A 57,864-nucleotide genomic window follows, 5' to 3' on the forward strand; every position below is an offset into this window, starting at 1 on the left:
TCCTCAATATCTGGATCCAAGGTTAGTTAGGTAACAATATCAGAACCATATCCTGTTCAATATTGTCACTTCACAACACTCTTCAACCTTGCAACAGTTCACCATTCACTGCTCTAGCAATAACAGAATCACTTTAACCAAGGCACAATAATACACCATATCAATAGTATGAATACTCAGTCCACTCATTTAAACCAGTGCTGGTTATGGCTCGGTCCTTCCACAGGCACAGGGAATGCGTTTGAAGAAGAATGAAGAAGGTAAGTGTCTTTTCCAAATCAAGTCAAAAAATGAAGTGAAGTCAGAGTCTGGGACTTTGGATTGTGCAAGTGGGGCTGGGGGTTGAGCATGAAAGTGGTGCTGGCCTTGTGCAGTTAAGATGTTTACCCTACCGCCGTGGCAGGAGAGAGGTAAGGTTGACAGTTCTCGGCTCTGGGCTCTCGGTTCAGGGATCTTCAATCCAGGGATCTAATGGTCTCGTCTGGTTCGGCTCGCCATTAACTTCAAATCAACTCAAAAAACCTGACCAATTCGGGAGTTCCTCTGTGTCACTTGGCAGGTTTCAGTGAGCAGCCTCTCACACACACACTTCTATGAGCGTTCAGCAGTAGGTCCTTTCTCAACAGTGTCACCCAGCGTCTGACTAGTGTACGCTGTGTAGCTTGCCTGCGGTGCTGTGGACCTGCACTCTGATTGGCTGAAGCACTTCTGTGTTGTTAACCCTTTGTGACCCAGGTTACAAATGGAATAAACAAATGTAATTATAGTCAGATCTACTGGTGCCCTAATGATGGTGCAGATATTATAAGCCTATTAACTTTTTACCAGCTGTCCTTCCTGCATTTGGTAGCTACAACTGTGTTGCTCTTTGCCTGGATGAGTGTTTTAATTCTTCATATTTGTTTAATATTATAGTTTGTTCTTCATTTGTGAAGTATGCTGCTCTGCTGCCAGTAGACTTGTTTGCGAGTGGTTATATGCTGCAAACACCGCCCCTTTTATGTGAACATGCTCAGGGCTAGATTGGGAAAACCAGGGTTGACTTACCAAGTTGATAACCACCATCATGTGACTGCTTAGCGTTATTGCGGTTATCAGGGTTAGTAACAAAAAGGGTTATAACAAAAAGATATCCCGTGTATGTTGAACTTGCTTCGTAGTACAGGTCCCAGGTGAAGGCAAAAGTATTTCAGATTTCACTTCAGTCCTGTACGCTCTTCAAATCAAGCAGTAGGCAGTAAAATGTCTGGACAAAGGTTCAATGCAACATGCAATAATATCTCAAGTGTGGTCCTTTAATATAATCTGCAACATATCTGTCCTTCTCCCACTTGGTCCAGTCTAAACAAACAGGGAAAAAGTCAGAGGGCAACTGGTGAACTGGTGGAGAATGACAACCAAGGGACATAAAGCCAGACTGTGACAGGATCATGACATCACCCAAGAACAAATAAATAAGTACAAGGATGTAACAAGGTGAGTGAAATAACAGTTTTAATATTTGCATTGGACAAAAGCATGTTTTTGTGCAATTTTGATTCTATTGCTGTTCTCAATACTAACAAGGCATCTTCAAAGTCTAACTATTGCAACAAAGCACAAATAATATGGACTCACAACAACTATCTAATTCCAATCCCACACACAGGTTCTAGTGGTAGGTATTAGCACCACTAGCTGATGTAGTTGTAATATTAAACAGGAATGAATAATCATAACTTCAGAAGCAGATCATTTTAACCTACATTATCTTAAATCAAGGACTATTTTAATGCATAACTCAGAAGGTGATTTTTACTCCTCAAGACTTTGAGGAGCCATTGAGGGGCCATTGTAGTTGAGGACTAGACTTTACTTCCCCTTAGAGTAAGGGGAAGTAAAGTCTACATGTGATGCGTCATCATATTTAAAAATAATTCCAACCAAAATCTGACTAAAGCTGAAACTAAAGCAGAGTATTTTGCAGAAGTCTAAACAAGTTGTCTGTCTCTCACGATGGGTGGGACTGAAACCACTCAAGGGGTGGTCTAAAAGCATCAGATTTTTTTATACTTGTGTTTGTCATTTGCTGAAAATAGAAAAATGATCATTGATATAGGCTGCTGAAATATAATCATCTGATTGTGGGGACTGTATGATGATAAGTTTATTTTTAAAAAGACAAAAACTGACGTAGCAAAACCATAACTTTGCTCCCCCTAACTGAATAATTGGGATGCATTTGACCCCCTCTTCTATGTGCAGGATATGAGGGAAGATAAAAACAGACAAATGAGGCAATGTGGTTTCTGATTGTCTGTATACGAAGGGTTGATGGGATATGAATAATCCAGCTACTCACTCACTAAAACTGAAGATGAAGACATGAGTACAGCGACAGTATTATGCATAATCATATGCATGCACATCTACACACACACATGCATACAAGTGCACAGGTGGATATTTCTACCCATATATCACATATGCAGCTTACTTTTCATATTTAATGCTATTAGGCTTTCCTCTACTATGTCTAGTTAGAACACAGTCCTCTCTCTCCGTCCCTGTATTCCTCCTCCAGCAGAGAGTCACCTCCTTTTGGACTCCATTACCGACAAATACATACAACAGAGGGTCCATCACACAGTTCAGACTGGACAGTGCCAGTGTGCATGAGAAGAAGAAATGCATCTTCTGTTCAAACTGGCAGTAACTTCCATCAGGTTGGGTGTTGTCATTCTGGTAGAAGACTAGTGAGCGTGCGAGCAGGATAATGTGATATGGAGCGTAGCAAATTGAGAAGATGCCAATTACCCCAAAAGACAGCATGCGGACCTTCCTCTTAGCTTGGGCATTCAGGTGGGGACGTTGGCCTACAGTGGCTAGTATCTTCCAGTAGCAGACAGTCAACACCAGCAGGGGCAGCAGGAAGCCAAAGCCCACTCGGAGGAGGTTGAACAAGGCAACAGGCTTCTGCATGGGATAGGTCTCATAACAACGGTCATTGTTGTTTTCCTCATCATGGGTATCTTTGAGATTGTCATAGATCAGCCACACGATGTGCAGCACCACCACTACAACATGAACAATGGCGCACTGTGTCCAGGTGTAATATGATGTACGGTGGGTTTTGGAGCGGTGGGGGTACGTGACCACCAAACAGCGGTGCACAGAGATACAGCAGAGCAGGTAGATGCTGATATACATGTTGGAGTAGTAGAAGAAGCCGGCAAAACCGCAGCTCATAACACCTAGGTTCCAGTGATGGTCCTGTCGGTAATAATTGATCCAAAGAGGTATGGTGAAGAGGTAAAGCATGTCTGAGAGGGACAGGTTTAGCAGGAAGATGCCCATAACATTTTGCCTCTGCACTTCTCGAAAAATGGGACCCAGCATCAGCACATTGAAGATCAAACCAAAGATAAAAGCCAGGATGTAAACAGCCATCTTGAGGTCACTAATGGCACTTGCACCAATATCAACACATTGAGTTGAGTTTAGGATTGTTGCTGTTGATGTGGTTGTGGCATTCATTGTTGCTTCAGTTTTCTGTCACTTTTCTGATTGGAAATTCACCTGCAAGTGTAAAGAAAACACATAGTTTCATAGGAACAGTTTGTCAGTTTGAGTTAAAATGACACAGGTGACATGAGCTTACTCAGTCATTAGTCTGAGTAAGCTAGACTCAGTCATTAGTCTGGCTACTAAGTGTTCTTCTCCTCTTACTAACAATGGGCCTATAACTGTGAAGACTGTTGTAACCCTTGTTACGATGTAATAACAGAGCACAGGTAAGTAGTAGTCAATAGTAATAACTGGACCAGTAACAGAAGACACTAAGCCTTTAAGAGCCAATATTTTGAACATCAATAATGACACAGACTACAATGGTTTGTATGTTTGTGGCCACTTGTTATTTCAAGCTGAAAGTCAACATGTAATACAACAGCTTTTTTTGGAAAGAACAATGTATGGAAAATAAAACAAAAGATACCCTTTGTTCCCAAAGTTAGTCCTTATTGCGTTGGGGCCCTTTTTCCGACCAAATGTCAGTGTATCACTGTCTATTTTAGTCCTACCACACGGTCTGTGAGAAAGGAGAAACCAAGGAACCCTGCACGCATCTCAGGTTCAATACCAGTGGTTCGGTTCGGCTCGCCACCCAGTTCACACTGGGAATCTCTGGGTCTAGGGATCTGAAGCCTTGCAGGAGTCCAGCAGGAAGTGCTGGCTGCGTCCCCTTTTTCTTTATGGTATCACCAAAAACCTGACCTAGAGACAGGCCAGATGAGATCCAAATATCTCATTACATTCATGCTGTCTGCATAAATCATGTTCATTTTCTAATCTCCCACGAATTATTACCAATTAATAATAATATTTTGTATTAATTAGTTCAAATCATGTTCTCAAAAAGATTTAGTTGTACAACAAAAATATATCTTTAGTTTCAAGTGTTCATTTGTAGTTGTGTAACTATAAATACATTCAAAGTGCTTCTTATAATCATGTTCAAATACACATTAATAACCATCTACAAATACTCAAAATTATGTGGTTACACAAGTAACTGACAAAAGTACATTTTACAAAAATAAAATAAAATACTGTGGAGTACCCCTTTAATTTGGCCAAAATTGCATCAAATGCAGTAAACATTAATAGTAACGTGAGGCATTAAGGCTTAACGTGCTTAATTGTCTCTCCTTGCACCGGTAACAGTGAGAGATTGCACTAAATATTAACCTCTTTAATTACTATAAACATAAAATAAACATAAATTGCACGTAACACCAAATAATCATGCCAGCTAAGTGGCTAGGCTCAAGTTAACACGCTACTAGCATCACAAAACACAGTCTCAGATAGAGCACTATTAGCACCTTTTAATGGCTATCAGCGCCAATTAACATAAATATCAGCTGCCTTACAGTCATCTTAACGGGTTTTATAGTGTTTTCACTCACCGCTGAGTCAAAGTATGAACGAGGTTTACAGCATTTCACCTCGGCAGACCCGCGAAAATCATCCGGCCTCTCACGCTGCTTTACAATCTTAAATGCAACAGTATGGCGGTCAGCAACTGTTTAACATCATCTAGAATTAATATTACTTCGTTCAGAAGATCATTTTTAGTTCTTACCCAACGGATGACAAAAGATTTTATTTTCTCTATGTCCCATCAGCACTCGAGGTAGCCAGCATAGGTTGTTTTTTAAAACAGGAAGTTATAACAGGAAGCGGAACTGCAGCTGATCACCTGGGACTAGTGGGGTTCATTGATTTGTTATTTGGGGATCTTGTCATACTGAGCCCTTCACTGCTGCTTGGAAAATACAATGTTGGCTGTGTTTCTCCTTTTATGCACATAGTTTCATGATTTTAAACAACTTTCAACAGATGTAGTCATTTATATGAGTTATTTGAATGATATTTACTCCAAATGTTATTTCTATACCAACACTTTTTAATAGTTCTTCGTATTATTATTTTCTTAATGTATATAATCACCCTAAATTAATTATTTGTTTGTTTCAAAATAAAATGAATTGTTTTAAAGGGATAATTCTAATATTATAGGCTGTCATTTTAGAGCCTGGGCTACACTCTCCCCTCCTGAACTCATGTACGTCCCTGTACATGGCAGTGATCAAATGTTTTATCTGAGAGGGCAGGACAGGGGAATATAGGGAGTTTTCAGCTTCACTCAAAGCACCTGCTAGTGCTGTGGTCAGTCCATGAAAGAACGATTTAACCACTGTGACAAAGGGGTTTCCAAGTTCAGCATAATCAAGTCGCCTTGACGGTTGACGATTCCTCTCTGATCTTCTGACAGAGGTATCCGTTCCTGTTCGTCTCTCCGTCTCCTCTTTAATCTCTGTCTCTATTTCATCCGACCCATCCTCTCCTTTCTCCTCTTCACTCTCTGACATGTCAGAGAGCACTGGAAGCTGTTCATTCCAGATGTCATCAACATTATCAGGTAAGTTTTCTTTTTCCCCAAGGCATATACTTCCAGGTTGGTCTATTTCATGTATTTGTTCGGTTAGAATTACTCTTTCAGTAGATAGGTACTCAGTGTCACCCTGACGGCTGGTAGGTTTGTCAAGTGTCAGGGGACTGTCTGGCGTACAATCGGACATATCAGGTGGCTTGTCAATTTCGGGAGTGCAATCAGCATTCTGAGCATTCACTGGGCTCTCGACAGAACATACATCTGGAGGTTCAGTATGCTGTGTATCTTGCTCGTTAGACATAGGTGGATCAGGCAGTGCTGGGCTCTCATGCACTGCAGGGACCTGAGCTTTTGGGGGTTGGTTGAAACAGTATGAGACAGACTGGAATGAGCTCATCGTCCTCCTCCTCCGAGGAACAATCGGCATCTACAGCAGGATTTGCACGAGTTGCTGGTCTGCGCTTTGCAGGCTGCTGAACAGGTTCAATGCTTTCCTCTGTTGGTAGGTATCCACATGGGAGGAGTAAGTCCCTATGCAGTGTCCTTAAAGGACCATCCTTGTTTTCGGGTTTAACCGTATAGACAGGAAGGGTGCCTGCTCTGCTCACCACTACATGGACAATCGACTCCCATTTGTCTGAGATCTTATGCTTCCCTCGGATGCGGACATTCCTGATCAGTACTCGGTCTCCAGCTTCCAAGTCTGAAGCAGTCACACGCCTGTCAAACCGTGTTTTGTTTTTGTGTGCTGTCTTTGCAGCGTTATCCATGGCTATTTTGTAGCTTTCCTCGAGCCGTGACTTAAGGTTTTGCACATACTCGGAATGTGATGTGTGTTGGCTGCCACGCACTGGTAATCCAAATGCCAGATCAACCGGCAGGCGAGGCTGGCGCCCAAACATTAATTCGTATGGTGTGAAACCTGTCACGTCATTCCTGGTGCAATTATAAGCGTGGACCAGGGGTTTTACAAAATCACGCCAACGAGACTTCTCTTGGTTCTGAAGGGTGCCTAGCATGTCTAGTAAGGTGCGATTAAATCGCTCAACAGGGTTGCCCCTAGGGTGGTATGGGGTTGTCCTTACTTTCTGTATGCCAGCCACTTGACAGAGCTCTTTTATCATGCGAGATTCGAAATCTGGCCCCTGGTCGCTATGTAGCTTTTCCGGCATGCCGTAGTGCACCATAAAGTTCTCCCACAGACACTTTGCCACTGTGCGTACCTTCTGGTTAGGTGTAGGAATGGCAACCGCAAATTTGGTAAAGTGATCCGTGATCACAAGGATGTCTTTGGTCCCACTTTTATCAGGTTCAAGAGAGAGAAAGTCCATACAAAGGAGTTCAAGGGGTCTAGTGGTGTTAATATTGACCAAGGGCGCCGCTCTCTCAGGTGGTGCCTTCCTCCGCACGCATCTGCCATATGTCCTCACCTTCCTCTCCATATCCTCAGCCATCCTCGGCCAGTAGAATCGGGACCTTACGAGATCCATTGTACGGTCCACTCCCATGTGACCCATATGGTCATGTAGGCTGGTCAGAACTGTATCACGGAGCTCAGCTGGGAGCACAAGTTGGTAGGTTGTTTTGGGACCCTCTTGACGACGTCTGTACAAGACATTATTCAAGAGCTCAAGGCGATTTAACTCTCGGAGCAGGAGTGGGAGGTCAGGGAGTTGATTCCGCAAGGTGGGGGGTGGTGTGTCCCCATACTCGATTTGGGAAATGACATGCCTTATACATTGGTCTGTCCGTTGTTTATCTATCAGCTCTGCTTCAGATAGATGGGGGATGACTGGCAATCCTCCGACTTGACCTTCTTGCTCGTAGCTGTCGGGCACAGCATTAGCAGAGATGGCAAGACACTCAACTAGGGCAACATTATCAGCACTACTTTCATCATCATAGACACTGTAGATAAGCTGTCTTTCACAGATGGCTTGCACGACTGCTTGATCGACTGCGTCAATGTTTTCTGGATCAGAGAGGTGATCTCGGGTGAACTGGAGAATGCGTTCCCTCTCCTTTTGGGATTTGAGGTCATCCTCTAACTTTCCATGCGGCCTACGGGACAAGCCGTCCGCATCACCGTTCTGCTTTCCAGGCCGGTAAAGAAGTTTGAATGAGAATGTGGACAGTGCTGCCAGCCATCTATAGCTTGTCGCATCCAGTTTTGCTGAGGTTAGTATATAAGTCAGCGGGTTGTTATCAGTAACAACGGTGAAATGGTTACCATATAGGTAATCGCTGAACTTTTCAGTGAATGACCACTTTAGCGCTAAGAATTCTAATTTATGTGCTGGGTAGCGACTTTCACTACAGGACAGCCCTCTGCTCGCGTAGCCAATAACTTGGAGCTGACCCTCTTGCTCCTGATACAGGACAGCACCAAGCCCGGTGGCACTGGCGTCGGTGTGGAGCACATAGGGCTTCTGGGGATCCGCAAAACCCAGCACAGGTGCGGTGGTAAGTTTACTGATGACGGTCTTGAATGCTTGCTGGCAAGCAGGGGACCATCGTTCCCCAAAGAGCTCCTTTGGATTATGGTACTGTTCTGATTTCTGTTTCATCTTCGCCTCCTTTTGAGAAGGTGGGTAACCCGAAGTTAGATCATGGAGGGGCTTCACGATACTGGAATAACCTTTAACAAACCTCCTATAGTACCCAGCAAACCCAAGGAAGGATCTTAATTCTCGCAAGTTCTGGGGAATTGGCCAAGTCTTAAGGGCAGAGATCTTCTCTGGATCGGTTTGTACTCCATTCCTGGACACCACATGGCCAAGGTAACCGACTGACGTCTGAAAGAAGACACACTTTTCCGGGGACAGTTTCAGACCAAACTCTTTGAGACGAGAGAGCGCTTTTATCAACTTCTCCTCATGTTCCTCTAGGGTTCTGGAGAACACAATCAAGTCGTCGAGGAAGACCAACACATCCTTTAAATGCATGTCTCCCATGCACTTTTCCATTAATCTTTGAAATGTGCTCGGAGCATTCGTCACTCCCTGAGGCATGCGATTGAACTCCCAGAAACCGAGAGGGCACACAAAAGCAGTTTTTGGTTTGTCTGCCTCCTCAACCTCTATCTGATAGAACCCTGATTTTAAATCGAGGACAGAGAACCACTGGGAGCCATTGAGAGCACAGAACGTGTCCTCAAATTTGGGGAGAGAATATGCATCCTTAATGGTCTGGAGATTGAGACGCCTGTAATCTATGCACAAGCGGACCTGGCCATTTTTTTTCCTGACCACCACAATTGGTGACGAGAATGGTGACTCCGACTCTCTGATGACTCCTGCATCAAGAAGCTCTTGGATGTGTTTCCGAACTGCTTCAAGGTCTTGTGGGTGGATTGGTCGAGGGCGCAATTTGAAGGGAGTTTCATCCGAGAGCTTTATGTGATGCGTTACCTTATCTGTTCGGCCGAAATCCGAGTCGTGTTGCGCAAACACGTCAGGCATGTTGTTGAGTTGCCGAGAGATGCGTTCTTTCCACTCAGGTGGGACTGGGGACTCGCCAAAGTTAAAGCTTAGAGCAGGCTTTTGGGAGAGCTTTGTCTCTGGTGACCCTTGGAGTGGCTCAGGTGCCTTGGCCACACTGTGCTCCTTTAACAATATGGTCTGGTAAGTACAGATCTGTGCTATTGTGCACTTTGCAGGAATGGCAATATCATGATCAGACTCATTACAGATCACAACTGGTAGCTTATTGGGCCGCCGTTGGGGAAGATCAATCAGGGCAGCTTTAACAAGCAAACCACCTGGCAAGGAGGATGAAGATGGGTGTTCGATAAGAACGGACTTCTCGCTCTGGAACCCGTTCATTGGAGCAACTCCTTCCAGTACAACAGTTTCACCAGCTGGAATGATTTGGGAGCTCTTCCCATGTAGCCTCACTACACCGCAGGGCTCGATGTCGTTTGCCCGCTTGTGTCTCACCTCAAGTATTTTAAGGACTGCTCTGTAACCGTGCGGGGTAGGCTGATGTGTCATTCCAGTTTTGGAATAGATGTCATAGAGCACATCAAGGGTATTAGTGCCTATAAGCACAAGGGGCTCTGTGACGGCTTCAAAGTCAGGTATGACTAGGGCAAGTGTGTTTACATCAACTGATGCCCCCACAAGTTCTTTTGGGAAAGTTACAGCCAACTCAACATAGCCCAAATAGGGGACGGACTGCCCCGCTGCTGCCTCTACCTCTAGGAGGTTGAATAATGGCTTAATCTCTTGCTCTGAAAGATGTTGTGTGTAGAACGACTGAGGAATGGTTGTTACTTGTGAACCTGTGTCAAGCAGGCAGTTGACTGCTTCGTCTTTTATGGTCACTCGAGCTGTACTCTTGGTGCCAACCAACCGCTTGGGAAGCCGGAAAGGTGGGTTTCAATACACATGTTCCAGGCTGGAACAGGATTGGGCTTTGACTCTTGCAGCTGGGGGTTTTTTTACATCTGGGGGACGTTGTTGACTCTCCTCAGCCCCTGTTTGTCCCGCAACAGGGCCTGTTACTCGTTTAAATGCGGCTGGGACCATTTTGTGTTTCCCACCTGTGCTGCTTTTCCTCAAACTGCTTCCTCTTTTCAGCTACTAAAGCTGGGTTTGCTGTGCTGGTGCAAGATGGAGCAATGTGTCCATCTTCCCCGCAGTTGAAGCAGTACACGGGTTTGGGTTTGTTTGCCGGGTTCTTTTTGATCGGTTCTCGCATGTCTGTCTTGGCATCATCTGGCCCTGATACTCTACTCTGAAACTTCCCAGCTGCTCCCTTGTTGCCACCCCCCTTTGTCCTTTTCGATTGCATGAATGAGGTTAGTTGACTCTGTAGACTAACCACCTGTTTCCTCACGTCCTCAATAGCACTGAGGCCGATCTCATGACTCTCCTCTGGCACACAGGCATATGCACCATGGAACTGCAACTGGGCTTTCTGCTTTGTAGCACCCATATGTTTTTTCATACGACTGGCTTTCGCTTGCTGTTTGTCTTCTTCAGAGCGTATCATTAGCAAGAGATCTGAAAATGAGGGTGGACTACTTTTCTTTTGTTCGAGTTGCAGGGTGTTGAGCAAGGCATTATCCCAACACCCCCTGCAGAACTGCTTAAGAAGGTGTCTGTCTACTTCCTCGTGTGCAACCCCGCCCCTTTTTATCACAAGGTTTAAAACTAGCTGCAGCCGATGGAGGTAAGCGGAGGGCCTCTCACCCAGATCTTGGAGGGTGTTCAGGAATCGTGCGAAAAGTTCCTCCCCATCTTCCACAGTGCCAAAAGCTGAGTCTAGTAGCTGTAGATAGGCTGAAGGGGGTGACTCAGGCCGTAGCCCTTTGACAATATCAAGTGCGGGCGGGAGCAAGCTCTCAAAGATCTTTCTGGATATTTGCAGGGGGGACATGCTGGAATCAGTTTGGAGCAGCTCAATATGTGAGCGCCAAGTATCATAGTCGGTTTCATTATTAGGTCTGGGGGCCTTTCCAGAGAAGGAGCGGAGTCTCACTGGGGATTGCACTTGTGGGACAGCATCCTGTCTCCGTACGATGTGCTCAACCACGACCTTCTGGACTTCAGGTGAATTCATATCACTTAACGAAAGGGATGGTAATCTCTTTTCATTAATGAGTAGGGCAGAGTCAGTGGCACCTAAGCCATTATTGCTTGGTGATATATCTGAGAATGAGATGAGAGGCTGTTGCTCAGGGCCCAGAGGTGAAGGTATGAAGACAGTGGGCTCAGCAGGTATGGGGGGAGAGCCTTCAGCTCGGGGTTGCATAGCTTCAACATCTTCACCTATCTGAGACATCATTTCTTTCAGCACCTCACCATAATCTTTACCACTCTGCTTAGCCAGCTCCTTGAGCTCAGCCAGATATGTCTTGGTAACATTGCTGCCGATCTTAGTAGTGTACACACTGCTTAGTGTCTTTACTTCATAGGCAATGGGGGGATTGCTATGTACTGTGTACGTATGCGGCAAGTGAGGTTCTAAGCCTTCCAAGGCTGAACCACTCGAGTACTCAACGATCAGGTTTTGGTAGAGTTCATCTGATAGATCATCAACAACAAGGGATCTCTCAATATTGCCATACTTCTTTAGATAATCAATTACCTGTTCATCTTGATCAGCTATCTGTGTCAGACCATTAACAATAACTGCATTTGGGATTTTAACATCATACCTTTGTACAAAGTCCATATTGGACATGATTTCAGTATTGATATTCAAATTAATTGGCTCCTGGCTGGCTCGCCAATTCTGTAACCCTTGTTACGATGTAATAACAGAGCACAGGTAAGTAGTAGTCAATAGTAATAACTGGACCAGTAACAGAAGACACTAAGCCTTTAAGAGCCAATATTTTGAACATCAATAATGACACAGACTACAATGGTTTGTATGTTTGTGGCCACTTGTTATTTCAAGCTGAAAGTCAACATGTAATACAACAGCTTTTTTTGGAAAGAACAATGTATGGAAAATAAAACAAAAGATACCCTTTGTTCCCAAAGTTAGTCCTTATTGCGTTGGGGCCCTTTTTCCGACCAAATGTCAGTGTATCACTGTCTATTTTAGTCCTACCACACGGTCTGTGAGAAAGGAGAAACCAAGGAACCCTGCACGCATCTCAGGTTCAATACCAGTGGTTCGGTTCGGCTCGCCACCCAGTTCACACTGGGAATCTCTGGGTCTAGGGATCTGAAGCCTTGCAGGAGTCCAGCAGGAAGTGCTGGCTGCGTCCCCTTTTTCTTTATGGTATCACCAAAAACCTGACCTAGAGACAGGCCAGATGAGATCCAAATATCTCATTACATTCATGCTGTCTGCATAAATCATGTTCATTTTCTAATCTCCCACGAATTATTACCAATTAATAATAATATTTTGTATTAATTAGTTCAAATCATGTTCTCAAAAAGATTTAGTTGTACAACAAAAATATATCTTTAGTTTCAAGTGTTCATTTGTAGTTGTGTAACTATAAATACATTCAAAGTGCTTCTTATAATCATGTTCAAATACACATTAATAACCATCTACAAATACTCAAAATTATGTGGTTACACAAGTAACTGACAAAAGTACATTTTACAAAAATAAAATAAAATACTGTGGAGTACCCCTTTAATTTGGCCAAAATTGCATCAAATGCAGTAAACATTAATAGTAACGTGAGGCATTAAGGCTTAACGTGCTTAATTGTCTCTCCTTGCACCGGTAACAGTGAGAGATTGCACTAAATATTAACCTCTTTAATTACTATAAACATAAAATAAACATAAATTGCACGTAACACCAAATAATCATGCCAGCTAAGTGGCTAGGCTCAAGTTAACACGCTACTAGCATCACAAAACACAGTCTCAGATAGAGCACTATTAGCACCTTTTAATGGCTATCAGCGCCAATTAACATAAATATCAGCTGCCTTACAGTCATCTTAACGGGTTTTATAGTGTTTTCACTCACCGCTGAGTCAAAGTATGAACGAGGTTTACAGCATTTCACCTCGGCAGACCCGCGAAAATCATCCGGCCTCTCACGCTGCTTTACAATCTTAAATGCAACAGTATGGCGGTCAGCAACTGTTTAACATCATCTAGAATTAATATTACTTCGTTCAGAAGATCATTTTTAGTTCTTACCCAACGGATGACAAAAGATTTTATTTTCTCTATGTCCCATCAGCACTCGAGGTAGCCAGCATAGGTTGTTTTTTAAAACAGGAAGTTATAACAGGAAGCGGAACTGCAGCTGATCACCTGGGACTAGTGGGGTTCATTGATTTGTTATTTGGGGATCTTGTCATACTGAGCCCTTCACTGCTGCTTGGAAAATACAATGTTGGCTGTGTTTCTCCTTTTATGCACATAGTTTCATGATTTTAAACAACTTTCAACAGATGTAGTCATTTATATGAGTTATTTGAATGATATTTACTCCAAATGTTATTTCTATACCAACACTTTTTAATAGTTCTTCGTATTATTATTTTCTTAATGTATATAATCACCCTAAATTAATTATTTGTTTGTTTCAAAATAAAATGAATTGTTTTAAAGGGATAATTCTAATATTATAGGCTGTCATTTTAGAGCCTGGGCTACACTGTTCTATTCATGTCATATGCTTTTATCGCTGCTTTTTACAATTAGTGTGGGATTTCCTCTTTCCTTTAGCCTAAAGGTAATCATTAGGGGTGATTACAAATACATTATTCAACAAAGCACAAATAGTGTTTTTTTTATGAATATTTGTTTCGTACAAATATTTTTAAAAATGACTTGTTTTCGGGAAGAAAAAAAAAACCTGTCAAATACCAGCGTGCAGATCAGTTACATTGCTTTCTCAGTCTCTGTCTTCTGCTCCGCTGTTCTAAACGAGGGGAGTCGCATCCACCTGCTGCACGACGCACATTTCCTTATTTGAGCATCACTCCCGGCATTGAGAGTGTTCCCCAGAGATAAAGCTGAGCTACTGACACAAGCAAAGTGCTTTCAAGATACTCTCCATAACCTGTTGCTCCCTTTCAGCAAAGTTAGGTTGTAAAAAATAGGCAATAAATGAAAAGTGCAAAACAGTAATTACCTTTGATGTTCTTCCCGACACATTACACACTGTCTCTGTGTTATGGGTGTATTAATAGGTAGAGGTCTGTCTGCAATGAGTAAAGTTTTAGCTCAGTAGTCAGCGCAGTCATCTATGATCTGGGAGACTCCAGGTCAAGACCCGATGTGGTGACCTCCCTTCTAAGGTAGTTTATTCATGAACACTTATTGTAACACTTTAATTTTCTAAGATTAAAAGCATAATAAAAACAAAAACAGGATTTCTAAGACTCTTTCCACTTTTATTCAAATAAAAATATAAATAATTTTGCTGCCTCAACAAATATAGATACAAATACAAATACTGGACCATCTGCACATCCCTAGTAATCATTGTCTATTTTTCACATTAAACACTATTTAAATTTATTTTATCGCATAATCCCAATGCAGGCCTGCTTTACACAGCTGATCCAACCTTCACTTACTCATTTTGTTCATCTGAGCAAACTATGTGTTTGCTAATATTAGAAACTGAACTAAGCCAGGTTGTTATTACACAACATTGAGGCTTTAAAAGAGCAAAACATCAGCATTTCTGTCAAGAAAGGGAATGTGCTGCATCCTATGAGAGAACGATGGTCAGACAGGCACATAGGCTCACATATCTTATTCCCTGACTATAAATTATTACTCTCAGGAAGACGTTATAGAGCTAGCAGATGTAAATGTAACCGTTTCAAGCTTTCCTTCGTACCAACTTCTATTGTACTACTCAATAAACAACCAGCTGAACCCCCACGATTGTAGTGCATCAAGCTCAGTGCAGGAGGTGTAATAAGGAAGTAGGCTCAGTTGTTTTTTAGTCTAGGTAGTATGTTCTATGATTATTGAGATTTTATCTATTACAAAGTGAATAATGTCTCACTTTTTGCCATAGGTTATGTGTAATAACTTATCCTTAGTAGTGCCTCAAGTACAGTGAAGGAGGTGCTATAAGGTGGAAGGCACTGTAGTTTTTAGACTAGGTAGTATGTCGTATGAATTTTTAAGATTTCATCCATTGTTTACAATGTGATCTATGTTTCACTTACGTTATCTTGGGTTACGTGCAACATCTGATGGTTATGGTCTTTGGTTATGTTGCAATATCTTATCTGTTCTAGTTGAATGTAATCAACTGGTGTCTGAGTGGTCGCTTTTGAATTACATTGATCATGTTGGTCATGTATTGCTTACTGTTGGATCGCAGCTGTGTGTGCTACCTTTTGCATGTATGCACCACAGAACTGTCTAGTGAATCTAATATTTAGTGATCTTTTATTGCATTGTGTGATCATAGTTCAGTTCGGCACTTTTTTAAACTAGTGCACCACTGCATCTTCTTGTCATTGAGGTATGTTTCTGTACAGGAAATATTTTGTCATGTATTGTCTTGTAATGAGGTATATTTTTGTCCATGTACTGTTTTGTCATGTATCACTTGATTGCAACTTGTGTAGTACTTTTGCCCAAGACAAATTTCCCTTGGGACATTAAAGTTTATCTCATTTTATCTCATCCTAAATGTCCTTTTTTCCAAACGTCCAAAATCCATCTGTCATAGCTTGCCTCCCTAATAGCGAAGCTATGCTTCAGAGATCTCATAGTCCACCAGTACATTTCTGTGAATTTTCCCTCTTTCTTCATGTTAAGCAGTTCTCTGTTGTACTCTCCAGCCTGTAGTAGTGACCACTGCTGGGAGAGCCGCAGAAAAACATTCAGCCCTGCAGAGATTCAACATTTCTAGCCTAATTATTCTTGCAATGCTGACTCACACAGCCTCAAGCATGCCGTCTTTCCCTGTCAGCAGTCCACTGGAGACAAAAAGAGAACTAGCAAAGTGAGGTTTCAAAATAAATGAATACTCTTAACAACCTGCTTGAAAAACATGCAAACATACCACACATTTTTAACCTTTTCATTGTTACTCTTTTGAGGCATTTTTTCTTAAGTCTAGTATACTTTCCAGAAATCTTACAACCAGAAATGTAATCATTAACGACCTCACCTGTTGTTTTTGGTTTGAGGTGTGTCTTGATTTTGAATCTATCCAGTGGGTGAAGAGTTTCAGACACATTCCACAGATCAATCCAGGAGGGTCAGAGGACGAGCTTCAGAAGAGACTCTTCACAGCTGCTGACATAAAGTCAAACCACTACAATCCCACATGATGCTCTCAAACAATTACTACACAAGATAGAGACAAGACAGCCACAGTTGAAGTATCAGCAAGTAGAGAGTAGAAAGGGATGACTACAAAAAAGGGGAAGACAGAAGTAGATTTAAGGTTTGAAGAGAAACACTTGACTGTGATGGAGCAGATATAATAACTTGAATATTCTTCCGGTATTAAACTGTATTTAAAGGAAGCTGAAACTTTGTGGGGAGACAGCCATAAAACACGTCACATACCTCTGCCTTTATTTCTCAATTTTACTTTCACATTGATACATGTCTTTTCATAGTGTAAATATACATCACAATGGAGCTTTTTCACCTCTTAAAGCAGCTATAATCAGTATTTTTATATTAACAATGGATTGGACACAACTACTTGTGTGTGAAAAGGGTTGATGCAGAGCCTGATAGCATCTTTTAGCTCACTGTTTTGATTTTCTGGCTGCAGCTTTACTGTTTCTGCTGCAAGTAGTAAAAAAATCTGTTACTACTGGTTTATGTGCAACTCTGTGCTCTCTGTCTTGATATTTTATCTTCATTATTGCAAAGATACTCTGTGTAGCTTACAGGTTCAAACCTGAAGGGAGGCATGTTCTACTGCTGCTACTTACCTAAGTCATGTTGTCTGCTTGTAAATTTGATACTACATCACAAATGTCGAACTACATTGCTTTTAAAGACACAAATTTATAGCAAGACTGCAGTCAATTGTAAAACTGTTGTATCACACCCTGGCAGGTTAAAGTCACCTCACTCTGCTGTGTCAAACTCTTTACAAGGAAAGCTTTCATATGTCCGGAGTTGACTTTTAAAAGCACAACTTGTGGGTGGAATTTCTGTGATTGTTCCAAGTTCAAGGGTTGTGAAGTGTGCATGACATTTTTAAAATGGTGGACCCTGTGAAAGTTACTTTTCACATGAACTCTTTTTCGTTCCCAATGATGTTGATGTGTAGTAACAAAATCTTATGCTTTTTTGAAAAGATAACAAGCTCATGTGATTTTTTTTTCTAGCAACAGCATTCTCACTTAAACCACAAAAACCCTTTGACTATTGTGTACGTGATCACTCACACAAACCTTGCCACAAGTTTAATTTGAAGGTAGTGTATACCGCCACTGCTACATGAGGACTGTTATACTTTCAGTTCAGTGACCACACTGATCATTTCCTGAAACACTTCAACAACCACGTATCTACAGAGAAAAGACAGATATAATGAATATAACTGAATTGTTAAATGACATATTAACTTTTCACTAATTAACAGTTAATTGTCTTTTGATGCAAATTAATGTAACATCTCAAATTGATTTTAAGTACCTACCTGATCTATTCCTTTATATTTGAAATGTGTATATTTGTATTTTTGTATAATGTATTTGTATAATTGACCATAACACCCAGATAGCATAAGGAAGTGGGCCACTTCAGGCAATGATGTGGCACTGCTGGCCGCCTTCTGGCCCGGACAAAAATGGATGTGAGCCTGAAATGGCCCACATGTAAAATAGCAAATATGGCCCAAATATCTCAAATGAAATGTGGGCCTTTTTTGGTAAAGATACAATGCTCTTATGTGTTATGTGTATTCTGGGTGTGGGCCAGTTCTGGTTTATCTGGTTTGTTCTTGGTTGACATATGGCTTGCTTGTGGCCCAGATCTGGCAAACAGGAGCAGACTGCTCAAGTGCCATCATTCCATGCGGTATGTGGGCCGGATGAAAGTGCCGAAAGTGTCGGGTGTGGGCCAGATCTGGGCCACAGCAATTTTGCTATCTGGGTAGTATCTCTTCATCCTATGACATATTAAATATATATACATATGTATAACCTTTGTATGTTTGAGATCAAGTATGATGATAAGTATCTCATACTTCCCACTGATTTTTACACCTACCACCAAAAAGATATTCCCTCATTTGGTATTTTGATGATGGTGGTGGAGAGTGCTGTCTAACACCTCAATCCAAAATCTCCCATAGGTTTTCAGTTGGGTTGAAATCTGGTGACTGTGAAGGCCATAGCATATGATTCACATCATTTTCATACTCATCAAACCATTCAGTGACCCCTCGTGCCCTGTGAATTGGGGCATTGTCATCCTGGAAGAGACCACTCCCATCAGGATAGAAATGTTTCATCATAGGATAAAGGTGATGACTCAGAACAACTTTGTATTGATTTGCAGTGACCCTTCCCTCTAAGGGAACGATAGCATAAAATGTTGAATGGAGAGTACGAATTGTTAAGCAGTAAGCATGAAATATTAAACAGAGTGAGAACTGTTAACCTGAGAGCACAAAATATTAAACGGAGAGAATGAATTGTAAAATGGAGAGTATGAAATATTAAATGAAGAGAACAAGTTGTAAAACTCAGAGCATGAAATATTAAATAGATTAGATAAATAGATTTTTGTTTCCGCAATTAGACTTAACAAGCTATGTAAAAACACAGTGAGGCTAAAGTAATGATACAACATGAACAGTGGAAGTGAGCTGGGAGATTTTCTTGTTCTTCAGGACTGTGTTGGTTGTGTTTCTGTGGCTGAGCTGTCCTCCACGTCTCCGTTAGCTCAGTTGTCATTAGCCTCCGACGGCTCAAACCAACACTGGATTCATCGAGTGGCTGTTTTCCTTAATCATTTCATACCAGCTGTCGTCTGATTACTGCAGTCTCCAATGCAAGCTTTTCGCTAGTTGTCTTTACTGTCCAGATATTTTTCAGTGTTTTATGATCTTGTCTCTGCTTCTCAGTACAGTGTGTTAATGACAGATGTTGGTCATGTTGTAGATGTCTCACAGCTGCACTAAACTGCTTTATTATCTGCTTCTCTGTGCAGCTCAATAATCTGCACTGCATCAATTTACAGACATTTTCTTCTGAAGTTCTGCAGCTTACCTTTTCTTTCTTTCCTTCCTTCCCCAGTAGCACCGGCACAATCACTGGCAATTCTTCCTGGCGTCCAGCACACATACAGTCAACATACTATAACCACGTGAACACAACAAGCACACCAGCTCATATCATTGACTTAAAAATGAAGTACACACAGAAGAGAAACTAAATTGTTGTTTTTCAACAGGATATTAAAGCCAAAAACAAATTATAAATCTACTACAATTGTTCAAGAATTCATAGTAAACTTGATTTTTTTTCTTTCATACAAATAGTCATTCTTAATCAACATAAATACTTCTCTGATGACATCCCAAAATTATATATTTATTTATCCTGCACTTTCACACATGTAATTTCAAGAAAAAGGGTGTGTAAATATATTACTTGTTCTCTGCATATAGGTGATTTCTACTTTCATACAGGTTTACATTTTATTTCTTGCACCATTTTTCATTAGTTTCCTGAAATGTTTGGAGATATTGTTTTAACAAAACTTTGAACCAATCTTTGGTATTTTCTTGAACAATATGCTCTGGTAATAAATTCTACTTGACTGTGGATCTTTTTTTTTACTGCAACGTAGGGTTCAGGTCATGATATTGTCTGTATTTTGAACATTAAAATAAAACAAACGTCAGGGATTTTTGGTCCAATTCATACATTGGTGGGAAATTCAAATCAATACAGCTCAGTGACAGCATCGGCACCGCTGTCTGAGACACTTAGAAAATGAAAGGAAAATATCAAAGCGGTGCCCAAAAATGGCACAACAAAGAAAAATCTGCTGAATTTTCTGCCAAACTTACAAAAATCACTACTATATTTGGAACGGTAAATCCTGTCAGATATGAAGAAGGATGCAGTATGTTAACAGGTGGGTTCCTGCATAGTTGACAGTGTTTAGCTACTATACAGTTATCGACCATTTTGGCAAGATGAACAGTTATTAAACAGCCTTATTGTGTGACGTTAGTTAGCCTATATGTTATGCTGAGTTTTTTTTTCAGAGTAATATAATGTTATAAGGCTTTCATATAGCCTATTCTATGGGGAATTTGTCTTTAGGCACAAAAACGGCTATAACCCACATACAGAGAAAAATATAGCTACTGCCACACAAGTGTCATAAATACAGGATAGGCTATTTCATAAATAAAAACACAAGCTATAATAAAAATGTTAACGGAATGTTAAAAATTCAGCTTCAGCACCAGGACAGGGAAAGCACAGGCCCCCAGCTTCACCATCCAGTCAGGGGGAGAGCCCCGTGCGCCCCTATCTACAACCAACCAGCCTGCAAAACTGGACAGCAGCAGTGACATAGCCTCAGATAGCTCTGCATCTCAAATTAGCCTGGAATCAGCTCTTAAAACTGGTATTTCTTACCCCAGTGACAGGGCTAATTTCCCAGTAAATATTACAGATGCAAATGTGAAAAAGTTTATTTTGAGGCAGGGACCATGCAGATTTGAAGGTCGCAAATGGTTGTGTTACTCCTCAAAAATGTATCGTGTCTATTGTGAGCCCTGTTGGCTTTTTGATGAGAGGAAATCAGTGTCATAATTTGGCCTGGACAACTGGAATTAATGACTGGCAAGGACTATCCCGAAAGATCAAAGAACACAAACATGCCCGTTCTCACATGGCAGCTTGTATAACATATGATATGTGGCAGCAAAATCTTACAGTCGATGAGCAAATTTCCTCCGAATATAAAAATGAAGTCACCTTTTGGTCAGAGGTGTTGACAAGAATTGTCGACGTTACCTTGACACTTGCATCCAGTAACTCCGCTTTCTGTGCAGGTTGTGAGAAACTGGGAGGAATAAACAATGGAAACTTTTTGTCCGTTATAGAACGTCTTGGCTAATGAGGAATCAGGGTATGCAAAAAACAAAACAAGTTCAATTAGAGTAGTTTGTTTTGTATGTTGGATCATGTGTTTAATCAGTGATAGTGAACCAGGTGAGCAAAATCAGGCGTTCTCAGCAGTGAGGGACTCAGCTCTGCCTGTTGCAATTACTTAATTTAGGACCCAAAATGCAGGACACAGGGTGCATCCCAAGTCTCTTAAATTGCATCCACGTTTCCCTCACTTGCGTCTTTTCCTTGCGTCTTAGTCCCTCCCGTGAGTGCAAGGAGAGACGCAAGGAAACCAAGCGAGAGAGGAATCGAGGAAAGTTGTTTTAAGAGACATGAGACGTCCTCTCCTCTGAGGCGTCATGTGAAGCGACGTCCGTTTCTAATGACAGCGTCACAGCTCGATCTTCTGCATTAATGCAATAAAATACAGTGTAAAACGCTTATAATGATTACGTCGATTTCTTCTTTTTCTTTATTACTCATGCAGATTAATTGACATTTGTATATTACAGCGATCAGACTGATTAGAGCTGTAACCCTGCCATGGGGGAGGACAAACATGTTACTAGAAAGAGGGGAGGACATTTCTCTTCATTTGATAACGTTAAAAGTAAAGTGAGGCTTTGCTGTCGGCTCCCCGACTTCTTTTAAAAGACAAGAGAGAGAGGGAGAGAAAGAGCGAGGCAGTGGTTGAGCGAGCTAGAGAGTGGATAAGAAGAGGGGAGCAGTGGTAGCGAGAAAGTCGGTGAATGAGAGGAATAAAAAATATTTTCTAACTGCTTCACAGCAGCTACAAATAAACAGGCAACCTCACACCTCCACACAAACCTGCGGAGATGCGCTGCAATGCCTGATAATTGTGCTGCAGCCGCTAGATACACATCATATGTGTATCATGGGAGTAAGATAATAAAAGAAATATCACAGAATTACCATAGTTTTAAAATGTTCTTCCATATGTTTTCATCTAAAAGACCCAAAATGAACACGGCAGCAGACTACTTTATTACTATAAGTAAATTATTTTAAAAAGCATTTGTATAGGAATATTTCTGTCCCAAGCTTTTTCATCCATATAAGTGGTTGATCACTGTAATCCTGATCACTAGAAGCGGTTTCCACTGTAGTTGCCTGCACCCCCACCTTCATGATACTGTGTACACGTTTACTTGTTTTTACATTGTTATTGAGTCACTTGTCATTGTTTGCCACAATGATCGGCTACCTGCCCATTGACTGCAATGACTGAATTGTCCTTAACCTTGCCTTGCTATGGCATTCACTCTGTCACTGTGATCAGCAGTGTCATTTAATCCAATCACTGTTATCAGCAATTCAGCTGCTGAATGTAATTAGATGTTTTCACAAACTATCAGCTGTGATGCCAGCTGAATCCTGTCAACTCATTTAGAATTTCAGATACCAGGCCTTTATAAGTGTCAGATAATGCCTGACCAAATTTGTGTGATCTACAAGAAGTATGTCAAATACAACCACAGTCATTAGCACAGTGATTTCAGTATGGGACATGCTCCAGCAGGAGCAGGAGCGCATGAGACACAGGAGAGCACACCTGAGGCATACAGCACTACTTTTACTAGAGGTAATAATCACACAAATATATTGCTTTAATAGTATTTGAACTAATACATCACAAATACATCAAACACACTGATAGCTGTAGGTTGTCTAATCAGACATCACAGCATTTTGCCAAACATAGCATGCACAAGCCTACACAAAATGTGGAGTATATCTCAGCCATGTAGACAAAAGAAAGCATATATAATAGCCTCAACATATAATAGTTTTTATGTTGTCTATGTCATACACATTTCATGTTCCAGGTAGTTCAGACAAATGTTGTTATACCATGAAGAAAAATTGTGGGAAGTAACACAGTTTCCTTTCTTTTGTAGGTTGACAGGGCACCGATACATTCACAACTAAATCCCCATGTGCCAGTCCTTGATGTGTACTCTGATGGCCAAGACCTCATGCCTGATTACAGGCTGGGCCGTCCATCAATGGAGGCCCTGATGAGGATCCTGCCATCAAAGTACACACAAAGCTGGTCTCATGAGGTACACATACTCCTCACTGTTTACTGGTTGGCACACGGCTTATCATGTCCCCAAATTTAGTGGGTCTGTGGACAATGGTGATAGTGTGATGTTGCATTGATTGTCACACCATGCAGGTGCTTGTGCTGGTGAGCAAAATAGCATGAAGAAAACAGATATAAAGCAGTAAACTCACAACCAGGCCTTCTTGGCAGTGTGCCTCTTTCCAGTGAAGAGGTGGTCATTTTGTGACCTTAATCTGATCAACTTTTGTGTCACTTTGTCTTCCTCTGTTAAATGAGACATATTCCAGACCTGTCAGTGCAGGGCAACCTACTTTACAAGCAATGACACACATTATTTCACTCACATAACATGTAGAACAAAGCATGATAGGCATATGTCTATGGTTTATCAGGCCCGTTTGGTCCTTGAAGAGAACAGCTGCAAATACGATGTGGCAGCCATGTGAATGCTTGTAATTTTGTTACCGTAACACGGCCCTTACCAAGACCAGGGTCAGGATTGAGATGACACTTGGGATACTGAAGGCCAGCTTCACTTGCCTACATGGGCTCAGGGTGGCACCAGACCAGGCTTGCAGGATCATCTCGGCCTGTGTTGTACTCCACAATATAGCCACCATACAGAAGGAGAGGATCCCTCGTGTCAGCCTACAACACTGATGTAGTGGACCCCGTAATACTAGTCCACCATACAGGCAGGGCTGTGAGAGAGGCCATCACACAGCAATTTTTTGCACAAACAGGCCTTTTTTGTGTTTTCATTTAGTCTTTATTCATTCTTCTTTAATCTTTTGTTCTCTCGTTCCGGGAAAAAAGGAAAAATACATTTTAGTTGTAATCCCATGCCTGGAAATAAATTACTTTACTGAATTGCCTTCTTTTTGTACTCTAGTTTCTCCACCTCGAGTATCACTTTTTTGATCATATATTTTTTGTAGTCAATATCAAGCTCTAAAGTCCTCTTATAGAGAGACCTCACATTGTCTGCTCCAACCTGAAACAACACCAGTGTCTCCCCATCAACTGTAGAGAAAGTAAATACAAGTTACTTACTCCCACAATAATTAGTATATTGTATAATTGTCTTTCATTAGCAACCCAGTAGTTTCACATTGACTCATTGACACATACCCTGTACAAATGTGGCCTGTTGGGAACAGCTGACACTTCCACCAGGGTCTGAAGAAACACCCCCTTCCACTCCTTCCATCCGTCATTATTGGAGAGAACCAGCTCCTCAGCAGGAGTGTACTCCTGTGTAGGAGGGCCCCCTCCTGTCTTTTTCATCTCATTCTTTATCCTGTTGGCTGCAAGTAATGTCAAAGCCATGTCATCGTGCTGTTGTATACCGATATCCTAAAACAGACTGATTTACGCACCTACTTGTTTTGCTTATAAGATATGAAAGTAAGACTACTTACTGATTTTAATTATGTTTTTATATTTATTTTTTATTTGCTCCCACATCAGTGGGAGCAAATAAGAAGTACCCTACCAGGGTTGCAGCTTAAAGAAAAACTGCATACACGCCATAAGACTACATCTAAGCAACACATTAATGTAATGTGTAGCACTCGGCTTCTAACACTACTATTTAGTAAGGATTTTAATAATGTTGGACCAGAATCAGAGGATACCAGATTCGGACAGGAGGCAGAAATGGCTATTTGCAACATTAAATGACCACACGAGACAAGAAGCTGCAAACTGGTACCTTGTATTATCTTTTTTTAAAATAAACAAAATAAATAAAAATACTTTAAGTGCAGTTAATAGTTGAATTCCACAGTTTCTCAGTTTCAATTTAGCAGCAAATTATTTCTTCTGTCACTTTTTCTTTTGGTTTTGAACCACTGAGTTCTTTTCAACTATTTTCCTGTTTTGACTGGGTGCACCCTTCTATAGGTAAACTAAATCCTCAATATCTGGATCCAAGGTTAGTTAGGTAACAATATCAGAACCATATCCTGTTCAATATTATCACTTCACAACACTCTTCAACCTTGCAACAGTTCACCATTCACTGCTCTAGCAATAACAGAATCACTTTAACCAAGGCACAATAATACACCATATCAATAGTATGAATACTCAGTCCACTCATTTAAACCAGTGCTGGTTATGGCTCGGTCCTTCCACAGGCACAGGGAATGCGTTTGAAGAAGAATGAAGAAGGTAAGTGTCTTTTCCAAATCAAGTCAAAAAATGAAGAGTAAAGTCAGAGTCTGGGACTTTGGATTGTGCAAGTGGGGCTGGGGGTTGAGCATGAAAGTGGTGCTGGCCTTGTGCAGTTAAGATGTTTACCCTACCGCCGTGGCAGGAGAGAGGTAAGGTTGACAGTTCTCGGCTCTGGGCTCTCAGTTCAGGGATCTTCAATCCAGAGATCTAATGGTCTCGTCTGGTTTGGCTCGCCATCAACTTCAAATCAACTCAAAAAACCTGACCAATTCGGGAGTTCCTCTGTGTCACTCGGCAGGTTTCAGTGAGCAGCCTTTCACACACACACTTCTATGAGCGTTCAGCAGTAGGTCCTTTCTCAACAGTGTCACCCAGCGTCTGACTAGTGTACGCTGTGTAGCTTGCCTGCGGTGCTGTGGACCTGCACTCTGATTGGCTGAAGCACTTCTGTGTTGTTAACCCTTTGTGACCCAGGTTACAAATGGAATAAACAAATGTAATTATAGTCAGATCTACTGGTGCCCTAATGATGGTGCAGTGATATTATAAGACTACTAACTTGCACATTCATGCAGTCGGTGATTTTTTACCAGCTGTCCTTCCTGCATTTGGTAGCTATAACTGTGTTGCTCTTTGCCTGGATGATGTATTTTAATTCTTCATATTTGTTTAATATTATAGTTTGTTCTTCATTTGTGAGGTATGCTGCTCTGCTGCCAGTAGACTTGTTTGCGAGTGGTTATATGCTGCAAACACCGCCACTTTTATGTGAACGTGCTCAGGGCTAGATTGGGAAAACCAGGGTTGACTTACCAAGTTGATAACCACCATCATGTGACTGCTTAGCGTTATTGTGGTTGTCAGGGTTAGTAACAAAAAGGGTTATAACAAAAATATATCCCGTGTATGTTGAACTTGCTTCGTAGTACAGGCCCCAGGTGAAGGCAAAAGTATTTCAGATTTCACTTCAGTCCTGTACGCTCTTCAAATCAAGCAGTAGGCAGTAAAATGTCTGGACAAAGGTTCAATGCAACATGCAATAATATCTCAAGTGGTCCTTTAATATAATCTGCAACATATCTGTCCTTCTCCCACTTGGTCCAGTCTAAACAAACAGGGAAAAAGTCAGAGGGCAACTGGTGGACTGGTGGAGAATGACAACCAAGGGACATAAAGCCAGACTGTGACAGGATCATGACACCACCCAAGAACAAATAAATAAGTACAAGGATGTAAAATGGAGAGTGAAATAACAGTTTTAATATTTGCATTGGAGAAAAGCATGTTTTTGTGCAATTTTGATGCTATTGCTGTTCTCAATACTCACAAGGCATCTTCAAAGTCTAACTATTGCAACAAAGCACAAATAATATGGACTCACAACGACTATCTAATTCCAGTCCCACACACAGGTTCTAGTGGTAGCTATTAGCACCACTAGCTGATGTAGTTGTAACATTAAACAGGAATGAATAATCATAACTTCTGAAACAGATCATTTTAACCTACATTATCTCAAATCAAGGACTATTTTAATGCACAACTCAGAAGGTGATTTTTGCTCCTCAAGACTTAAAAAGGGCCATTGTAGTTGAGGACTAGACTTTACTTCCCCTTAGAGTAAGCTTGCAGCTCTCATTTACCCTGCATGAGAAAATGAGAGAATAATCATAATAATGAAAGCACAGCGCAGAGAGACCGGATGAGGGATCATTACATGTGATGCGTCATCATATTTAAAAATAATTCCAACCAAAATCTGACTAAAGCTGAAACTAAAGCAGAGTATTTTGCAGAAGTCTGAACAAGTTGTCTGTCTCTCACGATGGGTTGGACTGAAACCACTCAAGGGGTGGTCCAAAAACATCAGATTTTTTTTATACTTGTGTTTGTCAGTTGCTGAAAATAGAAAAATGATCATTGATATAGGCTGCTCAAATATAATCATCTGATTGCAGGGACTGTATGATGATAAGTTTATTTTTAAAAAGACAAAAAGTGAGGTAGCAAAACCATAACTTTGCTCCCCCTAACTGAATAATTGAGATGCATTTGACCCCCTCTTCTATGTGCAGGATATGAGGGAAGATAAAAACAGACAAATGAGGCAATGTGGTTTCTGATTGTCTGTATACGAAGGGTTGATGGGATATGAATAATCCAGCTACTCACTCGCTAACACTGAAGATGAAGACATGAGTACAGCGACAGTATTACGCATAATCATATGTATGCACATCTACACACACATATGCATACAAGTGCACAGGTGGATTTTTCTACCCATATATCACATATACAGCTTAATTTTCATATTTAATTGCTATTAGGCTGTCCTCTGTGATGTGTAGATAGAGCAAAGTCCTCTGTCTGTGTCCTTGTATTCCTCCTCCAGCAGAGAGTCACCTCCTTTTGGACTCCGTTACTGACTAATACATACAACACAGGGTCCACCACACAGTTCAGACTGGACAGTGCCAGTGTGCATGAGAAGAAGAAATGCATCTTCTGTTCAAACTGGCAGTAACTTCCATCAGGATGGGTGTTGTCACTCTGGTAGAAGACTAGTGAGCGTGCGAGCAGGATAATGTGATATGGAGCGTAGCAAATTGAGAAGATGCCAATTACCCCAAAAGACAGCATGCGGACCTTCCTCTTAGCCTGGGCATTCAGGTGGGGACGTTGGCCTACAGTGGCTAGTATCCTCCAGTAGCTGACAGTCAACACCAGCAGGGGCAGCAGGAAGCCAAAGCCCACTCGGAGCAGGTTGAACAAGGCAACAGGCCTCTGCATGGGATAGGTCTCATAACAACGGTCATTGTCGTTTTTGTCATCATGGGCATCTTTGAGATTGTCATAGATCAGCCCCACGATGTGCAGCACCACCACTACAACATGAACAATAGCGCACTGTGCCCAGGCGTAATATGATGTACGGTGGGTTTTGGAGCGGTGGGGGTACATGACCACCAGACAGCGGTGCACAGAGATACAGCAGAGCAGGTAGATACTGATGTACATGTTGGAGTAGTAGAAGAAGCCGGCTACTTTGCAGCTCATAACACCTAGGTTCCAGTGATGGTCCTGTCGATAATAACTGATCCAAAGGGGTATGGTGAAGAGGTAAAGCATGTCTGAGAGGGACAGGTTTAGCAGGAAGATGCCTATAATATTTTGCCTCTGCACTTGTTGAAAAATGGGACCCAGCATCAGCACATTGAAGATCAAACCAAAGATAAAAGCCAGGATGTAAACAGCCATCTTGAGGTCACTAATGGCACTTGCACCAATATCAACACACTGAGTTGAGTATGATGTGTTTGTGGCATTCATTGTTGCTTCAGTTTTCTGTCACTTTTCTGATTGGAAATTCACCTGCAAGTGTAAAGAAAACATAGTTTCATAGGAACAGTTTGTCAGTTTGAGTTAAAGTGACACAGGTGACATGAGCTTACTCAGTCATTAGTCTGGCTACTAAGTGTTCTTCTCCTCTTACTAACAATGGGCCTATAACTGTGAAGACTGTTCTATTCATGTCATATGCTTTTATTGCTGCTTTTTACAATTAGTGTGGGATTTCCTCTTTCCTCTAGCCTAAAGGTAGTCATTAGGGGTGATTACAAATACATTATTCAGCAAAGCACAAATAGTGGGTTTTTTATGAATATTTGTTCCATACAAATATTTTTTAAAAATTACTTGTTTTCGGGAAGAAAAAAAACCCTGTGAAATACCAGCGTGCAGATACCAGCGTGCAGATCAGTTACTACATTACTTTCTCAGTCTCTGTCTTCTGCGCCGCTGTTCTAAACGAGGGGAGTCGCATCCACCTGCTGCATGACGCACATTTCCTTATTTGAGCATCACTCCCAGCATTGGGAGTGTTCCCCAGAGATAAAGCTGAGCTACTGACACAAGCAAAGTGCTTTCAAGGTACTCTCCATAACCTGTTGCTCCCTTTCCGCAAAGTTAGGTTGTAAAAAATAGGCAATAAATGAAAAGTGCAAAACAGTAACCACCTTTGATGTTCTTCCCGACACATTACACACTCTCTCTGTGTTATGGGTGTATAAATATGTAGAGGTGTGTCTGCAATGAGTAAAGTTTTAGCTCAGTAGTCAGCGCAGTTATCTATGATCTGGGAGACTCCAGGTCAAGACCCGGTGTGGTGACCTCCCTTATAGGGTAGTTTATTCATGAACACTTATTGTAAAACTTTAATTTTCTAAAATTAAAAGCATAATAAAAACAAAAACAGGATTTCTAAGACTCTTTCCACTTTTATTCAAATAAAAATCTAAATAATTTTGCTGCCTCAACAAATATAGATACAAATACAAATACTGGACCATCTGCACATCCCTAGTAATCATTGTCTCTTTTTCACATTAAACAATATTTAAATTTATTTTATCACATAATCCCAACGCAGGCCTGCTTTACGCAGCTGATCCAGCTGATTGAGGTTTTATCAATTACAAAGTGAATTATATCTCACTTTTTGCCATGGGTTATGTGCAATAACTTATCCTTAGTGGTACCTCAAGTACAGTGAAGGAGGTGCTATAAGGTGGAAGGCACTGTAGTTTTTAGTCTAGGTAGTTATCTATGTTTCACTTACGTTATCTTGGGTTACATGCAACATCTGATGGTGATGGTCTTTGGTTATGTTGCAATATCTTATCTGTTCTAGTTGAATGTAATCAACTGGTGTCTGAGTGGTCGCTTTTGAATTACATTGATCATGTTGGTCATGTATTGCTTACTGTTGGATCGCAGCTGTGTGTACTACCTTTTGCATGTATGCACCACAGCACTGTCTAGTGAATCTAATATTTAGTGATCTTTTATTGCATTGTGTGATCGTAGTTCAGTTCGGCACTTTTTTAAACTAGTGCACCACTGCATCTTCTTGTCATTCAGGTATGTTTCTGTACAGGAAATATTTTGTCATGTATTGTCTTGTAATGAGGTATATTTTTGTCCATGTACTGTTTTGTCATGTATCACTTGATTGTAACTTGTGTAGTACTTTTGCCCAAGACAAATTTCCTTTGGGACATTAAAGTTTATCTCATCTTATCTCATCTTAAATGTCCTATTTTACAAACGTCCAAAATCCATCTGTCATAGCTTGCCTCCCTAATAGCAAAGCTATGCTTCAGAGATCTCATAGTCCACCAGTACATTCCTGTGAATTTTCCCTCTTTCTTCATGTTAAGCACTTCTCTGTTGTACTGTCCAGCCTGTAGTAGTGACCACTGCTGGGAGAGCCGCAGAAAAACATTCAGCCCTGCAGAGATTCAATATTTTTAGCCTAATTATTCTTGCAATGCTGACTCACACAGCCTCAAGCATGCCTTCTTTCCCTGTCAGCAGTCCACTGGAGACAAAAAGAGAACTAGCGAAGTGAGGTTTCAAAATAAATGAATACTCTTAACAACCTGCTTGAAAAACATGCAAACATACCACACATTTTTAACCTTTTCATTGTTACTCTTTTGAGGCATTTTTTCTTAAGTCTAGTATACTTTCCAGAAATCTTACAACCAGAAATGTAATCATTAATGACCTCACCTGTTGTTTTTGGTTTGAGGTGTGTCTTGATTTTGAATCTATCCAGTGGGTGAAGAGTTTCAGACACATTCCACAGATCAATCCAGGAGGGTCAGAGGACGAGCTTCAGAAGAGACTCTTCACAGCTGCTGACATAAAGTCAAACCACTACAATCCCACATGATGCTCTCAAACAATTACTACACAAGATAGAGACAAGACAGCCACAGTTGAAGTATCAGCAAGTAGAGAGTAGAAAGGGATGACTACAAAAAAGGGGAAGACAGAAGTAGATTTAAGGTTTGAAGAGAAACACTCGACTGTGATGGAGCAGATATAATGAGGATTTTATACTCCTGAGATGCTGAAATAACTTGAATATTCTTCCGGTATTAAACTGTATTTAAAGAAAGCTGAAACTTTGTGGGGAGACAGCCATAAAGCACGTCACATACCTCAACCTTTATTTCTCAATTTTACTTTCACATTGATACATGTCTTTTCATAGTGTAAATATACATCACAATGGAGTTTTTTCACCTCTTAAAGCAGCTATAATCAGTATTTTTATATTAACAATGGATTGGACACAACTACTTGTGTGTGAAAAGGGTTGATGCAGAGCCTGATAGCATCTTTTAGCTCACTGTTTTGATTTTCTGGCTGCAACTTTACTGTTTCTACTGCAAGTAGTAAACAAAATCTGTTACTACTGGTTTATGTGCAACTCTGTGCTCTCTGTCTTGATATTTTATCTTCATTATTGCAAAGATACTCTGTGTAGCTTACAGGTTCAAACCTGTAGGGAGGTATGTACTACTGCACAGGACTTTCTAATAAAGGACAACATGAGTATGACTTGGACAGGAAGCAGAAGCACTTTAAGATGGTGGATATACTGAATGTTGCAGATGTTACACTTTATGAAATAATGTCTGCACTGCGTATCTATCATTCTAAAGTGCTCCTGCTTCCTACACAAGTTATTATACTTGTAGTTTTATTGTACAACATAACAACGTAAAACCCCCTTTATATTACCACTATTATCCAAAAACAGTATTATACTGACATAAAAGCATTGCCTTATTGGTGATGTCTTAGCTAAATCATGTTGTCTGCTTGTAAATTTGATACTACATCACAAATGTCGAACTACATTGCTTTTAAAGACACAAATTTATAGCAAGACTGCAGTCAATGGTAAAACTGTTGTATCACACCCTGGCAGGTTAAAGTCACCTCACTCTGCTGTGTCAAACTCTTTACAAGAAAAGCTTTCATATGTCCGGAGTTGACATTTTAAAGGCACAACTTGTGGGTGGAATTTCTGTGATCGTTCCAAGTTCAAGGGTTGTGAAGTGTGCATGACATTTTTAAAATGGTGGACCCTGTGAAAGTTACTTTTCACATGAACTCTTTTTCGTTCCCAATGACGTTGATGTGTAGTAACAAAATCTTATGCTTTTTTGAAAAGATAACAAGCTCATGTGATTTTTTTTTCTAGCAACAGCATTCTCACTTAAACCACAAGAACCCTTTGACTATTGTGTACGTGACCACTCACACAAACCTTGCCACAAGTTTAATTTGAAGGTAGTGTATACCGCCACTGCTACATGAGGACTGTTATAATTTCAGTTCAGTGACCACACTGATCATTTCCTGAAACACTTCAACAACCACGTATCTGCGGAGAAAAAATATATATAATATATATAATGTATGATATAATGAATATAATTGAACATTAACTTTCCACTAATTAACAGTTAATTGTCTTTTGATGCAAATTAATGTAACATCTCAAATTGATTTTAAGTACCTACCTGATCTATTCCTTTATATTTGAAATGTGTATATTTGTATTTTTGTATAATGTATTTGTATAATTGACCATAACACCCAGATAGCATAAGGAAGTGGGCCACTTCAGGCAATGATGTGGCACTGCTGGCCGCATTCTGGCCCGGACAAAAATGGATGTGAGCCTGAAATGGCCCACATGTAAAATAGCAAATATGGCCCAAATATCTCAAATGTGGGCCTTTTTTGGTAAAGATACAATGCTCTTATGTGTTATGTGTATTCTGGGTGTGGGCCAGTTCTGGTTTATCTGGTTTGTTCTTGGTTGACATATGGCTTGCTTGTGGCCCAGATCTGGCAAACAGGAGCAGACTGCTCAAGTGCCATCATTCCATGCGGTATGTGGGCCGGATGAAAGTGCCGAAAGTGTCGGGTGTGGGCCAGATCTGGGCCACAGCAATTTTGCTATCTGGGTAGTATCTCTTCATCCTATGACATATTAAATATGTGCTTGTTGTTGTTTGTTGTTGTCATTGTTTTTCTTCTGTCCCCCCTCCCCCTTTCCCTCTCTCTTTCTCTCTCTCAACCCAACCGGTCAAAGCAGATGGCCGCCCACCAAGAGCCGGGGTCTGCTTGAGGTTTCTACCCGTTAAAGGGGAGTTTTTCCTTACCGCTGTCGCCAAGTGCTTGCTCATGGGGGAATTGTTGGGTCTCTGTAAATTAAAGAGTACGGTCTTGACCTGCTCTATGTGAAAAGTGCCTTGAGATGACTTCTGTTGTGATATGGCGCTATATAAATAAAGATTGATTGATACATATGTATAAACTTTGTACGTTTGAGATCAAGTATGATGATAAGTATCTCATACCTCCCACTGATTTTTATGCCTACCACCAAAAAGATATTCCCTCATTTGGTGTTTTGATGATGGTGGTGTTGAGCGCTGTCTTACACATCGGTCCAAAATCTCCCATAGGTTTTCAGTTGGGTTGAAATCTGGTGACTGTGAAGGCCATAGCATATGATTCACATCATTTTCATACTCATCAAACCATTCAGTGACCCCTCGTGCCCTGTGAATTGGGACAGTGTCATCCTGGAAGGGACCACTCTCATCAGGATAGAAATGTTTCATCATAGGATAAAGGTGATGACTCAGAACAACTTTGTATTGATTTGCAGTGACCCTTCCCTCTAAGGGAAAGTGGACCCAAAGCATAGCATAAAATGTTAAATGGAGAGTACGAATTGTTAAGCAGTAAGCATGAAATATTAAACAGAGTGAGAACTGTTAACCTGAGAGCACAAAATATTAAATGGAGAGAATGAATTGTAAAACTCAGAGCATGAAATATTAAATAGATTAGATAAATAGATTTTTGTTGCTTCAATTAGACTTAACAAGCTCTGTAAAAACACAGTGAGGCTAAAGTAATGATACAACATGAACAGTGGAAGTGAGCTGGGAGATTTTCTTGTTCTTCAGGACTGTGTTGGTTGTGTTTCTGTGGCTGAGCTGTCCTCCACGTCTCCGTCAGCTCAGTTGTTGTTAGCCTCCGACGGCTCAAACCAACACTGGATTCATCGAGTGGCTGTTTTCCTTAATCATTTCATACCAGCTGTCGTCTGCTTACTGTAGTCTCCAATGCAAGCTTTTCGCTAGTTGTCTTTACTGTCCAGATATTTTTCAGTGTTTTATGATCTTGTCTCTGCTTCTCAGTACAGTGTGTTAATGACAGATGTTGGTCATGTTGTAGATGTCTCACAGCTGCACTAAACTGCTTTATTATCTGCTTCTCTGTGCAGCTCAATAATTCTTCAACTTGCCTTTTCTTTCTTTCTTTCTTTCCTTCCTTCCCCAGTAGCACCGGCACAATCACTGGCAATTCTTCCTGGCGTCCAGCACACATACAGTCAACATGCTATAACCACGTGAACACAACAAGCACACCAGCTCATATCATTGACTTAAAAATGAAGTACACACAGAAGAGAAACTAAATTGTTGTATTTCAACAGGATATTAAAGCCAAAAACAAATTATAAATCTACTACAATTTTTCAAGAATTCATAGTAAACTTGATTTTTTTCTTTCTTCATACAAATAGTCATTCTTAATCAACATAAATACTTCTCTGATGACATCCCAAAATTATATATTTATTTATCCTGCACTTTCACACATGTAATTCCAAGAAAAAGGGTGTGTAAATATGTTACTTGTTCTCTGCATATAGGTGATTTCTACTTTCATACAGGTTTACATTTTATTTCTTGCACCATTTTTCATTAGTTTCCTGAAATGTTTGGAGATATTGTTTTAACAAAACTTTGAACCGATCTTTGGTATTTTCTTGAACAATATGCTCTGGTAATAAATTCTACTTGACTGTGGATCTTTTTTTTTACTGCAACGTAAGGTTCAGGTCATGATATTGTCTGTATTTTGAACATAAATTTTTGGTCCAATTCATACATTGGTGGGAAATTCAAATCAATACAGCTCAGTGACAGCATCGGCACCGCTGTCCGAGACACTTAGAAAATGAAAGGAAAATATCAAAGCAGTGCCCAAAAACGGCACAACAAAGAAAAATCTGCTGAATTTTCTGCCAAACTTACGAAAATCACTACTATATTTGGAACGGTAAATCCTGTCAGATATGAAGAAGGATGCAGTATGTTAACAGGTGGGTTCCTGCATAGTTGACAGTGTTTAGCTACTATACAGTTATCGACCATTTTGGCAAGATGAACAGTTATTAAACAGCCTTATTGTGTGAAGTTAGTTAGCCTATATGTTATGCTGAGTTTTTTTTTTTCAGAGTAATATAATGTTATAAGGCTTTCATATAGCCTATCCTACGGGGAATTTGTCTTTAGGCACAAAAACGGCTATAACCCACATACAGAGAAAAATATAGCTACTGCCACACAAGTGTCATAACAGGATAGGCTATTTCATAAATAAAAACACAAGCTATAATAAAAACGTTAACGGAATGTTAAAAATTCAGCTTCAGCACCAGGACAGGGAGAGCGCAGGCCCGCAGCTTCACCATCCAGTCAGGGGGAGAGCCCAGAGCGCCCCTATCTACAACCAACCAGCCTGCAAAACTGGACAGCAGCAGTGACATAGCCTCAGATAGCTCTGCATCTCAAATTAGCCTGGAATCAGCTCTTAAAACTGGTATTTCTTACCCCAGTGACAGGGCTAATTTCCCAGTAGATATTACAGATGCAAATGTGAAAAAGTTTATTTTGAGGCAGGGACCATGCAGATTTGAAGGTCGCAAATGGTTGTGTTACTCCTCAAAAATGTATCGTGTCTATTGTGAGCCCTGTTGGCTTTTTGGTGAGAGGAAATCAGTGTCATAATTTGGGCTGGACAACTGGAATTAATGACTGGCAAGGACTATCCCGAAAGATCAAAGAACACAAACATGCCCGTTCTCACATGGCAGCTTGTATAACGTATGATATGTGGCAGCAAAATCTTACAGTCGATGAGCAAATTTCCTCCGAATATAAAAATGAAGTCACCTTTTGGTCAGAGGTGTTGACAAGAATTGTTGACGTTACCTTGACACTTGCATCCAGTAACTCCGCTTTCCGTGCAGGTTGTGAGAAACTGGGAGGAATAAACAATGGAAACTTTTTGTCCGTTATAGAACGTCTTGGCTAATGAGGAGTCAGGGTATGCAAAAAACAACATAAGTTCAATTTGAGTAGTTTGTTTTCTATGTTGGATCATGTGTTTAATCAGTGATGGTGAACCAGGTGAGCAAAATCAGGCGATTTAATGCCCGACCAAATTTGTGTGAACTACAAGAAGTATGTCAAATACAACCACAGTCATTAGCACAGTGATATCAGTATGGGACATGCTCCAGCAGGAGCAGGAGCGCATGAGACACAGGAGAGCACACCTGAGGCATACAGCACTACTTTTACTAGAGGTAATAATCACACAAATATATTGCTTTAATAGTATTTGAAGTAACACATCACAAATACATCAAACACACTGATAGCTGTAGGTTGTCTAATCAGACATCACAGCATTTTGCCAAACATAGCATGCACAAGCCTACACAAAAGGTGGAGTATATCTCAGCCATGTAGACAAAAGAAAGCACACATAATAGCCTCAACATATAATAGCTTTTATGTTGTCTATGTCATACACATTTCATGTTCCAGGTAGTTCAGACAAATGTTGTTATACCATTAAGAAAAATTGTGGGAAGTAACACAGTTTCCTTTCTTTTGTAGGTTGACACAGCACAGATACATGCACAACTAAATCCCCATGTGCCAGTCCTTGATGTGTACTCTGATGGCCAAGACTTCATGCCTGATTACAGGCTGGGCCGTCCATCAATGGAGGCCCTGATGAGGATCCTGCCATCAAAGTACACACAAGGCTGGTCTCATGAGGTACACATACTCCTCACTGCTTACTGGTTGGCACACGGCTTATCATGTCCCCAAATTTAGTGGGTCTGTGGACAATGGTGATAGTGTGATGTTGCATTGATTGTCACACCATGCAGGTGCTTGTGCTGGTGAGCAAAATAGCATGAAGAAAACAGATATAAAACAGTAAACTCACAACCAGGCCTTCTTGGCAGTGTGCCTCTTTCCAGTGAAGAGGTGGTCATTTTGTGACCTTAATCTGATCAACTTTTGTGTCACTTTGTCTTCCTCTGTTAAATGAGACATATTCCAGACCTGTCAGTGCAGGGCAACCTACTTTACAAGCAATGACACACATTATTTCACTCACATAACATGTAGAACAAAGCATGATAGGCATATGTCTATGGTTTATCAGGCCCGTTTGGTCCTTGAAGAGAACAGCTGCAAATACGATGTGGCAGCCATGTGAATGCTTGTAATTTTGTTACCGTAACACGGCCCTTACCAAGACCAGGGTCAGGATTGAGATGACACTTGGGATACTGAAGGCCAGCTTCACTTGCCTACATGGGCTCAGGGTGGCACCAGACCAGGCTTGCAGGATCATCTCGGTCTGTGTTGTACTCCACCATATAGCCACCATACAGAAGGAGAGGATCCCTCCTGTCAGCCTACAACACTCTGATGTAGTGGATCCAATCATACTAGTCCACCCTACAGGCAGGGCTGTGAGAGAGGCCATCACACAGCAATTTTTTGCATAAACACACACAAACAGGCCTTTTTTGTGTTTTCATTTAGTCTTTATTCATTCTTCTTTAATTAGGTTAATCTTTTGTTCTCTCGTTCCAGGAAAAAAGGAAAAATACATTTTAGTTGTAATCCCATGCCTGGAAATAAATTACTTTACTGAAGTACCTTCTTTCATACTCCAGTTTCTCCACCTCAAGTATCACTTTTTTGATCATATATTTTTTGTAGTCAATATCAAGCTCTAAAGTCCTCTTATAGAGAGACCTCACATTGTCTGCTCCAACCTGAAACAACACCAGTGTCTCCCCATCAACTGTAGAGAAAGTAAATACAAGTTACTTACTCCCACAATAATTAGTATATTGTATAATTGTCTTTCATTAGCAACCCAGTAGTTTCACATTGACTCATTGACACATACCCTGTACAAATGTGGCCCTTTGGGAACAGCTGACACTTCCTCCAGGGTCTGAAGAAACACCCCCTTCCACTCCTTCCATCCGTCATTATTGGAGAGAACCAGCTCCTCAGCAGGAGTGTACTCCTGTGTAGGAGGGCCCCCTCCTGTCTTTTTCATCTCATTCTTTTTCCTGTTGGCTGCAAGTAATGTCAAAGCCATGTCATTGTGCTTTTGTATACCGATATCCTAAAACAGAGACTGATTTACGCACCTGCTTGTTGTGCTTGTAAGATATGAAAGTAAGACTACTTACTGATTTTAATTATGTTTTTATATTTATTTTTTATTTGCTCCCACATCAGTTTTACACCACCAGGGTTGCAGCTTAAAGAACAATTGCATACACGCTATAAGACTACATCTAAGCAACACATTAATGTAATGGAATAAACAAATGTAATTATAGTCAGATCTACTGGTGCCCTAATGATGGTGCAGTGATATTATAAGCTTACTAACTTGCACATTCATGCAGTCGGTGATTTTTTACCAGCTGTTCTTCCTGCTATTGGTAGCTACAACTGTGTTGCTCTTTGCCTGGATGATGCGTTTTAATTCTTCATATTTGTTTAATATTATAGTTTGTTCTTCGTTTGTGAAGTATGCTGCTCTGCTGCCAGTAGACTTGTCCATGTTTGCGAGTGGTCATATGCTGCAAACACCGCCCCTTCTATGTGAACGTGCTCAGGGCTAGATTGGGAAAACCAGGGTTGACTTACCAAGTTGATAACCACCATCATGTGACTGCTTAGCGTTATTGTGGTTGTCAGGGTTAGTAACAAAAAGGGTTATAACAAAAATATATCCCGTGTATGTTGAACTTGCTTCGTAGTACAGGCCCCAGGTGAAGGCAAAAGTATTTCAGATTTCACTTCAGTCCTGTACGCTCTTCAAATCAAGCAGTAGGCAGTAAAATGTCTGGACAAAGGTTCAATGCAACATGCAATAATATCTCAAGTGGTCCTTTAATATAATCTGCAACATATCTGTCCTTCTCCCACTTGGTCCAGTCTAAACAAACAGGGAAAAAGTCAGAGGGCAACTGGTGGACTGGTGGAGAATGACAACCAAGGGACATAAAGCCAGACTGTGACAGGATCATGACACCACCCAAGAACAAATAAATAAGTACAAGGATGTAACAAGGTGAGTGAAATAACAGTTTTAATATTTGCATTGGAGAAAAGCATGTTTTTGTGCAATTTTGATGCTATTGCTGTTCTCAATACTAACAAGGCATCTTCAAAGTCTAACTATTGCAACAAAGCACAAATAATATGGACTCACAACAACTATCTAATTCCAATCCCACACACAGGTTCTAGTGGTAGCTATTAGCACCACTAGCTGATGTAGTTGTAATATTAAACAGGAATGAATAATCATAACTTCAGAAACAGATCATTTTAACCTACATTATCTCAAATCAAGGACTATTTTAATGCATAACTCAGAAGGTGTTTTTTACTCCTCAAGACTTAAAAGGGCCATTTTAGTTGAGGACTAGACTTTAGTTCCCCTTAGAGTAAGCTTGCAGCTCTCATTTACCCTGTATGAGAAAATGAGAGAATAATCATAATAATGAAAGCACAGCGCAGAGAAGCCAGATGAGGGATCATTACATGTGATGCGTCATCATATTTAAAAATAATTCCAACCAAAATCTGACTAAAGCTGAAACTAAAACAGAGTATTTTGCAGAAGTCTGAACAAGTTGTCTGTCTCTCACGATGGGTTGGACTGAAACCACTCAAGGGGTGGTCCGAAAACATCAGATTTTTTTTTATACTTGTGTTTGTCAGTTGCTGAAAATAGAAAAATGATCATTGATATAGGCTGCTCAAATATAATCATCTGATTGTGGGGACTGTATGACGATAAGTTTATTTTTAAAAAGACAAAAAGTGACGTAGCAAAACCATAACTTTGCTCCCCCTAACTGAATAATTGGGATGCATTTGACCCCCTCTTCTATGTGCAGGATATGAGGGAAGATAAAAACAGACAAATGAGGCAATGTGGTTTCTGATTGTCTGTATACGAAGGGTTGATGGGATATGAATAATCCAGCTACTCACTCGCTAACACTGAAGATGAAGACATGAGTACAGCGACAGTATTACGCATAATCACATGTATGCACATCTACACACACACATGCATACAAGTGCACAGGTGGATTTTTCTACCCACATATCACGTATACAGCTTACTTTTCATATTAAATTGCTATTAGGCTGTCCTCTGTGATGTGTAGATAGAGCATAGTCCTCTGTCTGTGTCCTTGTATTCCTCCTCCAGCAGAGAGTCACCTCCTTTTGGACTCCGTTACTGACTAATGCATACAACAGAGGGTCCACCACACAGTTCAGACTGGACAGTGCCAGTGTGCATGAGAAGAAGAAATGCATCCTCCGTTCAAACTGGCAGTAACTTCCATCAGGTTCGGTGTTGTCACTCTGGTAGAAGACTAGTGAGCGTGCGAGCAGGATAATGTGATATGGAGCGTAGCAAATTGAGAAGATGCCAATTACCCCAAAAGACAGCATGCGGATCTTCCTCTTAGCCTGGGCATTCAGGCCGGGACTTTGGCCTACAGTGGCTAGTATCCTCCAGTAGCAGACAGTCAACACCAGCAGGGGCAGCAGGAAGCCAAAGCCCACTCGGAGCAGGTTGAACAAGGCAACAGGCCTCTGCATGGGATAGGTCTCATAACAACGGTCATTGTCATCATAGGCATCTGTGAGATTGTAGATCAGCCCCACGATGTGCAGCACCACCACTACAACATGAACAATGGCGCACTGTGTCCAGGTGTAATATGATGTACGATGGGCTTTGGAGCGGTGGGGGTACATGACCAACAGGCAGCGGTGCACAGAGATACAGCAGAGCAGGCAGATACTGATGTACATGTTGGAGTAGTAGAAGAAGCCGGCTACTCTGCAGCTCATAACACCTAGGTGCCAGTGATGGTCCTGTCGATAATAACTGATCCAAAGGGGTATGGTGAAGAGGTAAAGCATGTCTGAGAGGGACAGGTTTAGCAGGAAGATGCCCATAATATTTTGCCTCTGCACTTGTTGAAAAATGGGACCCAGCATCAGCACATTGAAGATCAAACCAAAGAGAAAAACCAGGATGTAAATAGCCATCAGGAGGTCACTAAAGGCACTTGCACCAATATCAACACACTGAGTTGAGTTTGATGTGTTTGTGGCATTCATTGTTGCTTCAGTTTTCTGTCACTTTTCTGATTGGAAATTCACCTGCAAGTGTAAAGAAAACACATAGTTTCATAGGAACAGTTTGTCAGTTTGAGTTAAAGTGACACAGGTGACATGAGCTTACTCAGTCATTAGTCTGAGTAAGCTAGACTCAGTCATTAGTCTGGCTACTAAGTGTTCTTCTCCTCTTACTAACAATGGGCCTATAACTGTGAAGACTGTTCTATTCATGTCATATGCTTTTATCGCTCCTTTTTACAATTAGTGTGGGTTATTTCCTCTTTCCTTTAGCCTAAAGGTAGTCATTAGGGGTGATTACAAATACATTATTCAGCAAAGCACAAATAGTGTTTTTTTATGAATATTTCTTTTGTACAAATATTTTTAAAAATTACTTGTTTTCGGGAAGAAAAAAAACCCTGTGAAATACCAGCGTGCAGATACCAGCGTGCAGATCAGTTACATTACTTTCTCAGTCTCTGTCTTCTGCTCCGCTGTTCTAAACGAGGGGAGTCGCATCCACCTGCTGCATGATGCACATTTCCTTATTTGAGCATCACGGCATTGAGAGTGTTCCCCAGAGATAAAGCTGAGCTACTGACACAAGCAAAGTGCTTTCAAGGTACTCTCCATAACCTGTTGCTCCCTTTCAGCAAAGTTAGGTTGTAAAAAATAGGCAATAAATGAAAAGTGCAAAACAGTAATCACCTTTGATGTTCTTCCCAACACATTACACACTGTCTCTGTGTTATGGGTGTATAAATAGGCAGAGGTCTGTCTGCAATGAGTAAAGTTTTAGCTCAGTAGTCAGCGCAGTCATCTATGATCTGGGAGACTCCAGGTCAAGACCCGGTGTGGTGACCTCCCTTATAGGGTAGTTTATTCATGAACACTTATTGTAAAACTTTAACTTTCTAAAATTAAAAGCATAATAAAAACAAAAACAGGATTTCTAAGACTCTTTCCACTTTTATTCAAATAAAAATATAAATAATTTTGCTGCCTCAACAAATATAGATACAAATACAAGTACTGGACCATCTGCACATCCCTAGTAATCATTGTCTATTTTTCACATTAAACAATATTTAAATTTATTTTATCACATAATCCCAATGCAGGCCTGCTTTACGCAGCTGATCCAATCTTCACTTACTCATTTTGTTCATCTGAGCAATCATCATCTGAGTTATTATACAACCTTGAGGCTTTAAAAGAGCAAAACATCAGCATTTCTGTCAAGAAAGGGAATGTGCTGCATCCTATGAGAGAACGATGGTCAGACAGGCACATAGGCTCACATATCTTATTCCCCGACTATAAATTATTACTCTCAGGCAGACGTTATAGAGCTAGCAGATGTAAAAGTAACCGTTTCAAGCTTTCCTTTGTTCCAACTTCTATTGCACTACTCAAACAACCAGCTGAACCCCCACGATTGTAGTGCATCAAGCTCAGTGCAGGAGGTGTAATAAGGAAGTAGGCTCAGTTGTTTTTTAGTCTAGGTAGTATGTTCTATGATTATTGAGGTTTTATCTATTACAAAGTGAATTATATCTCACTTTTTGCCATGGGTTATGTGCAATAACTTATCCTTAGTAGTGCCTCAAGTACAGTGAAGGAGGTGCTATAAGGTGGAAGGCACTGTAGTTTTTAGTCTAGGTAGTATGTCGTATGAATTTTTAAGATTTCATCCATTGTTTACAATGTGATCTATGTTTCACTTACATTATCTTGGGTTACGTGCAACATCTTATGGTTATGTTGCAATATCTTATCTGTTCTAGTTGAATGTAATCAACTGGTGTCTGAGTGGTCGCTTTTGAATTCGATCTTTTGATCATGTTGGTCATGTATTGCTTACTGTTTGATCACAGCTGTGTGCACTACCTTTTGCATGTATGCACCACAGCACTGTCTAGTGAATCTAATATTTAGTGATCTTTTATTGCATTGTGTGATCGTAGTTCAGTTCGGCACTTTTTTAAACTAGTGCACCACTGCGTCTTCTTGTCATTGAGGTATGTTTCTGTACAGGAAATATTTTGTCATGTATTGTCTTGTAATGAGGTATATTTTTGTCCATGTACTGTTTTGTCATGTATCACTTGATTGTAACTTGTGTAGTAGTTTTGCCCAAGACAAATTTCCTTTGGGACATTAAAGTTTGTCTCATCTTATCTCATCCTAAATGTCCTTTTTTCCAAACGTCCAAAATCCATCTGTCATAGCTTGCCTCCCTAATAGCGAAGCTATGCTTCAGAGATCTCATAGTCCACCAGTACATTCCTGTGAATTTTCCCTCTTTCTTCATGTTAAGCACTTCTCTGTTGTACTCTCCAGCCTGTAGTAGTGACCACTGCTGGGAGAGCCGCAGAAAAACATTCAGCCCTGCAGAGATTCAACATTTCTAGCCTAATTATTCTTGCAATGCTGACTCACACAGCCTCAAGCATGCCTTCTTTCCCTGTCAGCAGTCCACTGGAGACAAAAAGAAAACTAGCGAAGTGAGGTTTCAAAATAAATGAATACTCTTAACAACCTGCCTGAAAAACATGCAAACATACCACACATTTTTAACCTTTTCATTGTTACTCTTTTGAGGCATTTTTTCTTAAGTCTAGTATACTTTCCAGAAATCTTACAACCAGAAATGTAATCATTAATGACCTCACCTGTTGTTTTTGGTTTGAGGTGTGTCTTGATTTTGAATCTATCCAGTGGGTGAAGAGTTTCAGACACATTCCACAGATCAATCCAGGAGGGTCAGAGGACAAGCTTCAGAAGAGACTCTTCACAGCTGCTGACATAAAGTCAAACCACTACAATCCCACATGATGCTCTCAAACAATTACTACACAAGATAGAGTCAAGACAGCCACAGTTGAAGTATCAGCAAGTAGAGAGTAGAAAGGGATGACTACAAAAAAGGGGAAGACAGAAGTAGATTTAAGGTTTGAAGAGAGACACTCGACTGTGATGGAGCAGATATAATGAGGATTTTATACTCCTGAGATGCTGAAATAACTTGAATATTCTTTCGGTATTACACTGTATTTAAAGGAAGCTGAGACTTTGTGGGGAGACAGCCATAAAGCACGTCACATACCTCAACCTTTATTTCCCTTTATTTTACTTTCACATTGATACATGTCTTTTCATAGTGTAAATATACATCACAATGGAGCTTTTTCACTTCTTAAAGCAGCTATAATCAGTATTTTTATATTAACAATGGATTGGACACAACTACTTGTGTGTGAAAAGGGTTGATGCAGAGCCTGTTAGCATCTTTTAGCTCACTGTTTTGATTTTCTGGCTGCAACTTTACTGTTTCTGCTGCAAGTAGTAAACAAAATCTGTTACTACTGGTTTATGTGCAACTCTGTGCTCTCTGTCTTGATATTTTATCTTCATTATTGCAAAGATACTCTGTGTAGCTTACAGGTTCAAACCTGAAGGGAGGTATGTTCTACTGCACAGGACTTTCTAATAAAGGACAACATGAGTATGACTTGGACAGGAAGCAGAAGCACTTTAAGATGGTGGATATACTGAATGTTGCAGATGTTACACTGTATGGAATAATGTCTGCACTGCGTATCTATCATTCTAAAGTGCTCCTGCTTCCTACACAAGTTATTGTACTTGTTATGTTGTACAATAAAACTACAACGTAAAACCCCCTTTATATTACCACTGTTATGTATGTTATATATCCACAGTATTATGACATAATGACATAAAAGCATTGCCTTATTGGCGATGCCTTACCTAAGTCATGTTGTCTGCTTGTAAATTTGATACTACATCACAAATGTCGAACTACATTGCTTTTAAAGACACAAATTTATAGCAAGACTGCAGTCAATTGTAAAACTGTTGTATCACACCCTGGCAGGTTAAAGTCACCTCACTCTGCTGTGTCAAACTCTTTACAAGGAAAGCTTTCATATGTCCGGAGTTGACATTTTAAAGGCACAACTTGTGGGTGGAATTTCTGCGATCGTTCCAAGTTCAAGGGTTGTGAAGTGTGCATGATATTTTTAAAATGGTGGACCCTGTGAAAGTTACTTTTCATATTAACTCTTTTTTGTTCCCAATGATGTTGATGTGTAGTAACAAAATCTTATGTTTTTTTGAAAAGATAACAAGCTCATGTGATTTTTGTGCAACAGCATTCTCACTTAAACCAGAAAAACCTTTGACTATTGTGTACGTGACCACTCACATAAACCTTGCCGCAAGTTTAATTTGAAGGTAGTGTATACCGCCACTGCTACATGAGGACTGTTATACTTTCAGTTCAGTGACCACACTGATCATTTCCTGAAACACTTCAACAACCACGTATCTACAGAGAAAAGACAGATATAATGAATATCTGAAAATTAGTGAAAATTTTCACTAATTAACAGTTAATTGTCTTTTGATGCAAATTAATGTAACATCTCAAATTGATTTTAAGTACCCACCTGATCTATTTTTCTATATTTGAAATGTGTATATTTGTATTTTTGTATAATGTATTTGTATAATTGACCATAATACCCAGATAGCATAAGGAAGTGGGCCACTTCAGGCAATGATGTGGCACTGCTGGCCGCCTTCTGGCCCGGACAAAAATGGATGTGAGCCTGAAATGGCCCACAGGTAAAATAGCAAATATGGCCCAAATATCTCAAATGAAATGTGGGCCTTTTTTGGTAAAGATACAATGCTCTTATGTGTTATGTGTATTCTGGGTGTGGGCCAGTTCTGGTTTATCTGGTTTGTTCTTGGTTGACATATGGCTTGCTTGTGGCCCAGATCTGGCAAATAGGAGCAGACTGCTCAAGTGCCGTCATTCCATGCGGTATGTGGGCCGGATGAAAGTGCCGAAAGTGTCGGGTGTGGGCCAGATCTGGGCCACAGCAATTTTGCTATCTGGGTAGTATCTCTTCATCCTATGACATATTAAATATATATACATATGTATAAACTTTGTACGTTTGAGATCAAGTATGATGATAAGTATCTCATACCTCCCACTGATTTTTACGCCTACCACCAAAAAGATATTCCCTCATTTGGTGTTTTGATGATGGTGGTGGAGAGCGCTGTCTTACACCTCAATCCAAAATCTCCCATAGGTTTTCAGTTGGGTTGAAATCTGGTGACTGTGAAGGCCATAGCATATGATTCACATCATTTTCATACTCAAACCATTCAGTGACCCCTCGTGCCCTGTGAATTGGGGCAGTGTCATCCTGGAAGAGACCACTCCCATCAGGATAGAAATGTTTCATCATAGGATAAAAGGTGATGACTCAGAACAAGTTTGTATTGATTTGCAGTGACCCTTCCCTCTAAGGGAAAGTGGACCCAAACCATAGCATAAAATGTTAAATGGAGAGAACAAATTGTTAAGCAGTAAGCATGAAATATTAAACAGAGTGAGAATTGTTAACCTGAGAGCACAAAATATTAAACGGACAGAATGAATTGTAAAATGGAGAGTATGAAATATTAAATGGAGTGAACAAATTGTAAAACTCAGAGCATGAAATATTAAATAGATTAGATAAATAGATTTTTGTTGCCTCAATTAGACTTAACAAGCTCTGTAAAAAACACAGTGAGGCTAAAGTAATGATACAACATGAACAGTGGAAGTGAGCTGGGAGATTTTCTTGTTCTTCAGGACTGTGTTGGTTGTGTTACTGTGGCTGAGCTGTCCTCCACATCTCTGTTAGCTCAGTTGTTGTTAGCCTCCGACGGCTCAAACCAACACTGGATTCATCGAGTGGCTGTTTTCCTTAATCATTTCATACCAGCTGTCGTCTGCTTACTGTAGTCTCCAATGCAAGCTTTTCGCTAGTTGTCTTTACTGTCCAGATATTTTTCAGTGTTTCATGATCTTGTCTCTGCTTCTCAGTACAGTGTGTTAATGACAGATGTTGGTCATGTTGTAGATGTCTCACAGCTGCACTAAACTGCTTTATTATCTGCTTCTCTGTGCAGCTCAATAATTCTTCAACTTACCTTTTCTTTCTTTCTTTCTTTCTTTCCTTCCCCAGTAGCACCGGCACAATCACTGGCAATTCTTCCTGGCGTCCAGCACACATACAGTCAACATACTATAACCACGTGAACACAACAAGCAAACCAGCTCATATCATTGACTTAAAAATGAAGTACGCACAGAAGAGAAACTAAATTGTTGTCAATTGGATATTAAAGCCAAAAACAAATTATAAATCTACTACAATTTTTCAAGAATTCATAGTAAACTTGATTTTTTTCTTTCTTCATACAAATAGTCATTCTTAATCAACATAAATACTTCTCTGATGACATCCCAAAATTATATATTTATTTATCCTGCACTTTCACACATGTAATTCCAAGAAAAAGGGTGTGTAAATATGTTACTTGTTCTCTGCATATAGGTTATTTCTACTTTCATACATGTTTACATTTTATTTCTTGCACCATTTTTCATTAGTTTCCTGAAATGTTTGGAGATATTGTTTTAACAAAACTTTGAACCGATCTTTGGTATTTTCTTGAACAATATGCTCTGGTAATAAATTCTACTTGACTGTGGATCTTTTTTTTTTACTGCAACGTAGGGTTCAGGTCATGATATTGTCTGTATTTTGAACATAAAAATAAAGCAAACGTCAGGGATTTTTGGTCCAATTCATACATTGGCGGGAAATTCAAATCAATACAGCTCAGTGACAGCATCGGCACCGCTGTCCGAGACACTTAGAAAATGAAAGGAAAATATCAAAGCAGTGCCCAAAAATGGCACAACAAAGAAAAGTCTGCTGAATTTTCTGCCAAACTTACGAAAATCACTACTATATTTGGAACGGTAAGGATGCAGTATGTTAACAGGTGGGTTCCTGCATAGTTGACAGTGTTTAGCTACTATACAGTTATCGACCATTTTGGCAAAATGAACAGTTATTAAACAGCCTTATTGTGTGAAGTTAGTAAGCCTATATGTTGTGCTGAGTTTTTTTTCCAGAGTAATATAATGTTATAAGGCTTTCATATAGCCTATCCTACGAGGAATTGTCTTTAGGCACAAAAACGGCTATGGCCCACATACAGAGAAAAATATAGCTACTGCCACACTGTCATAAAAACAGGATAGGCTATTTCATAAATAAAAACACAAGCTATAATAAAAATGTTAACGGAATGTTATGTTAATGTTATGTTATTATTCATCTAAAAGACCCAAAATGAACACAGCAGCAGACTACTTTATTACTATAAGTAAATTATTTAAAAAAGCATTTGTATAGGAATATTTCTGTCCCAAGCTTTTTCATCCATATAAGTGGTTGATCACTGTAATCCTGATCACTAGAAGCGGTTTCCACTGTAGTTGCCCCCACCCCCACCTTCATGATACTGTGTACACATGTACTTGCTTTTACATTGTTATTGAGTCACTTGTCATTGTTTGCCACAATGATCGGCTACCTGCCCATTGACTGCAATGACTGAATTGTCCTTAACCTTGCCTTGCTATGGCATTCACTCTGTCACTGTGATGAGTAGCATCATTTAATCCAATCACTGTTATCAGCAATTCAGCTGCTGAATGTAATTAGATGTTTTCACAAACTATCAGCTGTGATGCCAGCTGAATCCTGTCAACTCATTTAGAATTTCAGATACCAGGCCTACATAAATGTCAGATAATGCCTGACCAAATTTGTGTGATCTACAAGAAGTATGTCAAATACAACCACAGTCATTAGCACAGTGATTTCAGTATGGGACATGCTCCGGCAGGAGCAGGAGCGCATGGGACACAGGAGAGCACGCCTGAGGTGTACAGCGCTACTTTTACTAGAGGTTATAATCACACAAATATATTGCTTTAATAGTATTTGAAGTAACACATCACAAATACATCAAACACACTGATAGCTGTAGGTTGTCTAATCAGACATCACAGCATTTTGCCAAACATAGCATGCACAAGCCTACACAAAATGTGGAGTATATCTCAGCCATGTAGACAAAAGAAAGCATATATAATAGCCTCAACATATAATAGTTTTTATGTTGTCTATGTCATACAAATTTCATGTTCCAGGTAGTTCAGACAAATGTTGTTATACCATGAAGATAAATTGTGGGAAGTAACACAGTTTCTTTTATTTTGTAGGTTGACACAGCACAGATACATGCGCAACTAAATCCCCATGTGCCAGTCCTTGATGTGTACTTTGATGGCCAGGACCTCATGCCTGATTACAGGCTGGGCCGTCCATCAATGGAGGCCCTGATGAGGATCCTGCCATCAAAGAACACTCAAGGCTGGTCACATGAGGTACACATACTCCTCACTGTTCACTGGTTGGCACATGGCTTATCATGTCCCCAAATTTAGTGGGTCTGTGGACAATGGTGATAGTGTGATGTTGCATTGATTGTCACACCATGCAGGTGCTTGTGCTGGTGAGCAAAATAGCATGAAGAAAACAGATATAAAACAGTAAACTCACAACCAGGCCTTCTTGGCAGTGTGCCTCTTTCCAGTGAAGAGGTGGTCATTTTGTGACCTTAATCTGATCAACTTTTGTGTCACTTTGTCTTCCCCTGTTAAATGAGACATATTCCAGACCTGTCAGTGCAGGGCAACCTACTTTACAAGCAATGACACACATTATTTCACTCACATAACATGTAGAACAAAGCATGATAGGCATATGTCTATGGTTTATCAGGCCCGTTTGGTCCTTGAAGAGAACAGCTGCAAATACGATGTGGCAGCCATGTGAATGCTTGTAATTTTGTTACCGTAACAGACCAGGGTCAGGATTGAGATGACACTTGGGATACTGAAGACCAGCTTCACTTGCCTACATGGGCTCAGGGTGGCACCAGACCAGGCTTGCAGGATCATCTCGGTCTGTGTTGTACTCCACCATATAGCCACCATACAGAAGGAGAGGATCCCTCCTGTCAGCCTACAACACTCTGATGTAGTGGACCCCATCATACTAGACCACCCTACAGGCAGGGCTGTGAGAGAGGCCATCACACAGCAATTTTTTGCATAAACACACACAAACAGGCCTTTTTTGTGTTTTCATTTAGTCTTTATTCATTCTTCTTTAATTAGGTTAATCTTTTGTTCTCTTGTTCCGGGAAAAAAGGAAAAATACATTTTAGTTTGTTTCCCATGCCTGGAAATAAATTACTTTACTGAAGTACCTTCTTTTCGTACTCCAGTTTCTCCACCTTGGGTATCACTTTTTTGATCATATATTTCTTGTAGTCAATATCAAGCTCTAAAGTCCTCTTATAGAGAGACCTCACATTGTCTGCTCCAACCTGAAACAACACCAGTGTCTCCCCATCAACTGTAGCGAAAGTAAATACAAGTTACTTACTCCCAAAATAATTCGTATATTGTATAATTGTCTTTCATTAGCAACCCAGTAGTTTCACATTGACTCATTGACACATACCCTGTACAAATGTGGCCCATTGGGAACAGCTGACACTTCCACCAGGGTCTGAAGAAACACCCCCTTCCACTCCTTCCATCCGTCATTATTGGAGAGAACCAGCTCCTCAGCAGGAGTGTACTCCTGTGTAGGAGGGCCCCCTCCTGTCTTTTTCATCTCATTCTTTATCCTGTTGGCTGCAAGTAATGTCAAAGCCATGTCATCGTGCTTTTGTATACCGATATCCTAAAACAGAGATTGATTTACACACCTACTTGTTTTGCTTATAAGATATGAAAGCAAGGCTACTTACTGATTATAATTATGTTTTTATATTTATTTTTTATTTGCTCCCACATCAGTTTTACACCACCAGGGTTGCAGCTTAAAGAAAAATTGCAAGCAACACATTAATGTAATGGAATAAACAAATGTAATTATAGTCAGATCTACTCGTGCCCTAATGATGATGCAGTGATATTATAAGCCTACTAACTTGCACATTCATGCAGTCGGCGATTTTTTATCAGCTGTTCTTCCTGCTATTGGTAGCTACAACTGTGTTATTCTTTGCCTGGATGATGTGTTTTAATTCTTCATATTTGTTTAATATTATAGTTTGTTCTTCGTTTGTGAAGTATGCTGCTCTGCTGCCAGTAGACTTGTCCATGTTTGCGAGTGGTCATATGCTGCAAACACCGCCCCTTCTATGTGAACGTGCTCGGGGCTAGGTTGGGAAAACCAGGGTTGACTTAGCAAGTTGATAACCACCATCATGTGACTGCTTAGTGTTATTGCAGTTGTCAGGGTTAGTAACAAAAAGGGTTATAACAAAAAGATATCCTGTGTATGTTGAACTTGCTTCGTAGTACAGGCCCCAGGTGAAGGCAAAAGTATTTCAGATTTCACTTCAGTCCTGTACGCTCTTCAAATCAAGCAGTAGGCAGTAAAATGTCTGGACAAAGGTTCAATGCAACATGCAATAATATCTCAAGTGGTCCTTTAATATAATCTGCAACATATCTGTCCTTCTCCCACTTGGTCCAGTCTGATCAAACAGGGAAAAAGTCAGAGGGCAACTGGTGGACTGGTGGAGAATGACAACCAAGGGACATAAAGCCAGACTGTGACAGGATCATGACATCACCCAAGAACAAATAAATAAGTACAAGGATGTAACAAGGTGAGTGAAATAACAGTTTTAATATTTGCATTGGAGAAAAGCATGTTTTTGTGCAATTTTGATGCTATTGCTGTTCTCAATACTAACAAGGCATCTTCAAAGTCTAACTATTGCAACAAAGCACAAATAATATGGACTCACAACAACTATCTAATTCCAATCCCACACACAGGTTCTAGTGGTAGCTATTAGCACCACTAGCTGATGTAGTTGTAATATTAAACAGGAATGAATAATCATAACTTCAGAAACAGATCATTTTAACCTACATTATCTCAAATCAAGGACTATTTTAATGCACAACTCAGAAGGTGATTTTTGCTCCTCAAGACTTAAAGGGGCCATTTTAGTTGAGGACTAGACTTTAGTTCCCCTTAGAGTAAGCTTGCAGCTCTCATTTACCCTGTATGAGAAAATGAGAGAATCATAATAATGAAAGCACAGCGCAGAGAAACTGGATGAGAGACCATTACAGGGAGTGATGTGTCATCATATTTAAAAATAATTCCAACCAAAGGCTGACTAAAACTGAAACTAAAGCAGAGTATTTTGCAGAAGTCTAAACAAGTTACTTTCCACTGCTGAACATTTAACTGTTAATTCAGACACTTTGGCGCTGTGAGGAAAAGCTCTGCTCTGTCTGTTTGTCTCTCCAACTCAAAGGGTGGTCCGAAAACATCAGATTTTTTTATTACTTGTATTTATCAGTTGCTGAAAATAGCAAAATGATCATTGATATAGGCTGCTGAAATATAATCACCTGATTGCAGGGACCGTATGATGATGAGTTTATTTTTAAAAAGACAAAAGTGAAGACATGAGTACAGCGACAGTATTATGCATAATCATATGTATGCACATCCACACACACACACACACACACGCATACAAGTGCACAGGTGGATTTTTCTACCCACATGTCACGTATACAGCTTACTTTTCATATTAAATTGCTATTAGGCTTTCCTCTGCTATATGTAGATAGAGCATAGTCCTCTCTCTGCGTCCTTGTATTCCTCCTCCAGCAGCGATTCACCTCCTTTTGGACTCCATTACTGACAAATACATACAACACAGGGTCCACCACACAGTTCAGACTGGACAGTGCCAGTGTGCATGAGAAGAAGAAATGCATCTTCTGTTCAAACTGGCAGTAACTTCCATCAGGTTCGGTGTCGTCACTCTGGTAGAAGACTAGTGAGCGTGCGAGCAGGATAATGTGATATGGAGCGTAGCAAATTGAGAAGATGCCAATTACCCCAAAAGACAGCATGCGGACCTTCCTCTTAGCCTGGGCATTCAGGCCGGGACTTTGGCCTACAGTGGCTAGCATCCTCCAGTAGCTGACAGTCAACACCAGCAGGGGCAGCAGGAAGCCAAAGCCCACTCGGAGCAGGTTGAACAAGGGAACAGGCTTCTGCATGGGATAGGTCTCATAACAACGGTCATTGTTGTTTTTGTCATCATGGGCATCTTTGAGATTGTCATAGAGCAGCACCATGATGTGCAGCACAACCACTACAACATGAACAATGGTGCACTGTGCCCAGGCATAGCATGATGTACGGTGGGTTTTGGAGCGGAGCGGGTACGTGACCACCAGACAGTGGTCCACAGAGATACAGCAGAGCAGGTAGATGCTGATATACATGTTGGAGTAGTAGAAGAAGCCGGCTACACTGCAGCTCGTAACACTTAGGTTCCAGTGATGGTCCTGTCGGTAATAATTGATCCAAAGAGGTATGGTGAAGAGGTAAAGCATGTCTGAGAGGGACAGGTTTAGCAGGAAGATGCCCTTAACGTTTTGCCTCTGCACTTGTTGAAAAATGGGACCCAGCATCAGCACATTGAAGATCAAACCAAAGAGAAAAACCAGGATGTAAATAGCCATCAGGAGGTCACTAATGGCACTTGCACCAATATCAACACACTGAGTTGAGTTTGATGTGTTTGTGGCATTCATTGTTGCTTCAGTTTTCTGTCACTTTTCTGATTGGAAATTCACCTGCAAGTGTAAAGAAAACACATAGTTTCATAGGAACAGTTTGTCAGTTTGAGTTAAAGTGACACAGATGACATGAGCTTACTCAGTCATTAGTCTGAGTAAGCTAGACTCAGTCATTAGTCTGGCTACTAAGTGTTCTTCTCCTCTTACTAACAATGGGCCTATAACTGTGAAGACTGTTCTATTCATGTCATATGCTTTTATCGCTGCTTTTTACAATTAGTGTGGGATTTCCTCTTTCCTTTAGCCTAAAGGTAATCATTAGGGGTGATTACAAATACAAATACATTATTCAGCACTAGTAAAAAATAGTGGTTTTTTTATGAATATTTGTTTCATACAAATATTTTTAAAAATTACTTGTTTTCGGGAAGAAAAAAAAACCCTGTCAAATACCAGCGCACAGATCAGTAACATTACTTTCTCAGTCTCTGTCTTCTGCTCCGCTGTTCTAAACGAGGGGAGTCGCATCCACCTGCTGCATGATGCACATTTCCTTATTTGAGCATCACTCCCAGCATTGACAGTGTTCCCCAGAGATAAAGCTGAGCTACTGACACAAGCAAAGTGCTTTCAAGGTACTCTCCATAACCTGTTGCTCCCTTTCAGCAAAGGTAGGTTGTAAAAAATAGGCAATAAATGAAAAGTGCAAAACAGTAATCACCTTTGATGTTCTTCCCGACACATTACACACCGTCTCTGTGTTATGGGTGTATAAATAGGTAGAGGTCTGTCTGCAATGAGTAAAGTTTTAGCTCAGTAGTCAGCGCAGTTATCTATGATCTGGGAGACTCCAGGTCAAGACCCGGTGTGGTGACCTCCCTTATAAAGGTAGTTTATTCATGAACACTTATTGTAACACTTTAATTTTCTAAAAATAAAAGAATAATAAAAACAAAAACAGGATTTCTAAGACTCTTTCCACTTTTATTCAAATAAAAAATATAAATAATTTTGCTGCCTCAACAAATATAGATACAAATACAAATACTGGACCATCTGCACATCCCTAGTAATCATTGTCTATTTTTCACATTAAACAATATTTAAATTTATTTTATCGCATAATCCCAATGCAGGCCTGCTTTACACAGCTGATCCAACCTTCAGTTACTCATTTTGTTCATCTGAGCAAACTATGTGTTTGCTAATATTAGAAACTGAACTAAGCCAGGTTGTTATTATACAACCTTGAGGCTTTAAAAGAGCAAAACATCAGCATTTCTGTCAAGAACGGGAATGTGCTGCATCCTATGAGAGAACGATGGTCAGACAGGCACATAGGCTCACATATCTTATTCCCCGACTATAAATTATTACTCTCAGGCAGACGTTATAGAGCTAGCAGATGTAAATGTAACCGTTTCAAGCTTTCCTTCGTCCCAACTTCTATTGTACTACTCAATAAACAACCAGCTGAACCCCCACGATTGTAGTGCATCAAGCTCAGTGCAGGAGGTGTAATAAGGAAGTAGGCTCAGTTGTTTTTTAGTCTAGGTAGTATGTTCTATGATTATTGAGATTTTATCTATTACAAAGTGAATTATGTCTCACTTTTTGCCATGGGTTATGTGCAATAACTTATCCTTAGTAGTGCCTCAAGTACAGTGAAGGAGGTGCTATAAGGTGGAAGGCACTGTAGTTTTTAGTCTAGGTAGTATGTTGTATGAATTTTTAAGATTTCATCCATTGTTTAAAATGTGATCTATGTTTCACTTATGTTATCTTGGGTTACGTGCAACATCTTATGGTTATGTTGCAATATCTTATCTGTTCTAGTTGAATGTAATCAACTGGTGTCTGAGTGGTCGCTTTTGAATTTGATCTTTTGATCATGTTGGTCATGTATTGCTTACTGCTTGATCACAGCTGTGTGTACTACCTTTTGCATGTATGCACCACAGCACTGTGTAGTGAATCTAATATTTAGTGATCTTTTATTGCATTGTGTGATCGTAGTTCAGTTCGGCACTTTTTTAAACTAGTGCACCACTGCATCTTCTTGTCATTGAGGTATGTTTCTGTGCAGGAAATATTTTGTCATGTATTGTCTTGTAATGAGGTATATTTTTGTCCATGTACTGTTTTGTCATGTATCACTTGATTGCAACTTGTGTAGTACTTTTGCCCAAGACAAATTTCCCTTGGGACATTAAAGTTTATCTCATCTTATCTCATCCTAAATGTCCTTTTTTCCAAACGTCCAAAATCCATCTGTCATAGCTTGTCTCCCTAATAGCGAAGCTATGCTTCAGAGATCTCATAGTCCACCAGTACATTCCTGTGAATTTTCCCTCTTTCTTCATGTTAAGCACTTCTCTGTTGTACTCTCCAGCCTGTAGTAGTGACCACTGCTGGGAGAGCCGCAGAAAAACATTCAGCCCTGCAGAGATTCAACATTTCTAGCCTAATTATTCTTGCAATGCTGACTCACACAGCCTCAAGCATGCCTTCTTTCCCTGTCAGCAGTCCACTGGAGACAAAAAGAAAACTAGCGAAGTGAGGTTTCAAAATAAATGAATACTCTTAACAACCTGCCTGAAAAACATGCAAACATACCACACATTTTTAACCTTTTCATTGTTACTTTTTTGAGGCATTTTTTCTTAAGTCTAGTATACTTTCCAGAAATCTTACAACCAGAAATGTAATCATTAATGACCTCACCTGTTGTTTTTGGTTTGAGGTGTGTCTTGATTTTGAATCTATCCAGTGGGTGAAGAGTTTCAGACACATTCCACTGATCAATCCAGGAGGGTCAGAGGACAAGCTTCAGAAGAGACTCTTCACAGCTGCTGACATAAAGTCAAACCACTACAATCCCACATGATGCTCTCAAACAATTACTACACAAGATAGAGACAAGACAGCCTCAGTTGAAGTATCAGCAAGTAGAGAGTAGAAAGGGATGACTACAAAAAAGGGGAAGACAGAAGTAGATTTAAGGTTTGAAGAGAAACACTCGACTGTGATGGAGCAGATATAATGAGGATTTTATACTCCTGAGATGCTGAAATAACTTGAATATTCTTCCGGTATTACACTGTATTTAAAGAAAGCTGAAACTTTGTGGGGAGACAGCCATAAAGCATGTCACATACCTCAACCTTTATTTCTCAATTTTACTTTCACATTGATACATGTCTTTTCATAGTGTGAATGTACATCACAATGGAGCTTTTTCACTTCTTAAAGCAGCTATAATCAGTATTTTTATATTAACAATGGATTGGACACAACTACTTGTGTGTGAAAAGGGTTGAT

The 57,864-nt window shown here is 40.3% G+C and overlaps 4 protein-coding genes across 4 annotated transcripts; all 4 read right to left on the reverse strand.

Moving 5' to 3' along the window:
- Window positions 1-840: 840 nt before the first annotated feature.
- On the reverse strand, window positions 841-16,826 carry LOC137169422 (G-protein coupled receptor 4-like). Its single transcript, XM_067572604.1, has 2 exons — window positions 16,520-16,826; window positions 841-3,558 (listed from the first exon to the last, which is right to left on the reverse strand). Exon 2 carries the CDS (start codon window positions 3,514-3,516, stop codon window positions 2,473-2,475), a length of 1,044 nt encoding a protein of 347 aa, XP_067428705.1. The 5' UTR covers window positions 3,517-3,558; window positions 16,520-16,826; the 3' UTR covers window positions 841-2,472.
- Window positions 16,827-25,107: 8,281 nt separating this feature from the next.
- On the reverse strand, window positions 25,108-31,622 carry LOC137169677 (G-protein coupled receptor 4-like). The gene is made up of 2 exons (XM_067572982.1): window positions 31,300-31,622; window positions 25,108-29,097 (listed from the first exon to the last, which is right to left on the reverse strand). Exon 2 carries the CDS (start codon window positions 29,053-29,055, stop codon window positions 28,039-28,041), a length of 1,017 nt encoding a protein of 338 aa, XP_067429083.1. The 5' UTR covers window positions 29,056-29,097; window positions 31,300-31,622; the 3' UTR covers window positions 25,108-28,038.
- Window positions 31,623-38,260: 6,638 nt separating this feature from the next.
- LOC137169692 (G-protein coupled receptor 4-like) lies at window positions 38,261-44,906 on the reverse strand. The gene is made up of 2 exons (XM_067573004.1): window positions 44,624-44,906; window positions 38,261-41,990 (listed from the first exon to the last, which is right to left on the reverse strand). Exon 2 carries the CDS (start codon window positions 41,946-41,948, stop codon window positions 40,938-40,940), a length of 1,011 nt encoding a protein of 336 aa, XP_067429105.1. The 5' UTR covers window positions 41,949-41,990; window positions 44,624-44,906; the 3' UTR covers window positions 38,261-40,937.
- Window positions 44,907-52,588: 7,682 nt separating this feature from the next.
- On the reverse strand, window positions 52,589-57,586 carry LOC137169685 (G-protein coupled receptor 4-like). Its single transcript, XM_067572996.1, has 2 exons — window positions 57,268-57,586; window positions 52,589-54,600 (listed from the first exon to the last, which is right to left on the reverse strand). The coding sequence occupies exon 2, from the start codon at window positions 54,556-54,558 to the stop codon at window positions 53,536-53,538; it is 1,023 nt and encodes a 340-aa protein (XP_067429097.1). The 5' UTR covers window positions 54,559-54,600; window positions 57,268-57,586; the 3' UTR covers window positions 52,589-53,535.
- Window positions 57,587-57,864: the final 278 nt, after the last annotated feature.

This window comes from Thunnus thynnus, chromosome 18 (assembly GCF_963924715.1).
Source record: "Thunnus thynnus chromosome 18, fThuThy2.1, whole genome shotgun sequence".
Classification (NCBI taxonomy): Eukaryota; Metazoa; Chordata; class Actinopteri; order Scombriformes; family Scombridae; genus Thunnus; species Thunnus thynnus.

What these genes read in the sequence shown, in the direction of transcription:
- LOC137169422 (XM_067572604.1), bottom strand. Translation starts at nt 3,516, where the DNA reads ATGAATGCCACAACCACATCAACAGCAACAATCCTAAACTCAACTCAA.
- LOC137169677 (XM_067572982.1), bottom strand. Translation starts at nt 29,055, where the DNA reads ATGAATGCCACAAACACATCATACTCAACTCAGTGTGTTGATATTGGT.
- LOC137169692 (XM_067573004.1), bottom strand. Translation starts at nt 41,948, where the DNA reads ATGAATGCCACAAACACATCAAACTCAACTCAGTGTGTTGATATTGGT.
- LOC137169685 (XM_067572996.1), bottom strand. Translation starts at nt 54,558, where the DNA reads ATGAATGCCACAAACACATCAAACTCAACTCAGTGTGTTGATATTGGT.